The 60,948-nt window shown below is 46.7% G+C and overlaps 2 protein-coding genes across 4 annotated transcripts; one reads left to right on the forward strand and one right to left on the reverse strand.

Annotated features, from left to right (window-relative positions):
• Positions 1–6,713: 6,713 nt before the first annotated feature.
• Positions 6,714–40,481, reverse strand: hars (histidyl-tRNA synthetase). 2 transcript variants are annotated; one of them, XM_085995989.1, is made up of 14 exons: positions 40,331–40,411; positions 35,407–35,762; positions 32,577–32,666; positions 32,108–32,227; positions 30,444–30,539; positions 25,769–25,894; positions 24,242–24,349; positions 20,892–20,990; positions 16,744–16,837; positions 15,733–15,860; positions 13,883–14,143; positions 9,988–10,104; positions 8,232–8,378; positions 6,714–6,999 (listed from the first exon to the last, which is right to left on the reverse strand). In XM_085995989.1, the coding sequence occupies exons 2-14, from the start codon at positions 35,515–35,517 to the stop codon at positions 6,940–6,942; spliced, it is 1,557 nt and encodes a 518-aa protein (XP_085852115.1). In that variant the 5' UTR covers positions 35,518–35,762; positions 40,331–40,411; the 3' UTR covers positions 6,714–6,939. The 2 variants fall into 2 exon arrangements, with proteins under 2 accessions (XP_085852115.1, XP_085852116.1); XM_085995990.1 differs by lacking the exon at positions 35,407–35,762 and having other exon boundaries at positions 40,331–40,481.
• An 830-nt stretch (positions 40,482–41,311) lies between these two features.
• LOC147114342 (uncharacterized) lies at positions 41,312–59,290 on the forward strand. Of its 2 annotated transcripts, none has more exons than XM_085995991.1 (6): positions 41,312–41,364; positions 45,508–45,598; positions 46,960–47,156; positions 48,306–48,390; positions 55,650–55,861; positions 59,035–59,290. In XM_085995991.1, exons 1-6 carry the CDS (start codon positions 41,348–41,350, stop codon positions 59,135–59,137), a joined length of 705 nt encoding a protein of 234 aa, XP_085852117.1. In that variant the 5' UTR covers positions 41,312–41,347; the 3' UTR covers positions 59,138–59,290. The 2 variants fall into 2 exon arrangements, with proteins under 2 accessions (XP_085852117.1, XP_085852118.1); XM_085995992.1 differs by having other exon boundaries at positions 41,320–41,375.
• The last annotated feature ends 1,658 nt before the right edge of the window (positions 59,291–60,948 follow it).

Consider the following 60,948-nt stretch of genomic DNA (forward strand, 5'->3'; position numbering starts at 1 on the left):
TTTGTGTTTTATATTGAAATTACATGATCAAGGACAGTTTGGTCGAATGGATTTAGCTAAAAGAATGCACGCTGGTGCCTTAACATGCTTGCAGAAGTCATACTTTGTGCTATTTTCCACATACCCTCAAGGGGGACTTGTATTTTGAAGTTGAAAGAAAAAATGCCGACAGTACTATTTAAATTCAAATACACACAGTCCAATTGCTCCCATCACACTTCTCCCAAGAAAGGCAACCTAACGATGCACAAGAGAGAGAAAAAAAATCAGCTGTATTCCAGGGAGAAAAGGCTATTGTATTTGATGCCGTCTTATCTTTTTGGCTTAATTTAAAAGGTGCCTATTTCCTTTTAAAAGCTGCACCTGCTCCTGTGTTAAACGGGTTTATTGTCTCCCGCTGCAGCTGCACCTCTTCTCTCCCACCACTGACGTCGGGTGTCCAAAGGGTAGAAGTGTCGGCAGAATCAAATAAAGCTTCCCGGAGCCAGCCTTTTTGCTGTTAATTGCTGGGTATGTGTAGAGGTTTGACATGCTGGGTGGGACTGCACTCGCCTGGTTCCATTCTCATCTCTCTAATCATAGCCAGAAAAATCACTTGCAACGGCTTCTCGTCCCATTCCCGCATCGTTACCTCTGGAATCCTCCAAGGATCTATCCTTGGCCGCTCTCCTATTTCTCATCTATATGCTGCCCCTTGGCGACATCATCCGAAAACACGGCATCAGTTTCTACATGTACTCTGACGACACTCAGCTCTACGTCATCACTTCTCTCGATCCCCTCCACTGTCTCTAAATTGTCAGACTGCTTGTCCGACATCCAGTACTGGATGAGCAGAAATTTTCTCCAATTAAATATTGGGAAGACCGAAGCAGTTGTCTTCAGTCCGCGCCAAAAAATTCCGTTCCCTCGCCACCGACGCCATCATCTCCCTAGAGTGGTGAGAATGTGGAACTCGCTACCACAGCGAGTGGTTGAAGTGAATAGTATGGATGTAAGGGGCGGTTAGATAAGCATACGAGGGAGAAGGGAATAGAGGGTTATGCTGATAGTTAGATGAGGAAAGACGGGAGGAGACTCGGGTGAAGCATGGACTGGTTGGGCCAAATGGCCTGTTTCTGTGCTGTATATCCTATGTAATCTGTTTGAGGCTCAACCAGACTGTTCTCAACTTTGGTGTCATATTGGACCCTGAAATGAGCTTCCAACCACATATCCGCCTATTTCCATTTCCGTAACATTGACCGTCTCCGCCCTGCCTCAGCTCATTCGCTGCTGAAAACTTAATCCATGCCTTTGTTACCTCGAGACTTGACTATTCCAACGCACTCCTGGCTGGCCTCCCACATTCTACCCTACGTAAACTTGAGGTCATTCAAAACTCGGCTGCCCGTGTCCTAACTCGCACCAAGTCCCGTTCACTCATCCCCCCGTGCTCGGTGACCTGCATTGGCTCCTGATTAAGCAACGCCTTGATTTCAAAATTCTCATCCTTGTTTTCAAATCCCTCCATGGCCTCGCCCCTCCCTATCTCTGTAACCTCCTCCAGCCCCACAACCCCCCCAACCCCCGAGATCTCTGCGCTCCTCTAATTCTGCCCTCTTGAGCATCCCTGATTATAAATCGCTCAACCATTGGTGGCCGTGCCTTCTGTTGCCTGGCCAGAAGCTCTGGAATTCCCTGCCCAAACCTCTCCGCCTCTCTATCCTCCTTTAAGACACTCCTTAAAACCTACCTCTTTGACCAAGCTTTTGGGCATTGCCCCTAATTTCTTCTTATGTGGCTCGGTGTCAAATTTTTGTCTTATAACATTCATGTGAAGCACCTTGGGACGTTTTACTACGTTAAAGGCGCTATATAAATACAAGTTGTTGTTACGGATGAGACGTTAAACCGAGGCCCCGCCTGTTCTCTCAGGTGGATGTAAAAGATCCCATGGCACTATTTCGAAGAGGAGTAGGGGAGTTCTCCCCGGTGTCCTGGGGCCAATATTTATCCCTCAACCAACATAACAAAAACAGATTATCTAGTCATTATCACATTGCTGTCTGCGGGAGCTTGCTGTGCGCAAATTGGCTGCCGCGTTTCCCACATTACAACAGTGACTACACTTCAAAAGTACTTCATTGGCTGTAAAGTGCTTTGAGACATCCGGTGGTCGTGAAATTCACTATATAAATGCAAGTCTTTCTGTCTTTTTAAGTCTTTCTTTGTAACAGAACAAGCAACAACCATGCAGCCATCACACTGCGAGCCCTTCATACCTGGCAATACGGATAGTAATTATAATTTATGTAGCATCTTAACACATCTGAACAGCTCAGTGTTTCATGCAGCGAATTACTTTTGAAATGCCAGAGACATTTCATAGAACAGGAATGAGAGGAGTGCTCAGTTAATCTCATTTTTTTCTGGCTGCATAGGGCAAAGACCAACTCCATTCCCCTCACTGCATAGTGCCAGGGGATTCTTAAACATTCAGCAGAGGTAAGAACTTTCACACCCTTAGGAAGTCCCAAAGCGCTTTACATCCAATGAAGTCCTTTTGAAGTGTAGTCACTGTTATAAAGGTAGGAAACGCGGCAACCAATTTGCGCACAGCAAGCTCCCACAACCAGCAATGTGATAATGACCTGATAATCTGCATTAGTGCTGTTGGTTGAGGGATAAATATTGGCCAGGACACCGGGGAGAACTCCCCTGCTCTTCTTCGAAACAGTGCCATGGGATCTTTAATGTCCACCTGAGACGGCAGACGGGGCCTCGGTTTAAAGAAAGATGGCACCTCACCTCTGCCAGTGAGAGATGATGTGCTCAAATCACTGGAGTGGGACGTGAATCTACAAACCTTCTGACGCAGAGGCGAGAGTGCTACCCACTGAGCCAAAGCGGACACCTAAACAGGTAGACAAGGCCCTTGGTTTAATGCCTCAGCCAAGGAAGGACACCTCTACTAATGCAGTGCTCCTGGTGTCTCAGTCTAGATGATCAAATTGCAGTAAGGAGCTCGAACCCGCTTCTGACCCAAAGTGTTATCAACTGCGCGAAGCTGATGCACAATGAAATTCAACGAAATGCTGGGACTTGTTAGTTTACTGCCCATGTCCTAACTCGTACCAAATTCCGTTCACCCAAACCCCCCCCCCCCGCCCCGTGCTCGCTGACCTACATTGGCTACCGGTCCATCAACGCCCGGTCCATCAACGCCTCGGTTTTAAAATTCTCCTCTTTGTTCAACTCTCTCCATGACCACACCCCTCCCTATCTCTGTGACCCCCTGCTCAACAACTCTCCGAGATCTGGGCCTTCCTCCGACTCTGGCCTCTTGTGCACCCCCCACTTCCTTCACCCCACTATTGGCGGTCAGGCCTTCAACCGTTTCAGCTCGAAGCTTTGGAATTCCCTTCTGAAACCTTTCCACCTCCCTCTCCTCCTTTTAGACTCTGCTTGAAATCTACCCCTCTCACCAAGATTTTGGTTACCTGTGCGAACGTCTCCTTCTTTGGCTCGGTGTCGAATTTTCGGTCTCGTTAGGCTCCTGGGGATATCTTACTCCGTTAAAGGCACTATATAAATGCAAATTGTTGTTATCTGGGATGTGGATTCAAGCAGCGCCTCAAAGGTACAGGACTGTTGTTTAAGACGGTAGAAGCCCCTAATTGCTGCTACATAATAGGTAGAAGGGGTTTGGAATGAGCCCAGCTTCAGGTGAAAAACCCTCCGACATTCAGGGGTACAGAGAGGTAACCACCGTTTACCTGTCACCCAGTCCTCCTGCCTGCAGTCGCCATTACCATCTTCCTTCCTTCTTGTGAAATGGCAGCTCAGAGGTGGGAAGGAGGGGAAATTGGCTGGAATCCCAAGTCCCACTGCCCACGATCATTTCTAGGCAGCAGTGTAGCGACAGTCAGTGGAGGCCAAATGTCAGGACGGGAATTTGGTTGTAGGCTTCCCTGCCCCATATTACTTGGTACACCACCCTGGGAGCGGAATCCTAGGGCTCTAAAAGAGGTGGCTGCAGAGATAGTGAATGTATTGGTTGTGATATTCCAAAATTCCCTAGATTCAGGAACGGTCCCAGCGGATTGGAAGGTAGCAAACGTAATCCCGCCCGTCAAGAAAGGAGGGAGAGAGAAAACAGGGAACTACAGGCGTCAGTTGTCAGGAAAATGCTGGAATCCATTATTAAGGAAGTGGTAACAGGACACTTAGAAAGTCAGAACATGATTAGGCAGATTCAACATGGTTTTGAAAGGGAAATCGTGTTTGACAAATTTATTAGAGTTTTTTGAGGATGTAACTGGCAGGATAGATAAAGGGGAATCAGTGGGTGTAGTATATTTAGATTTCCAAAAGGCATTTGATAAGGTGTCACATAAAAGGTTGCTACGCAAGATAAGGGCACATGGGGTTGGAGGTAATATAATTAGTATTAGAGGATTGGTTAACGGACCGAAATGAGATTTGGGATAAACGGGTCATTTTCCGGTTGGCAGGCTGTAACTAGTGCGGTGCCGCAAGGATCAGTGCTTGGGCCTCAGCTATTTACAATCTATATTAATAGAAAGAAAGACTTGCATTTATGTAGCGCCTTTCACGACCACCGGACATCCCAAAGCGCTTTACAGCCAATGAAGTACTTTTTGAAGTGTATTAACTGTTGTAATGTAGGAAATGACTTAGATGAAAGGACCGAGTGCAATGTATCCAGGTTTGCTGACGATACAAAGCTAGGTTGGGAAGTAAGCTGCGAGGAGGGCACAAAGAGCCAGCAAAGGGATATAGACAGGATAAGTGATTGGGCAATAAGATAGCAGATGGAGTATAATGTGGGGAAACGTGAGGTTATTCACTTTGGTAGGAATTACGAAGGCAAAATGGCACTTTAGCCTTTACTGCAATAGGGGTTGGAGTACAAGAGGAAGGAAGTCTTGCTACAATTGTACAGGGCTTTGGCGAGACCACACCTGGAGTACTGTGCACAGTTTTGGTCTCCTTAGCTGAGGAAGGATATACTTGCCTTAGAGGCGGTGCAACGAAGGTTCACTAGATTGAACCCTGGGATGAGAGGGCTGTCCAATGAGAAGAGATTGAGTAGATTGGGCCTATATTCTCGAGTTTAGAAGAATGAGAGGTGATCTCATTTGAAACATACATGATCCCGAGGGGGATTGACAGGGTAGTTGCTAAGAGGCTGTTTCCCCTGGCTGGAGAGTCTCACAGTCTCAGGATAAGGGGTCGGCCATTTAAGATTGTGATGAGGAGGAATTTCTTCACTCAGAGGGTTGTGAATCTTTGGAATTCTCTGCCCCAGAGGGCTGTGGATGCTGAATCGTTGAGTATATTCAAGGCTGAGATGGATACATTTTTGCACTCTAGGGGAATCAAGGGATATGGAGATTGGGCAGGAAAGTGGAGTTGAGGTCATAGATCAGCCATGATCTTATTGAATGGCGGAGCAGGCTCGAGGGGTCAAATGGCCGACTCCTGCTCTTATTCCTTATGTTATGTTCTTATGTTCTAAAATGCAAAGGCTCCTTGTAAACACAACACTGCCCTTATTTTTGTCTTAAAATACTCCTGTGCAGCGCCTTGGGACGTTTTACTACGTTAAAGGCGCTATATAAATACTACTTCTTCTTGTTGTTGTTACAATGTGAGAAAAAAAATCTTTACACAAAAATACCAGGAGGTTCGAAGCTGTGTAAAATCTTGCATGACAGCATTTAAGAGCTTAATACAGTCATCAGGCCTGCTGTACAGGACTACGCTTAATACCATACCTCTTTAGGGCTGTTACTTCTGAAAGAAACAATTATTAACGAAACAAGATTTTGATCCATGTTCATTCATGTTATACAATCATCACAGCAGAATACCTGAATATAGAAAATATGCCATTCCTGAAATAACCTTATAAAGACTTGCATTTATATAGCGCCTTTCATGACCTCAAGACGTCCTAAAGCACTTTACAGCCAATTAACTACTTTGTAGTGGAGTCACTGTTGTAATGTAGGAAACGTGGCAGTCAATTTGCACACAGCAAGCTCCCACAAACAGCAATGTGATAATGACCGGATAATCTGTTTTTTTTTGTGTTGCTGATTGAGGAATAAATATTGGCCAGGACAACGGGAATAACTCCCCTGCTCTCATTCGAAATAGTGCCACGGGATCTTTTATGTCCACATGAGAAGGCAGACAGGGCCTCAGTTTAATGTCTCATCCAAAAGATGGCACCTCCGACAGTGCAGCACTCCCTCAGCACTACACTGGGAGTGTCAGCCTAGATTATTGTGCTCAAGTCCCTGGAGTGGGACCACTGAGTCACGGCTGACATGCCAGGAAAACATTGTGTGCATACATGATTAATATATGGGGGGGGGGGGGGGGGGGGGTTGGACAAAAAAATGGTTATAACTAGATTAGCAGAGTGAGAGAATGGTTATAGGAAATCAGGTTTTATTCCTGTTGGTTCTGATGTTTAAAGTGATTTGAAAGATTTTCGGAACAGCTGCGGTTTATTTGCAGTGAGAATTTCTACGTGCTTTTGGTTGTGAGGGGGTGATCAAATACTTCGAGTCAATAAACAGACAGCAACTTTGTCAGCGTGCCTTTTTATTGACTTGGCTGGGTCGGCAAATTCTGCCCCCCCCCCCCCCCCGCCCCCCCCCCTACCTTTGTCTCGTCAAACATAATCGAGACACAGCTTACATTCAAACCCAAATTTAATATCCAATTAGAAAAAAAAATGTCCTTTCAGCCCCATGCTGCGAATAGATCGGTGGGTTTCTTATTCGTGGCCGTTTCTTAACAAGCAGTAGTTACTGTTAATTATGTAGCATGGTATCCTGCAATCGTGTCCATTATGTAAAAGTGGTTCGAAGACATGCCTTAGAATGGCCGACATTTGTACATCTATCTTTTCTGAAGGGGTTAGGACTGACATGTTCTCTTCTTGATTTCTTCTATGAGGTTTGCTCTTGCAACATCAACCTGCAAAAGATGACCCAAAAAAATGAGCAATTCAGAATCACTGGAAGAGATATTTGTAACACCGTCCATATTAATTTAAAAAGCAACACCGTACTTTAATCTAGCTGCTCGCACATTTCTTTCAAAGCACCTAGGGTAAATTTACAAAGGATCTGTTTATGAAATACTGTGTACCACAAATTCAGTCACCAAATTTTTAATATATGGTGAAACCTGTAAATTACAGACACCTTAGAGACTGACATCAGGTGTCTTTTTTTTTTTGCAGGTGTCCTTATTTTCAAAATGATTATTCCATGTACTGTAAACATTTTCAGTAGAATGGGAGCTCTTTACCCAGCATCTGTAGCGACAAAGAAACCACTATCCCTGGGACAGAGCCATGGAAGCGTTCAAAGACAGACTTGCATTTATATAGCGCCTTTCACAACCTCAGGACGTCCCAAAGCGCTTTACAGCCAATTAAGTACTTTTTGAAGTGTGGTCACTGTTGTAATGTGGGAAACGTGGCAGCCAATTTGCGCATAGCAAGCTTCCACAAACAGCAATGTGATAATGACCAGATAATTTTTTTTAAGTGATGTAAATTGAGGGATAAATATTGGCTCCAGGACACCGTGAACAACTCCCCTGCTCTTATTCGAAATAGTGTCACGGGATCTTTTACGTCCACTCGAGAGGGCAGACGGGGCCTCGGCTTAACGTCTCATCCGAAAGACGGCACCTCCGACAGTGCAGCACTCCCGGCAGTACTGCACTGGAGTGTCTGCCTAGATTTTTGTGCTCGAGTGTCTGGAATGGGACTTGAAACCTCAACTTTCTAAGTCAGGTAAGGGTGCTACCCACTGAGCCACGGCAATCCCAGAGATAGAGCGGTTTCGCTGCCGCTGTGCATGCTGGGTAAAGAGCTCCCCATTCCACAAAAGCCGGTTCTTTCACAAAACCCGATGGCGCCTCGCGCTGATCTGCGTGTCCCGTGTTTTAAGTGAAAGGGTCTGGTGCATTGAAGGCTGTCTGTAGTTTGTAATTGGCGAGTATCTGTGGTTGCAGAGTACCTGTTGTATATTTAACCGTGCAAGTTATGTGGGTCTCTCAGTAACTGTCCATTATTTGCAGGTGTCCGTTACAGGTTCAACTGTATTAAAAGGGTTTTATACACTGAATCTCGAGGAAGCACGTATGAATTTTAATTTTTTTTTAATATAAAAAGAACTTGTAAATAAATAAAAAACCTCTTCTCTTGTAGACACAACTCGAAGTTTGACAACTCCATCCTTTAGTTCCTGCTCTCCAATTATAGCCACCAGGGGAATTCCCGTCTCTTCACAGTACTGGAGCTGGTTCAGGAGCTTTGGATTCTTCTTGTACGTGATTTCTGCCTGTAGAATTGCACAATAAAAATTACAACCACTGGAAATACCACAGAATAGGTTAACAACACTGCCAATAAGCAACTGCAAGTTGACATTGTCAACAAGTTTGATGGACTTATATCATTTCAACACTGGTGTTAGTAGAATCGCTCAACGTCGAGATTCAAATAATATCTAATGATTGCTTAAATTATTTTATCTACCAGGGCTAGCATTTTGTAGGCAAGATGTCTGCAGATTCCAGTTCCTGACCACGGACAGCGTGCAATCGTCACATATGTAATAAGCTTGCACTGACCTGGAGGGAGCTGCATGAGAACAATCAGTCCCGTACTTTCATTTTTTATCTCCTCACCACCTCCACCCCACCAAGGACTACGATCCTCACTGACAAGTACTTCCACAGGACCCAGAGAACCCTATAGCACCTTCCCAAAGTGGCTGCAGTGTGTACCATCTAAAAGATGCACTGCGGCAACTCACCAAGGCTTCTTCGGCAGCACCTCCCAAACCCGTGACCTCTACCACCTAGAAGGACAAGGGCAGCAGGCGCATGGGAACACCACCACCTCCAAGTTCCCCTCCAAGTCACACACCATCCTGACTTGGAAATATATCGGTGTTCCTTCGTCGTCGCTGGTTTAAAATCCTGGAACTCCCTCCCTAACAGCACTGTGGGAGCACCTTCACCACACGGACTGCAGCGGTTCAAGAATGCGACTCACCACCACCTTCTCAAGGGGCAATTAGGGATGGGCAATAAATACTGGCCTTGCCAGCGACGCCCACATCCCAGGAATGAATTTAAAATAAAATCATATTCTAGACAGAGAATATTAGCAAGCTATTGGTGGGGGGCGGGCTGGAAGAGGAGAGGAAGGAGAGCTCATCACAGCGGAGCGCAATCCTGCTCTCTACTAATATCCATTTGTATGTACACAACCACAAACACAAGAGTTTCCAGAGGGGGAATCCAGATTGATTCCCCCCCCCCCCTCCCTAGTCTGGAAACACAGAACCTAAATGTAGTATTTCAGTCAGTACTTTACCTTCAAGGGAACTACTACTAAAGCATTTTAAACAAATGCACAGTGCTTCAGCAATATGTGGACCCACCCTCACTTGAACTAAATCCCCATGAATCTTACAGCACAGAAGGCCACCATTCAGCCTGTCGTGTCTGTGCCGGCTCTTTGAAAGAGCTGACCAAATTTTGTCCCACACCCCATCCTTCTCCCCATAAACCTGCAAATTAGTCCTCTTCAAGTAAATGTCCAATTGATTTGGAATCTGATTCCACCGCCCTTTCAGGTAGTGTGCTCCAGATCATGACAACCTGTGTGTGAAATAATCTCTCCTCATTTACCCTCGCGTTCTTTTGCCAATTATTTTAAATCTGTGACCTCTGGTTACCGACCCACTTGTCAGAGGAAACAGTTTCTCCCGACTTGTTCTATCAAAACCCCTCATGATTTTGAATAGCTCTATTAGGTCTCCCCTTAACGTCTCTGCTCGAAGGAGAACAATCCCAGCTTCTCCAATCTCTCCACTTAACCGAAGTCCCTTGTCCCCTAACTTGCTATATATACCGTACACATTACAGCACGACACAGACCTTGATCCCAGACTTCCAGAGCTCTGCCACCAACTTCATCCGCTCTTCCAGAAGCTCCTTCTGCGCGGCGGCGACAAGAACCTGAGTCTCCGTCGTACGGACTTTCTGTTCCGAGGCCTAGCGAAACGGAACAGAAATCAGTGATCAGTCTATACCCTGAACATACTACAGCACGAAAACAAGCAATGACATTTCAGAAAGAAGGACTGACGGCGAACCTACTCCTTGGAGCAAGTCAGGAAGTGCAGCACCGAAGGAGGCCATTCGGCCCATCGTGCCTGTGCCAACTCACTTGCATGAGCTATCCAATTAACCCCACTCCCCGTATTTAGAGCGTTTTTCTTCTCATCCTTTCCTTCTCATTTCCACATGAAAAGAGGCAACATTTTCACTTTGCGCTGCTGGCAGGAACACTCTCTCACCAGCGTATCAGCGAAATTCAGGCACGTATTGCGCAGACTTTCATAAACCATTTACCCAATTTCCAACATGCCCCACCATAGCACAAGGCTCCCTTCCAGCAGCACCCAAGGCATGTATATCCGTCTTTTCTCTTTATGGATGCTGGCAGACCGCAGGACTTTGAAAGGTTTCATTATCATGCAGTATACCAAATCTGCAGCAGTACACAGTAAACAGTAGCAATGTTTTATTTCATTTTAGATTTCAGATTATATCATCCAAAGTAGTTGCATTTGATATTTGCTTATTCACATGCCTTAAAGCTAGATGGAAACTGCGAGAACAAATGCAAATGTTAGAACAAATGCTTGCGCTTTGTGCTAACGATTGGTAAACAAGATCACTTAAAAAACAAACATACAAATAATACTTTGGTATCAGATAAGGACCATTGACAGCCCTAACTAGAAAGTCCTTCTCACAGTGCGGGAGGCAAAGAATCAATTAACACAGAAAATTGAATTAAAGGAACCTTGAAGCAGGTCACAGGGAAGGAGTCTCCAGAAAGTCTGAGTGGATTTAGACCCCATTGTTGAGACGTGAGAAAATTTGAACATCTACCCTAAGATAGAGCAGTTAACACCATCAGCGATGCCCTCTCTCAGGATGTGGGGATCGCTGGCAAGGCTGACATTTATTGTCCATCCCTGATTTGGCACAACTAAGGGGGCTTGCTCGGCCACTTTAGAGGGCAGTAATAAGTTAACTGAGTCGGTGTGGGTCTGGTGTCACAAAGACCAGACCAGACAAGGACGGCAGGGTTTCTTCCTTAATGGACATTAGTGAACCAGTTGTTTTTTTTTTTTAAAAACAACAATCCAATAGATTCCTGGTCACTTTTCCTCTCGATTACTCTTCTTCTTCGGCAGTCCCTCGGAACCGAGGATGACTTGCTCTCAGGTGACTGATGAGTCCAATGCGGGACCTGCAGTCTCTGTCACAGGTGGGGCAGACGGTGGTTGAAGGGGCGGGTGGGTGGGGTGCTTGGGTTGACGTGCGCTCCTTGCGCTGCCTGCGCTTCGCTTCCGCTTGCTCCCGGCGAAGAGACTCGAGGTGTTCGGCACCTTCCCGGATGCTTCTCCTCCACCTTGTGCGGTCTTGGGCCAGGGATTCCCAGGTGTCGGTGAGGATGTTACACTTTTTCAAGGAGGCTTTGAGGGTGTCCTTGAAGCGTTTCCTCTGCCCACCTGGGGCTCTCTTGCCGTGTCGGAGCTTTGAGTAGAGCGCTTGTTTTGGGAGTCTCGTATCGGGCTTGCGAGGCCACTTTAGAGGGCAGTAATGAGTTAACTGCGTCAGTGTGGGTTTGGAGTCACAAAGACCAGACCAGACAAGGACGGCAGGGTTTCTTCCTTAATGGACATTAGTGAACCAGTTTTTTTTTTTTTTTAAAACAACAATCCAATAGATTCCTGGTCACTTTTTTTTTTTTTTTTAACGGATGCCAGCTTTTTATTTCCAGATTTAAAAAAAAAACTGAATTCAAATTCTAAAACTGCCACGGTGCGATTTGATCTCATGATTTCTAGATTATTAGTGCAGACCTCTCGATTACTAGTACACTAACTTAACCACTGCAGTACCAACGAATGGAAAAAAAACACCTCGGGACGTCCCAAAGCGCTTTACAGCCAATGAAGTACTTTTTGAAGTGTAGTCACTGTTGTAATGTAGGAAACACGGCAGCCACTTTGCGCACAGCAAGCTCCCGCAAACAGCGATGTGATAATGACCAGATAATCTGTTTTAGTGATGTTGATTGAGAGATAAATATTGGCCAGGACACCGGGGAGAACTCCCCTGCTCTTCTTCGAAATAGTGGCCATGGGATCTTTTACGTCCACCTGAGAGATCAGACGGGGCCTCGGTTTAAGATCTCATCCGAAAGACGGCACCTCCGACAGTGCAGCGCTCCCTCGGCACTGCACTGGGAGCGTCAGCCTAGATTTCTGTGTTCAAGTCCTTGGAGTGGGACTTGAACCCACAACCTTCTGACTCGAGAGGCGAGGGTGCTACCAACTGAGCCATGGCTGACACACAAGGAAAAAAAATCAAAGGAAAAATGACATAAACATTGATGAACCTCATGCCTGCTCTACCTTGGGAAATAGCGAAGAGCTAGGCATCAAACTGATCAGATAGCAGAATGTCAAACCTACCATCAAGTCACTGAAATATTTACCTTGCAGGTCAGTAATGCACCAAAATGCGGAACCATCTGTGACCCCAAGGCTCACACACAACTCGCACTTTATTTGAAGGTGCAATTCTAATGGATGAAATTTGATATGACTGGGACCTCATACAATGGGCCCACTGGATTACGGGAACGAGGGCCAACACATGTCGCAACCAGTAGCCTTGACTGAAGAACAGAGCAGCAGCAGGTGTAAAGTGCTACAGCAACACTTAACGTTTCTTTGTATTTATACTTGCTTTTACTCCAAAATTCCTACATTACAAAAGTTACACTTGACAAAATAAAGTACAGGAAGCCCTCTTTTAACCGGCACCTAAATATCCGGAAAAATCTCTTAACCGGCAAAATTCAGGAGTAGGTTGAGGTAAGTTTTACTATATATTAGTGGCCGTGTAACCGGGGTTCCTGCATCTGTGGCCGTGTAACCGGGGTTCCTGCACCTGTGGCCGTGTAACCGGGGTTCCTGCACCTGTGGCCGTGTAACCGGGGTTCCTGCACCTGTGGCCGTGTAACCGGGGCTCCTGCACCTGTGGCCGTGTAACCGGGGTTCCTGCACCTGTGGCCGTGTAACCGGGGCTCCTGCACCTGTGGCCGCGTAACCGGGGTTCCTGCACCTGTGGCCGTGTAACCGGGGTTCCTGCACCTGTGGCCGTGTAACCGGGGTTCCTGCACCTGTGGCCGCGTAACCGGGGTTCCTGCACCTGTGGCCGTGTAACCGGGGCTCCTGCATCTGTGGCCGTGTAACCGGGGTTCCTGCACCTGTGGCCGTGTAACCGGGGCTCCTGCACCTGTGGCCGCGTAACCGGGGCTCCTGCACCTGTGGCCGTGTAACCGGGGCTCCTGCACCTGTGGCCGCGTAACCGGGGTTCCTGCACCTGTGGCCGCGTAACCGGGGTTCCTGCACCTGTGGCCGTGTAACCGGGGTTCCTGCACCTGTGGCCGTGCAACAGGGACGCCTGGATCTGTGGCCGTGCAACTGGACTCCTGGATCTGTGGCCGTGTACCCGGGGTTCCTGCACCTGTGGCCGTGTACAGGGCTCTCGTACCTTGGTAAGTATACCTCTCTGTAATCCAGACTTTTTGATCAACCGGCACCACACCGGTACCGGATAAAAAAGAGTTTCCTGTACTTCATTGGCTGTGAAGCGCTTTGGGACGTCCGGTGATCGTGAAAGGCGCTATAGAAATGCAAGTCTTTCTTTTTTTTTAAGTAACGCAAGGAATTAGCCGCGGTACCTCCACCCTCTGTTCCATTATGGAGAATATTCTTTCAATCCCAACGCTGAGTCCCACGCACGGCACTTTCCGACCTTTGGGATCAAACATCCCGACAAGGCCATCGTACCGCCCGCCGGCAGACACGGAGCCGACGCTGACTGGCTCACAGTGCTCGTTCTGCTGTGTTGGCGTGTCGGCCTGACTCTGGACCAGCACAGCCTCGTAGATGACACCGGTGTAGTAGTCCAAACCTCGAGCTAAGCTCAGGTCAAAAAGAACCTAAAAAAAATAAATCCATTATGAAAATTAGACGCAAACAATATCCATTGAAATGATTTTTTCAATGAAGACTCACAAAAACGTTTGAACATTTCCTGTCTACCAATCCTTATTTTTTTTTTTTAAAGTGAGCTTAAGAATTACTTGTGTAGATTTTATATTTCAACGAGCAGATTACTCGTGGCATTGCTCGCTGTGAACTGCTGCTTTATAATCAACAGGAGTATCAACAAAGTGTGATGAGGAAGGTGTTGCAGGAGGTAAGCGGAATATTTATAGGAGGTAAGCGGAATATTTACAGGAGGCGCGCACTATACGCAAGACTTTTAATGCATCATAGATTACCAAACAACCATCACTCCAATACTGCACTCATTTTCAAAGTACCGCGGCAGATGCAGAATGACAATGGGCCTTCAAGTATATTATACAAATACATAAACTTGACTTCCTTTAATGCTTTATATCTCACTTGCTGTAGAACAAGAATTCTAGAGTTGAACTGCGAATTCGTGAGAATGAAAGTGGCACAAACAAGATTAGCGCCATCAAGACAACTCGTTCCAGGGAATGGTTACAATTTGCACCACGGAGGACGCTCTCTCTAGTTTATATAAAATCATATATATCCTTTGGGATAAAGAAAATGATTATATTTATCCCAACTGCCAAACAGACTTGAGCAAAAAACCCTAAATTAGTCAGCCCTGATGGGATGCATTCCACAAATGATATTCCCATCGTCCCAATAGGACTTTTTAAAATTAAATTCATTCACGGGATGTGGGCGTCGCTGGCAAGGCCAGCATTTATTGCCCATCCCTAGTTGCCCCTGGAGAAGGTGGTGGTGAGCCACCTTCTTGAACCACTGCAGTCCGTGTGGTGAAGGTGCTCCCACAGTGCTGTTAGGGAGGGAGTTCCAGGATTTTGACCCAGCGACGATGAAGGAACGGCCGATATATTTCCAAGTCAGGATGGCGTGTGACTTGGAGGGGAACTTGGAGGTGGTGGCGTTCCCATGTGCCTGCTGCCCTTGTCCTTCTAGGTTGAAGAGGTCACGGGTTTGGGAGGTGCTGCCAAAGAAGCCTTGGCGAGTTGCTGCAGTGCATCTTGTAGATGGTACACACTGCAGCCACGGTACGCCGGTGGTGGAGGGAGTGAATGTTTAAGGTGGGGGATGGGGTGCCAATCAAGTGGGCTGCTTTGTCCTGGATGGTGTCGAGCTTCTTGAGTGTTGTTGGAGCTGCACTCATCCAGGCAAGTGGAGAGTATTCCATCACACTCCTGACTTGTGCCTTGTAGATGGTGGAAAGGCTTTGGGGAGTCAGGAGGTGAGACACTCGCCGCAGAATACCCAGATCCTGACCTGCTCTTGTTGCCACAGTATTTATGTGGCTGGTCCAGTTAAGTTTCTAGTCAATGGTGACCCCTCCCACCGCAGGACGTTGATGGTGGGGGATGCTGCAATGGTAATTCTGTTGAATGTCATGGGGAGGTGGGTCGGCTCTCTCTTGTTGGAACTAGAAGTGTTGCCCAGAGCATGCGATTACATCAGAAAACTCTGTAAATTTTGTATCTGAGCTGCTTACCCTCTCCTCAACACCAAAAAGTGTCAAATACACAAAGAGCTGCTTCATGTCATTCAGCCCTTCCAAAGCCACCTTGTTCTGGGACAGCTTGGCATCCTGTATCAGCTTGTCAATCAACTCTGTCCTACCTGTAAAAGACACTGGATTATTCTCTATGCTCCGTAAAGGAGTAACAAGACAGATAGCTGAAAAATAACCACTTTACCACTGGTTTACATCATATAGTCAGAATCAAGTAACTGACTGATATAGTGCCATACAAAGTTACACTTTAAATGTATGCAGTTAGGCTGCATTTATACTATGGCATGGGCTTTCCGTAACCCCCTTGACTGGGGCATATCTCCTGTAGGGGGGAGACTTCTGCCCGCACTGGAGATGTCCCCCCATCAAATCTGGGGCATATCTCCTGTAGGGGGGAGACTTCTGCCCGCACTGGAGATGTCCCCCCATCAAATCTGAGCCATATTTCTCACTCCGGGATCATTCACATACGAGAGACAGGCGTGCGAGCCTCCGCCAGGGAGTCACGCCAGCCTGCGAGCAGAGACTTGCTGTCCATTTGCACCAGTTCATTTGGCGACGGAGCCTGTGATTAGCTGCGCTCAGAGTGCCTGCACAGGTCCCCCTCTTCCCCAAACACTGGCAGACTTCTCCCAGTGTTCTGGCCAACATTCCTTTCTCAACTAACACCACCACAAAAAAACACGGTCTGGTCAGTTATCTCATTTGCCGTTTGCAAAATGGCCACTGCACTTGCCTGAACAATAGTGGCTACACTTCAAAAAGTAATCCATTGGCTGTGAAGCGTATTGGGACATCCTGAGAATATGAACGATCCTAAAAATGCAAGTCTGTTCCTTCTGCTTTACGCATAAAGAAACATTAAAAAGAACCGTCGTGCGATCAGCAGCTAACATACATGTACTTAGCGTGAACCAGTGCAAAAATTGAGAAGAATCTGTTGGCTTTGGTCACAAACACCCCTTTTTTTTTTTAAAGAAAGCGTACCATTGAGCTGAACATATTTTCCAATCTTGTCAGCAGTCTCTGGAGCAAGTCCCTTTTCTGCAACCATCTCATTCTTCACTTCTTCCCATGTCATCTACAGGTAGAAAACAGAAGCATATGAAGTCATGAAGTGAGTGAGTGAGTCCACATAAACCTCATACGGTGACCAGAACAGAAGTGTATCAGCGGGATTGTTAAAGAAATGGATGTTCATGGACCAAGGAATATATAAATAAAAATACACATGCATAAAAGTAACGTGTATATATAATAATGAATATATGATTTATTTTGGGCACTGAATTATTGGCTAGTGCCGATGAAAAGATGAAACCATTTAAAAGAAAATAACCGGGAGCCATTAGGAAACACAGGCTCAAGTCTTAGCCCAGATAAAATATACAGGAAATGTAATATCGCCATTAACTGCACGAAAAATTAAAAGTCAGCTCACATGCTTAGTGGCAAATGGTGCCATTTTATTAAAGATGCTTCACGATGGTTAAGTGTATAGCAATCATGCAAGGAGTGAACGCAACCCACCAATAAATAGCCCACATGGTGACTCAGTGAGTAAAAAGCACCATGTGGTATAGTGCCGAGCTGGCGGTGTAGGTCAGGAAGGTTTGATCTGTATTCTGCGCTGAGCGAGCTGACTTTAGTTAGGATGGTGTTGGGGCCCCTACATGCGTGTCTCTTGGGGTCATGGTAGGAGACCAGTGAACACAATCAGCCGGTCTTCCCCACCGCTGATCCCGACCCAAGAGCCAATGCAAAGTGCGCACGCAAAGGACATTGGGGCGAGGACAGACAGGATCACTTCCCACAGGGAATGGCCAGCCAGAGCTTGCCGTCTAGGCCGACACATACAACGCCCACTTGGGTGGGATACTAGCACCTGAGGAACTGTACCCCAGCGTGAGTCAGCACCGTCGGGAAAGGGGATGCAGAGAATTGAAGAAAAAATACAAAAAAAACACCACCATGACCAGTATCAAAATTTGAATTTGAATCAATCATGTTTTCGAAGGCTTCTTTTTGATTTAATATATGCACAGAGTAGGAGAGATGATCAATTATGGAGCTGTTTGAAAGGCACTCCACTTTGAATGGCTGAAGGGTCGATAACCAGACGGCACAGATTTAAGGTGAATGGCAAAAGAACCAGAGATGACATGAGGAAAAACCTTTTTACGCAACGAGTGGTTAGGATTTGGAATGCACTAGAATGTGGTGGATACCGATTCAATAGTAGCCTTCAAAAAGAAACTGGATAAATACTTGGAGAAAAAATTGCAGGGATATGAGGAAAGAGCCGGGGGGTGGGACTAACTGGATTGGTCTTCGAAAGAGCCGGCGCAGACTCGATGGGCCGAATGGCCTCCTATTCTATGATTCTATGAAAGCACATGAACTTCTCCTGCAGTACAAGGGTTAACAACACAGCACAGTTCACAAGGACAATCCAATTTGGGAGGTTTAAGTTACAGAGAAATTCTCGAGTGTGACCAGGTCATAAAATGGAAATCAGGAAAGATAAGGAGCCATTTGTATCTGGCAGATCACTTATCTGATCAGTAAGATCAATAGAATTCCGATTAAGAGCACCTTAGTGTGCTTGAGTTGCCTTTCACCCAGACCAGGTGGCACTAAAACTTCTATGGATCCTGCAAATTAGTTTGATGTTCTCCTCTTCTTAGGCAGTCCCTCGGAACCGAGGATGACTTGCTTCCACATTAAAAATGAGTTCTCAGATGACTGACGAGTCCAATGCGGGACCTACAGTCTCTGTCACAGGTGGGGGCAGACGGTGGTTGATGGGGCGGGTGGGTGGGGTGCTTGGGTTGACGTGCGCTCCTTCCACTGTTTGCGCTTGGCTTCCGCTTGCTCCCGGCGAAGAGACTCGAGGTGTTCGGCGCCTTCCCGGATGCTTCTCCTCCACTCTGTGCGGTCTTGGGCCAGGGATTCCCAGGTGTCGGTGGGGATGTTGCACTTTTTCAAGGAGGCTTTGAGGGTGTCCTTGAAGCGTTTCCTCTGCCCACCTGGGGTTCTCTTGCCATGTCGGAGCTCCGAGTAGAGCGCTTGTTTGATGTAAATAGCAAATGAACCCCAGAGGGAAAAGGATTATCTCCTTGGGTGCAATTAAAACACATTTTCACAAAAATTCTAACTGGGATGACCAGTTGTTCCATTATCTTCATTCTTGCTACTGAAGCACAGTTTGGAACTCTCTTCAACAAATGGCAATTGATGCCGGGTCAATTGTTAATATTAAAGCTGAGATTGACAGATTTTTGTTAACCAAAGATATTAAGGGGAGTTAGGTCACAGCCCTGTTCCTGGGACTAGGGACAGGGTCACTGGCAAGGCTTGGAAGCTAAGCAGAGCCAGGCCTGGTTAGTACCTGGAGGGGTGACCAGCAGGGAAGACCAGGTGCAGAAGGTCACGGAAGGAGCCCCGAGGAGGGGCGGTTGGTGAGAAGGTCACAGAAGGAGCCCCGGGAGGGGCGGCTGGTGAGCAGGCCCGGGCGTTGGGCTGAAGATTGTCGGACAGGAGGAATGGTGGAAATGGAATGGCGGCGCGCACAGACGCAGCGGCTTTGCTTCTCCCAGGACGGTGCTATTTACGTTTAATGTTAATGTTATTTGTACTGGACTCATGGGAGCTTGCAAGATCATATTTCGTTGTTCATGTACTTGTGCATTGTATAATGACAATAAAGTTGAATTATTATTATCATGCCATGATCTCACTGAATGGCGGGGCAAGCTCGAGGAGCTGAATGGCCTCCTCCTGTTCCTATGTCACAGTTCAGGAGGCTGTCTCTAAACATCATCATCACTGGAAAGCATTTTGTAATTACAGCTGAACAAGCAGCTCTCTCTCCCTTTGAGGTCTTGGAGAAAAATACCACTGACATAAAGCACAATTCGTACAAAAATAAAGACCGGTAGCTATACTATTACCAGCTTTAAAAGACTTGTCTGTGCCCTAAGCAGACAGAAAAAGACTTTTGCAATACTGCATACTGCAAATCTGAAATAAAGAGAGAAAATGCTGGTAACACTCAGCACATCAGGTAGCATCTGTGCAGAGAGAAACAGAGTTAACGTTTCAGGTCGAGAAAAGGCTTTTGCATCATTGCCAAAGCCAAGTCCAGTCAATCGCTCCTTGCCACAAGGGGGTACATTCTGAATTCTGCCACCTTGTTCTACAAATTGATCTGTTGTCAGATGGTCAGAGGTGCTGTGTTTTATTGTAGCATCATTTAGCTATGAAAATTAGTAATGAGTTGTATTGACATTGTTCTGTTATGCTTCAATTGGTCATTACTGGAGCTGTGCAAGTTGATTGTGCTGTTAAACTGACAACAGGTGGTGGGGGTCTGGAACTCACTGCCTGAAATCACATTTAAAAAGTACTTGGATCTGCACTTGAAGTGCCGTAACCTACAAGGCTACAGCTGTAAAGTGGGATAAGGCTGGATAGCTCTTTCGGCCAGCGGACACAATGGGCCAAATGGCGGCCTCCTGTGCTGCACATTTCTATAATTCTATGAACTGTTCTGTTGTGATACTGCATACACGTTAGGTTTTTCTTCTCTCCCCTCTCCCCTTTTAAAGGCAACGACTCCTTGCTAGGGTGTGGATCCATGGCACAAGTACCAATTCACCCAAGGGTTTCAACAGTGTGTGCTGGCAGACTATTGAGCTGGGAGCCAGGACAGCCGAGCCAAATCCTCTCCTCACCCAAGGTCCACTCACTTGCACTTCCTGCAGATCACTGGGTTGTCAGGAGCAGCAGGGACACTGGCCGGTTTCACTTGCCTAACCCAGGAGGGCATCGAGGCCAATTGTAACCCCCCCCCCCCACCCCCACCCACCGGCCGAGCTCGTTAACTGAACACGACCCGAAACGTTAACCCGGCGGTTCTCTCTCCGCAGATGCTGCCGGACCTGCGGAGTATGCCCAGCATTTTCTGCTTTGAATTTATGTTGATTTGATCAACCAGAAACTCCTCAAAACAAAAGCTCACACAACCCAATGGTTTTAGACAAGGAAACGGAACAGTCTGTGAAAAACAATGGGCTCCGTTTTCCACCCATTCTCCACGAAAGGGAAGCAAATCTGGCCCACGAACCCATTACCTTGTCCATTTTATCGACCGAGGAACAGATTGTCCGAAATTTATCAGCTGGGACTCCGCACACTTCAAACATCCCGTCCAGGACACGCCTGTCATTAACCTGAATATAGACAAACGGACACAGTTACAAAGTCTTTGCATCAGAACAGATTTTTCGCAAGACACAGTTCCAATCTCATGGACAAGTCACTGTAATTGGTGTAAAACTGGACCGTCACTGTTCTAATTTACTGAGAAACCAACTTGAAGGGCAAGGCCCACAGTGCAGGGCACCGGCAAGTTTGGGGGGAAAAAAAACACAAATGTAAATCAGGAAATGGCTGACACCAAGTTTGGATTACAAATCAGAAGACGGAATTCAAAACCTTCTCATCTCCCTGTTGCCTTATTTCTGTCTCCCGAGGAGTCAGGGCCCTCTTCAAGTGATGGTTTCAACCAGCCCCTCTGAAGTCAGCAGCAGCGTGGCAACTAATGTAAACCCTGCCTCTTGCAGCACAAGCCCAATGCCTACTCTGGCCAGGGACGTACAGGCCAGTAACAACTGCTGCCCGATTAATGATCTACACGGACCTTTGCCAACCAGCAGGGAGGCCTTGTGGCTAGAAAAGAAAAGGCACAAAAGTCTCAAACAACTGTTCAAACATCTGTATAAACAGCTATTTGTTCGTCGTTCCGTTCTGTGCAACCTTGCCTACAATATAAAGAGGAGAGGCTTTGCGGAATCGAGAGTCTAGTGCAATGTTGAACCACTTCCGCTGGAATATATATGCAGACAAGCCGAGAGCAAACAAATCCTTAGGATGGCTGAGCGCTAAGTTTGTAACCTGTCCCGCGCACCATTTGCAGACAAAAAGCAATCTCTGCGAAAGACCCGCCCGCTCCTCTATTGGAAACACTTCCAGTCTTTAGTCTCCCTTCATAACACAGGTAAAATTGGAACAACGCAGGGAATTCAGGCCATACCCCTATGGGGGAGTACAACTAATCGGGATTAAAGAAGAAGCGGAATGGCGTAGCCGGATACATCGTGCACTTTGATGCAGGAAGGATACTGCACTGTCAAGGGGTTAAATGGTTTTACTTATTCTCACTAAAACCGCCTGCAGGTGTGGCACTGGTCATTGGGTCAACCTCACTTGACAGTGGATGGAAAATGTCAGCATTGACCCAGCAAGTACCTTGTACGTACTGAATCATGCTGGCTGCGTTGGTATCATAAGTCTGCAGTAAAATTAGTAAAGAATGTGCACTGCCAGCATTGCAGGAGAGTGGGTTTCGGATTGAGGTTTACTTGGATTGTTTATACTACAGTATTTGGAAACTGCGCATGTCATGAACTACAGCACAAGAATGGGAGTCTGCAGATGAGCAACAATTGCATTGCAAAGATGGCACTGGATTACTATTGCACTGCAGCATCTAAATGGAAGGACAAAATTTGGATATTTGAAAGTGCACACGTATCGGACAATGCATCCTTAACATCCGATTGTACGGAAGTTTAAGAACAATGGAGGAATTAAATTTAAACTCCACAATGCAGAATTCATATCTGCAGTCACCTAAACAGAGTTCCTTTCCCGTCATTAACCACAGGCCAGCAGAAAAACCCATTCAGAATTGGTCTTCAAAAGCTGTATTCCTTCTCCTATTTTAACTCATTCTTTACACCAAGTCCCGTTCACCCGTCACCCCTGCGCTCGCTGACCTACAGTGGCTCCCGATTAAGCAACGCCTCAATTTTAAAGTCTCATCCTTGTTTTCAAATCCCTCCATGCCCTCACCCCCTCCCTATCTCTGTAATCTCCTCCAGCCCCACAAACCTCAGAAATCTCTGCTCCTCCAATTCTGCCCTCGAGCATCCTTGATTTTAATCGCTCAACCATTGGTGGCCGTGGCTTCAGCTGCCAAGGCTTTAAGCTCCGGAATTACCTCCCTAAACCTCTTTTTCCTCCTTTAAGACGCTCCTTAAAAACCTACCTCGTTGACCAAATTCTGCCCTAATCTCTCGTGTGGCTCGGTGTCAAATTTTATTTTAGAACTCTCCTGTGAAGCGCCTTGGGACTCTTTACTACGTTAAAGGTGCGATATAAATACAAGTTGTTGTACAGGGCCTGAGCACCATGGAACACCTCACCTCCCTCAGTCTTTCTATCCTCTTCCAATCTACAGGCTTTCAAAGCCCAACCTTGGTATCACTTAACAATTAGTTCTTGTATTCAATCTCTTCTACTTGTTTCAGCCTTGGTGAAGTCCTGATCTATGGACCCTTCTGTGATTAAACCTATTATTTTAGAAGCTATTATCTCTTTCAATGAACACACGGTGCCCTGCAATCCAAAAGATGAAGCCACTCAGATTTTCTGCCCTACAGGGATCTTGTACCCATAGAACTTGCACAAACTCTACTTCGCCAGTGCCCTCGACAGTTTTGCTTCACCCCAAGCCACTCCCATGAACGGAAGTATCACCCTTGAGTTCATTTCCAGTTCCAAATTGAGTGACCAGCTTTATTTGGAATGATAACAAGAAAAGCACATACAGAACTGCGCAATGAATCCATTAAACTGCCTCGACTTTCGAAGCAACACTTTGCTCCTTCATCAGTGAATGTAGATTTTGTTTTTGCACCTGTCTCACTCTGGCACAAGCTTTCAATATTATCCCCCGATCTCACACTCCTCTTCCTCCAAGTACAAACTCATTTCTCGCTCAGTACTCTCTGACAGGGTTAACTGTTCTAGTTTGTCTTTCATTTGCCTGGAGCTCACGGGGAATTTAAGGCAAACAGAAAATGCATATTTGTTTTAAACTACCTTAATTGGATAAAGCTCCCCAAGACAATCTCAGTTCCAAATTGAACGATTCGCAGAATGAGGTTGTCCGGGTCCCTGAATCAATATCTATCTGGCTCAATTAGTGTCTCAAACCTGCCTGAAGGTCAAGGACAAAAAATATCTATGGCAGCCATCCCAAGTCTGCCTGTTCCTCAGCTTTAGAGAACACATACAGCTAGTCTCACTTCTATCTGCCTTTACATAGTGACATGACCATGGAATCCATCACATCTCCACCTAGGTTTCTCAATGAGAAAAGATTTAAATTAAAATGGTGGTGCCTAACATTCCCTCTAACCTGCGCGTCGGTCCCGCACAACCTGGGACCGGCTTTTCCAATGTGAAATTTCGCGCATGGGGGAAACTTTGAATGGTCCGCACAGTCCGTTAAAGGGGCCTCGCACCTAAAAAAAAAAATTAGGGGGAACATTGGTGGTGCCCTGCTGTGGTAACTCGAACATTTCACCTGATCTTCATCCTCTCGTTGGTCTTACTGAAATTTCCTCCATTTTACCTTGATTAGAAACTCGCCCAGCTGCAGCTCGCTCAAGATCTCGTGGACAATTTTCAGGCATTCGGCATCAGGAATCATTGGGTCATACTGGCCAGCAATGTCAAAATCCTGAGAAAGGAAACAATATTAAAAAAAAATTAAAATTGGGACCGACAGCGTAAATACATTTTGCATGGCAACAATGAATACAGGCTACAGAGAAAATGCAACAGGTCGCCAGACTCGGTTTTACAATTTGGATCATCTTCACTCACGCTAATTGAAAATGCAGCTTCCTCAGGCAGGCCCGTGCTACGTGAAATAAAACTGAAACTTATACATGAACTGAATGGGATAGCACACCTTGGGATTAACAGTCTACTTTTGTATGAGATACCCAAAGTACACCCTCAACCTCTCCAATAGGCAAAAAAAAGACACACATCTCGACAAACTATATTTTTCAGGTTAAACTACAAAATGTTTTTATTGAAACATATAGGTTTATAGAGAAGCAAAATAAATCAGCAGATAAAGATCATTACAGTTGTTAACTTTAATTCATTCTCTAAACCGTTTGCCAAAACCTAAAGCTTTTTGAATTATTTGAGTCATTTTCAGAATCCCTTCCAATACTGACTCACTCGCAAAGGCTCCGTCAATACTGACATACCTCTGAGGACCCCTACCAATAATGACACACTTCCGGGAACCCCGCTCCTAAATTCCAAAAGATAGCATCAACTGCCCAAAGGAAAATAGTTCTCTCACTGCAGAAAGCATTTTTATTGCAGGAAACTCTCTGTTAACCGGCAAAATTCAGGAGTAGGTTCAGGTAAGTTTTACTTCATATTAGTGGCAGTTCCTGGATCTGTGGCTGTTTAACTGGGGTTCGTGCACTTGTTGCTAAGCAACAGGGACGCTTGGTCTGTGGCTGGAGTTCCTGCACATGTTGCTAAGCAACAGGGAAGCCTGGATTTGTTGCTGTGTACGGAGCTCTCGTACCTTTTAAACTATACCTCTCTGTAATCCGGACTTTTTGATAAACCGGCACCACGCCGGTCCCGTTGGTGCCGGATAATAAAGAGTTTCCTGTAGTAGACAGCAACAAAAATGCGCTGGTAAGTCATCAAATATCGAGAAAGCAATGGCCTCGTGGATTCCCTGGGATCCCAGCGAAGAATCCCTCCAGGGACCCCAGTTTGAATACCTATATACCACTTGGCATCTCAGGAGGCCAACAAATGGACAGCCAAACTAGACTAGACAAATAAGCTTTTCCTGTCATGGGAAACAACAACCACCCATGTACAGATCAGCACATCATAGACAACAAAGCGGGACAAAGCAGCACTGTAAAATATAACAGTGCAACCTGTACACTGGGTTTTTACAGTGCAACTGTCCGTAAAATATGCTTGCAGCTTTTTGTGCTTTTCTCGTTATGGTCATTAATATTCAGCTATTCCAAAATGGTTCCACTTCTGCAACTTAAATGAGTCCTAAGTAGGCTGTTTCTCCAAAAACATCCGACCGACATATACTCACACACTGATAGAACTCCCTGTAACGGCCCCTGGTCATGGCTGGATTGTCTCTTCGATATACTTTTGCAATGTGATATCTCTTAATATTGGTAATTTTATTCATAGCTAAGTAACGGGCAAAAGGAACCTGAGAAAAGGAGGTCAAGGAGAAATATAGTAATGATGACAGACTGGCTGCACAGTTCTACGTGAAATGTTATGCTTTTTATGTTGGTCACATAAAGCAGGAGATTGCAATTATTGAAATAATTACTTTCCATCATGCCTCAATTTTAAAATCCTTCACAGAAATACCTCCCTTATTCTACCACTGGAAGACTGTGACGCGCATCGAGGTCTGGTTCCTTGCCTGCCAGTTGTCCTCCAGTATTTCACCCAATTTACTAGTCCTCATTTTGAGCCTTGCCAAGTGAAAGTCAGAACTGAGTCCCATCTGCTCTCACCCGACCTCTATATGCAGCTTAAACATTCACTCCCTCCACCACCAGCGCACCGCACTGCAGCAACTCGCCAAGCCTTCTTCGGCAGCACCCACTGTAAAGTCTGTAGGTATTATGGCGAATTAATACACAGACTACAAGAGTAACTTTAACAGGACTTTACTATTCGAAGGTCAGGGCGAATCTGCCCAATAAATCCTGACACAGCACTTATATACCGGTGTGGTCACCGTCGGTATTACAGTATACAGCAGCCAAGATAAAGTAGTGCCACACCTAAAATAGTTCTCTTAAAGGTGGACGGTTACATACAATAGTTCTCTTAAAGGTAGAACAGTTACATACACGACACCCACGACCTCTTCCACCTAGGCTAGAAGGACGAGGGCAGCAGGCGCATGGGAACACCACCACCTCCAGGTTCCCCTCCAAGTCACACACCATCCTGACTTGGAAATATATCGCCGATCCTTCATCGTCGCTGGGTCAAAATCCTGGAACTCCCTCCCTAACAGCACTGTGGGAGTACCTTCATCGCACGGACTGCAGCGGTTCAAGAAGGCACCACCGCCACCTTCTCAAGGCAATTAGGGATGGACAATAAATGCCAGCCTTGCCAACGACGCCCACATCACAAGAATGAAGAAAAAAAACGCACTTTCCAGCAGGGATAAATGAATATCAATCAGGAATGAGAACTCCTGTGATTTTTTTCCTTCCCTATTCTGTGGGCATCAAGGTCAAATGTAGTGTCCGCACCAACTTACTGAGCACAGGCTGGACATCAGGTCTGCTACATTTCTATGCATGTGGCTCAATACCAAAGTAGGTAGTGCAACTACCTGCTGGGTAATGAGCAGATCTCGGCATTTTAAATGTTTGAAACAGTCCATCTTCAACCAAACCAATTCCACTACCTTCCAATGATGAACAATAGGACAGTGAGTTTGCCAAGTCTGGTAACTGTAAAGTGCACTTCTTGGGAGACTGCGTCAGACTGCTAGTGGGCGAGAACATGCAGAAGTCATAAAAGTTAAAAGGTGGCACCAGCAGTACCATTACTCTGCCTTCCATCAATTAAAAAAAACATATTATAAAGCTGGTTAGGCCCCAGCTTCCCATTCTGGGTACCGCACCTTTAGAAGGATGTCAAAGCCTTAGAGAGGGTGCAAAGGAGATTTACTAGAATGGTACCAGGGAAGCAGAACTTCAGTTATGTGGAGAGACTGGAGAAGCTGGGGTTGCTCTCCGTAGAGCAGAGAAGGTTAAGGGGAGAATTAATAGAGTTGTTCAAAATTATGAAGGGTTTTGATAGAGTAAATAAGGAGAAACTGTTTCTAGTGGCAGAAGGGTCAGTAACCAGAGGACACAGACTTAAGGTGATTGGCAAAAGAACCAGAGGCGACGTGAAGACTTTAAATGCAGCTAGTTGTTGTGATGTGGAATGCACTGCCTGAAAGGGCGGTGGAAGCAGATTCAATAATAACTTTCAGAAGAGAATTGGATAAATACTTGAAGGGGAAAAATGTGCAGGGCTATGGGGAAAGAGCAGGGGGGTGGGGGGGGTGGGACTAATTGGACAGCTCGTTCAAAGAGCCGGCACAATGGACAACTTTGACTCGGGCTACTCAAGATCAGCGAATGCATAGAGACCACAGAACTTGTTTTGTAAGAGATAGAAGTGCTTTTATATGCTGTCCAAGGTCTAGATTACTTTCAGGGAAAGTGGAACCCTGCTAGCTGCAGCACATTGATGAGGGAATGTACAGTGCAGCCCTTTTAAGTAGCACCTTGGACTTCAAGTGATAGAGCCAGATTTTCTGAAACCGAAGATTGCTTTTAGTTTCGCTTTGTGGCCAGCTCTGTAGAGAGACAAACAGAAAGCTGCCTCAGAAATCAGGTATTTCATTAAGTTGAATGCATTGAGCTGTTTGCTAAAGGTGTGCTCTGCTTAACTGGACTCAAATCTGCTCTCAACAAGTTTACAACATTCTTCTGATTTTTTTCCCCTGCCGTGTCCTACATTTTCTATCTTGCGCTGGTATCGGTATTGTTTGAATAAACTAGGACTTATAAAATAAAGAGCTAATAAAAATGTACAATTTAGGGCACACATCGGACGTGGACAGCATTGCACAGGAGAGTGTGTGACCTCGGATTATGTCGACTGGTTGAACTAGGCCTATCAGATAAGGGCTTAAATTTAGTTGCACTCAGTAAGCAAAATCGTGCTAATCAGGTTGCTTAATGGCCGTTTTAACTGGCACCCAGTCTTTGTCCTCTCATTCAAGTTATCTCAATCACACTAAATTTGCATTTTCTTTTCCAGTGATAGTTAAAGCTACTAGGCAGACGGAGCAAGAAAAACATCCAAAAAAAATTCAAATTCAGGCACTATGGGGAAAAAGCCTGTTTAGAAATTCCACAAATAAGAACGAAAGACTTGCATTTCTATAGCGCCTTTCATGACCTCAGGTCTTCCCAAAGCGTTTTACAGCCAATGAAGTACTTTTTGAAGTACTTCCACCTAGAAGGACAAGGGCAGCAGGCGCATGGGACCACCCCCACCTCCAAGTTCCCCTCCAAGTCACACACCATCCTGGCTTAGAAATATATCGCCGATCCTTCATCGTCGCTGGGTCAAAATCCTGGAACTCCCTCCCTAACAGCGCTGTGGGAGTATCTTCACCACACGGACTACAGTGGTTCAAGAAGGCGGCTCACCACCACCTTCTCAAGGGCAACTAGGGATGGGCAATAAATGCTGGCCTTGCCAGCGACACCCACATCCCATAAAGGAATAAAATAAAGTGTAGTCGCTGTTGTAATGTAGGAAACGCAGCAGCTAATTTGTGCACAGCAAGCTCCCACAAACAGCAATGTGATAACGACCAGATAATCTGCTTTTTAGTGATGTTGATTGAGGGATAAATATTGGCCCCAGGACACCGGGGAGAACTCCCCTGCTCTTCTTCGAAATAGTGCCCGTGGGATCTTTTACATCCACCTTGAGAGGGCAGACGGGGCCTCGGTTTAACATCTATTCTGAAAGACGGCACCTCTGACAGTGCAGCACTCCCTCAGTACTGTTCTGGAGTTTCAGCCTAGACTTGTTCTCAGGTCTCTGGAGTGTGACTCGAACATACAGCCTTTTGACTCAGAGGCCAGGGTACGAGCCACGGCTGACAAATGTTAAAGCTTTTCTTGAAACTGGCTAAAAATCGGATTCAATTAAAACGTGAACAAACAAGCTGTTGTACAGCCATGAATATTCATCTGTTCCTCTCTAACCAAGTGCAATAATTTGCTCCCAAATGCATAATTTTTTTTTTTTTTAAGATGATTTTTGTGCTTAAAAAGTGCGGGGGAGAATCCACACTTTCCATTTCAAGCACTCAATATCAGCACTCCCAAAAAGGTGTCTCTGCCCCAATCTCAGAGGAGCAAACATCACTGTACCAACGTGGCAAATTTCCATTTCCTACACCAGCGATCCTGGGACCTCGGAGTGAAAGTACCTAATTTGGGGCAGTTTTGTACGGTGAGCCCACAACGATTAGGAACTGGAGCAAGATGTCCCCAAGCTCAATTCACTTAGCTCAGCGAAAAGAGAAGACTTTCATCCCATTAGTCTTAGCTGGATTTGAGCCCAGCTCCCATAGATGAAAGGCCAGTGTGATAAATTCACTGCGTTACCCAGTCTCTCGACCCTACTGCAACACCCAGTCCCCACCCACCACACTGCAATGATTCAAGAATTGCCCCTCCCTATCTTTGTAATCCCCATCACCAATGTGAACCAGCTTTTTCAATGTAAAGTTTCGCGTATGTGCGAAACTGTAAAGGGACCACGCACCCAAAAAAAGAAGAGGGAACATTGCTACAACCCTCCGAGATATCTGCGCTCCTCTAATTCTGGCCTCTTGAGCATCCTTGATTTTAATCGCTCCACCATTGGCGGCCGTGCCTTCAGCTGCCTGGGCCCTAAGCTCTGGAATTCCCTCCCTAAAGCTCGCCGCCTCTCTATTCTCCTTTAAGACACTCCTTGAAACCTAAATCTTTGGCCAAGGTTTTGATCATCTGCCCCAATATCTCCTTATGTGGCTCGGTGTCAAATTTTGTTTGCTAATCGCTCCTGTGAAGCGCCTTGGGACGCTTTACTACGGTAAAGGTGCTAGATAAATGCAAGTTGTTGTTACTGTTGAACTTAGTTCACATACAGCAGATCAAGGATACGGTTAGGTCATAACGCAATGACAACAGCTCACCACCCTGGTCCTTTAAGTCATAGATAAGTTTTGAGTCTTCACCATATTTTCCTGTCAGAGTTTCCTAAAGAACAGAAATATACTGTGATTCAACAAAAGATAATTAAAAATATATTTTCATGAATAGATTATACGGGCCTTGTGAGTGAAATAAGAATCAGTGTAACACTTACTATGCAACAAATACTGTCTTTTTCTGGTGTCAACCGTGGATTTCAATCAATGTGCAGCGATTATAGTACAACTTCTATCATCCACACGCCCATCAGCTATGTACAATACCCAATTATCTACAAACCTTATCAAAGCAGATCAGGAGCAATGTGGGAATTATGGCCAGTAAAATTTGAACAGTCACAAGTCAAACTCAGGCACTGTGATAGGGATTCAATCCTTTATCACTAAAACCAATGAGCCAATAGCATGAATTGTCTGAACTTCCCCCCCAAGTAGTTTATTACATACCATCTGCATATAGCCCACTGGCTAACGCACATGACATAGGTTGGCAGAAAGATAGAGGTACGCCTCAACTCCACCTTATGATGCAGTAGCGATGGAGTATCCCAGCACAGACAGGCATAATTTAATCATGTTGGATAACGTGTTCCTGTTAGCCAACTTAACAGCAACCTCATCCAAGCCCATGTATATAATCCTACCGCATTGACAGGTTAAGGGGAAAATCAGCAAGCAATGCACTGCAAGAACTAAGCACTCAACGGGGCTGCTACTGTATTGCGCTAGGATTGCAAGAAATCAGAACGTTGATGGTAGCAAGTCAACTACATGACATCCTCTTGATTTGAGAGCAACACCCAGCAGCAGAGGTATGGTAGTCTAGTGGTTAAGGTGCTAGATGAGCAACCCAGAGGTTGTTAGATAGCAGAAAGATGCACCATTTAGGTTGTTAGATAGCAGAAAGATGCACCATTTGCACAACTGCACCACGGCAAGTTGTGAAATTAAGCTCAGCAGTTTGTCGGGGGAAAAAGTGCCCATGAAAACTGCCGGACTGTTGTAAAAACCCAATTGGCGCAGAGAAAGAAACCTCCCAGACCTACCCAGTCTGGCCTACATAAGGCTGCAGTTCCAGTCTATGTGGTTGACTCTTAATGAAGGCAGCTAGGGATGGGCAATAAATACTGCCTTGACATTATGGATTGTGGGCTTCTGAACTTAGATTGAGAGCAAATTTGGAGATGAAGAGGAAAATACTGATGGTTACAGATCCAGCACTGTTGGTGGTAACAACCAATGTTCCCACTAATTATTTGTGCGCGCGGCCCCTTTAATGGGCTGCGTGGAACATTTAAATTATCAGACATGTGCGTTTTCTTCTCTTTAAATGCCGGCGAGTGGCCTGTGCGGGACCTCCAGACCAATGCACGGCTGCAGCTCAACGGGAACACTGGTGACAACGGTTGAAATTTCAGGAGCATCACACAAAAGCCTATTGCATGTTAAAGCTTATTGGCTCGGGTGTGAATTTCCCCACAATGTACTAGTGCCAATGTGCTAAGTGACCCTGACAACAGCACCATTCTATCAGCGAACCCCCCCCCCCCCAACTCCGTACCAATGAAAAGAGAAAAATATTCAGCCGCTGCACAGCCCCACTGAATGCCTTACCTTGAGCTCAAACACTGGGGTGTCAATGGTCTCGGCTCCGTGGCGTTTAAAGCAGTTAATGATGGTGCTGAAGACTTTCTCGCGGATAGCCATTTGCTTCGGGTTGTAGTCTCTGGTTCCCTGTAACATCAAAAGCTTGCTTAAGAGGCCGAAGGGGAGCACCCTCCTTCAGTACGAGACCGCAGTATTTTTTTTTTTTAAATCACGATCGCCATAATGGAAAACTCTCAATACAACCGCGATGCCACTGCTGCCATTTTGAGGCGGCGGCGGCGGGCATCATCAAAGGCCGCTCACCTGCCACCGATGCAGATGCCGTCTGTGCTGAAGGCAAAGATGGCTGGAGCACTCCCAGCTGCCTCTGTGCAGACAAACTCGAGTTGCTTTCAAGCCCACCTGGCTATCCAAAGTACCCCATGCAACATAAACAGGATTTATACAGCAGCCCATACACAGACAGTGAACATACCTTGGGTGTTTTGAGTACGAACTGTTGTTTCCCATCATTAATTCCAAGCTGAGCTTTCAGCTCCAGCAACTTTGCCAATTCCTCTGAAATCTGAATAAAATAATAAAAGAAACACTAAAAACAATACAGTGAATAAAATCTTCCCCATTCAGCCAATGTAATTAAAAATATGCCCTCTACAGACTTTAAATTGCAACGGTAGTTAGCAAAGGGGAAGCTGAGAATTTGCTGTAATTTGGCAGAAAAAACACTAAAAGGTCTCTCCCGGGCTGGGGGAATATTTTGCAAATTATAGACATTTCAAAGCTACTTGTTCCAGTGCGAGTGCTTCCAGAACCCAAAATAGTGCAGAGACATTAATGAATGCAGGAGCTATCCTTACATTCAATTCCCATCAGTTTTCCATGGATCTAGTACTGATGAAAGTTACAGAACATTGGAACTCGCTCACGTGGAACAATACGGTTAAAAGATACTCCAAACCGCAGAGTCAAAACATTTAGTGTCTCTGCAGGCACCAACATTTCAAAACCGACATAGTCTTGAGATTGGCAGGGGTCAGGTTAGTATGTCTCACTGATACCAGCAACTGAAAAGCAATACGATCCCTAAATTAGAAAAAAGGTTTGCAGTTGCTGAGGTACATAGAAACATAGAAGAAAGGAGCAGGAGTAGGCCATTCGGCCCCTCGAGCCTGCTCCGCCATTCAATGAGATCATGGCTGATCATCCAAATTCAGTACCCGGTCCCTGCCTTCTCCCCATATCCCTTGAGCCTTAAGAAATATATCTAACTCCTTCTTGAATATATTTAATGAATTGGCCTCTACTGCCTTCTGTGGTAGAGAATTCCACAGGTTCACCACTCTCTGGGTAAAGAAATTCCTCCTCATCTGTGTCCTAAATGGCTTACCCCTTATCTTTAGACTGTGACCCCCGGTTCTGGACTCCCCGGCCATCGGGGACATCCTTCCTGCATCCAGTCTGTCTAGTCCTGTTAGTATTTTATAAGTTACCTTCCCCAAGTGCGAGCCTCGACAGCGAGCGCTACCAGGCTGTTCAATCAGGGAGTGCGCGCGCGGTGAATTGTGTAACTTTTAATGTGCTCGGTCACAAATTTGAATTTTCGCTGCACACCTGCGCGAAAGCGGAAAATGGCAGCTGAGAGCAGCGTGACAAAAATATTTAAGCGATACAAATTGTCCCGTTTTGTGGCGCTTGGCGGTTTGTGAATAGCAGCTTTGAAAAGAAATGCCGATCTAATTGCTCAGCTTCTGCTGGCCACTCATTCCTCACTGGCTAATCAAAGGTAGCAAAAAAAACGTACCAGACAATTGACTGGTAATTTAAACAGACAAGTGGTTATTCAAGCTGATCGTGATGTTTTGTTCTGGAGACAAGAGAGGTCTGAAAGGAGTGATGCTATGATTGCTTGTTAGATGCAAAGGCTTTTAATTGTACAGATTCCATCAGCGTGATATTATAATTTTTTTTAATTATTTGTTCCCTGGATGTGGGCATCGCTGGCAAGGCCGGCATTTATTGCCCATCCCTAGTTGCCCTCGAGAAGGTGGTGGTGAGCCGCCTTCTTGAACCGCTGCCGTCCGTGCGGTGTACAGGGCCTTGGTGAGACCGCACCTTGAGTATTGTGTGCAGTTTTGGTCGCCTTACCTGAGGAAGGACGTTCTTGCCATGGAGGGAGTGCAGCGAAGATTCACCAGGCTGATACCTGGGATGGCAGGAATGACGTATGAGGAGAGATTGTGTCAATTGGGCTTATACTCGCTGGAGTTTAGAAGATTGAGAGGGGATCTCATCGAAACCTATAAAAATCTGTCAGGCCTGGACAGACTAGATGCAGGAAGGATGTTCCCGATGGTCGGGGAGTCCAGAACCAGGGGTCATAGTCTAAGGATAAGGGGTAAGCCATTTAGGACTGAGATGAGGAGGAATTTCTTCACCCAGAGAGTGGTGAACCTGTGGAATTCTCTGCCACAGAAGGCAGTAGAGGCCAGTTCATTAAATATATTCAAAAAAGAGTTGGATATATTTCTTAAGGCTAAAGTGATCAAGGGGTATGGGGAGAAGGCAGGGACAGGGTACTGAATTTGGATGATCAGCCATGATCTCATTGAATGGCGGAGCAGGCTCGAGGGGCCGAATGGCCTACTCCTGCTCCTATCTTCTATGTTTCTATGAAGGTGCTCCCACAGTGCTGTTAGGGAGGGAGCTCCAGGAGTTTGACCCAGCGACAGTGAAGGATTGGCCGATATATTTCCAAGTCAGGATGGTGTGTGACTCGGAGGGGAACTTGGAGGTGGTGGTGTTCCCATGCCCCTGCTGCCCTTGTCCTTCTAGGTGGTAGAGGTCACAGGTTTGGGAGGTCGAAGAAGCTATTTCAGTAACATTACTACTATAATATTTGGGGGGGTTAAACTCCATAGCTTGTGAAGTGAATTACTTCGGGAAAAAACAGACTGGCCCATGGAATAGAGAGTTCCCTGGAGCTGTCAGAAGTCCTTCTACCTCCATTCAGGTCTTTCTTTAGCTGAGAAGTCAACTATTCGAGGCCACAGATTTCTGCAGAAGCCATCAACGTTGCTCTTCTTCAGATGACACTTAGCAGAGGGTTTTTTTTTTGTACAATTGCAGTAAAAATTCAAATCTGAACAGGTAAATTCTTGGGCTGCAATTTCTAGTCTCTCCATTTTGCGTTCGCCTAATCACTAAAATGTTTTCATATTCTACATAAATTGGCTACAAAATTTAAATGCCGGACCTGCTGGTCAACGAGATGAAAACTTTTTTTTTTTTTTAAAAAGGTTACGCACCTGTTCGTGAGGCAGAGAGCACATCACGCGTGCAGCCGTGTTGCAGTGTCCAATCCGGTAGCAGACGGATCCAGGCCAGTATTTCGCCGCAATTGTTCCAAATTTGTTCATTTTGGTTTCAGGTTAGGTGCACAAGGGCGGAATGTGCTCCACACGTCCAATAAATCACAAAAGTCCCATTAACGTTAACATGCAAGTCCCGTTAAAATCCGCCCGTCAAAATGTTCATTCCCGCAGATTGCGTCCAGTGTCCAGAATTCACCGGGCCCCAAATTTACACAGTGCACGAGGGAGGGAAGGAGTTTCCAGGTGGACAGTGCATGGGGGAACAGGAGAAAACTGGTCAGCAACTACCACTAACCAGTGGTACAGTGTGGCAGCAAAGCATGGTGGGGAGGAGTAACAACGATAATTAACTCAACCGAACAACAGATTTCAAATCACACAGGTCTGGAAGAATAATTTTGCAAGTCACTGGGCCTTTGTAACCATTCGAAACTTATAGCTGAGCCCATTCCTTATAGTTACTAAAGCCAAGAAACAACAGCATGTCGTATATAGGTGCTAATTATTTCTCCAACTCCAGTACAACAATGTTACAGCCACCAACGTTGCAGGGGGAGGTTACAAGCAATTAATTCATTTCAATTTATAAATGGATTTGAAGATTAACCGGTGATAAGTTTGCACATACTTGTACTTCAATACAAGTATCCCACTCACTTTGGGGCTTCACATTTCCTTGAATTGTTACTGCACACTAATCTGTGCCCTTTATTGGTTTATGTTACACCCATACTTTTGTTTGGCGAGGTTCTTCCAGCCCTGTTACAGTTGATAAATTCTCTTTCACTATCACTGCTGAACAAACCTATTGTGGAGTGGACACTGACATACACGTTCACATTTTCTCCCCCACACGATATAAACTATAAACCTTCTCTGTAGCTGACAGTGTCACATCACCCACACTGCCCCAAGGATGCCAGCAGTTCACCTATTCACCAATAGGACACATTTCAGGTGTGATAACGACTATTAGCATTACACAGATCTCGGTGGGGAAGACAGGACAGGGTTTACCCAAGGTTAACCTGGATCATGGAATTTCATGACTGCTTATATACCAACAGCAGCATCTTTCCTCATTTACAAAATGTGTTCTAGTTATAGTTCAAAAGCTAATTACTGTAATGCTGGAAATCTGAAATAAAGAGAGAAAGTGCTGGGAATACTCGGCAGGTCAGGCAGCATCTGTGGAGAGAGAAACAGAGTTAATGTTTCAGGTCGATGACCCTTCGTCAGACCTGAAACGTTAACTCTGTTTCTCTCTCCGCAGATGCTGCCTGATCTGCCGAGTACACAGAAACATAGAAAAATAGGAGGAAAATTACGAGCCTGCTCCGCCATTCAATATCTTGGCTGATCCTCTATCTCAATACCATATTCCCGCTCTCTCCCCATACCCCTTGATGCCTTTTGTGTCTAGAAATCTATCTCCTTCTTAAATATATTCAGTGACTTGGCCTCCACAGCCTTCTCTGGTAGAGAATTCCACAGGTTCACCACCCTCTGAGTGAAGAAATTTCTCCTCATCTCAGTCCTAAATGTCCCACCCTGTATCCTGAGACTGTGACCCCTCGTTCTAGACCCCCCCCCAGCCATTGAATTTTAATGTGTTTAAGTCTTTACCAGAATACAACTATGCTACAGGTTTCAATGAACTCAACATCATCTAGGCTGATATGAATATTGATATGAATACTGCAGCTGATAATATCACGCTAATCTGGAAGATCTCTGGTCCAAATAAATGCCTAAACATAATTTAACAATTTTGTGATGATTTCCCCTTGCAGTACTTCCTGAGGCAATTTCAGCCAGCATTACATCAGCCAGTTACAGCTCCACCCTTACAACAAACAGCATCAAGAAGGAGTTAGATATATTTCTTGAGGCTAAAGGGATCAAGGGATATGGGGAGAAAGCAGGGACAGGATACTGAATTTGGATGATCAGCCATGATCTCATTGAATGGCGGAGCAGGCTCGAGGGGCCGAATGGCCTACTCCTCCTATCTTCTATGTTTCTATCAGGATGAATTTCAGGGAAATAAATGTGATGCAATTTCATTCAATCACTGTCTCCCTCCAATTGAGTTTTCCTCAGCTTTAATGGCATTTTTCTTTTAAAAGGATTGTACTAAGTTTGGATAGGAATGATTCAAAATGACTGTAGTCCTGCAGAATTTATACAGCTGTGTTCCAATTCAGCTGAAGTTGTTTGCAGTTCAACTGCAGCCCTGGTGTAAATGATACTGAGAAGATGACAGAACATACATCCATTAACATTTATCCATTTATAATGCAAATTTAATGATCTAAAGCCAACTTTAGACTGGATGGTCAGAGGTGTAAGGTATTTTTTAAGCATGTACTATTACAGTACAAGTGCATATTCACAATGATTTTACACAAATCAGCTAAGTTTCAATCTGTGGCTCCGACATAAATGGGGTTTCAATAGTTGTCTTTTATAGCTTGCCTACACCGAGGGCCAGCCTCAGCACTTACATTTTCTGTCCATTTATACCACAGGCAGATTCAATGAGCCAAAATGCAGGAGAAAATGCTAACCAGTCTCCCATCAACAGCAGTCTCCCTTGCTCACTTGACTGATTCCTGGGATGGGAGGGGTTGTCCTATGAGGAGAGACTGAGAAGACTAGGCCTGTAGTCCCTAGAGTTTCGAAGAGTGAGAGGTGATCTCACTGAAATGTATACAATTCTTACAGGGCTGGACAGGGTAGATGCTTGGAGGATGTTTCCCCTGGCCGAGGAGTCTAGAACTAGGGGTTATAGTCTCAGAATAATGGGTCGGCCATTTGGACCCGAGATGAGGAGAAATTTCTTCACTCAGAGGGCAGTGAATCTTTGGAATTCTCTCCCCCAGAGGGCGGTGGAGGCTCAGTCGTTGAGTTTATTCAAGACTGAGAGCGATAGATTTGTGGATACTAAGGGAATCCAGGGATACGGGGACAGTGCAGGAAGCTGGAATCGTAGAATAGTACAGCAACAGAAGGAGGCTACTCGGCCCATCAAGTCTGCGCTGGCTCTTTCGAAGAGCAATCCAGTTAGTCCCACTCCCCCGCTCTTTCCCCATATCTCCTTCAAGTATTTATCTAATTCCATTTTGAAGGTTACTATTGAATCTGTTTCCATCACCACATCAGGCAGCGCATTCCAAATCCTATCGCTGCGTAAAAAGATTTTCCTCCTGTCGCCTCTGGGTCTTTGGCCAATCACCTTCAATCTGGGCACTCTGGTTCTCGACCCTTCAGCCATTGGAAACAGTTTCTCTTTATTCACTCTTGTCTAAATCCTTCATGATTTTAAACACCTCTATCAAATCTCCTCTTGGCCTTCTCTGCTCGAAGGAGAACAACCCCAGCTTCTTCATGTCACTGCAATCCCTCATCTCTGGAACCATTCTAGTAAATCTCTTCTGCACCCTCTCTAAAGTCTTCACATCTTTCCTAAAGTGTGGTGCCCAGAATTGGACACAATACTCCAGCTGAAGACGAACTAGTGTATTATAAAGGTTCAGCTTAACTTCCTGGCTTTTGTACTCTCTGCCTCTATTTATAAAGCCCAGGATCTCACATGCTTTATTAACTGCTTTGTTAACCTGTCCTGCCACCTTCAAAGATTTGTGCACAAACACCCCCAGGTCTCTCTGTTCTTGCAAATTGTACCCTTTAAAATTACACCATTGAGCTTGTATTGTCTCTCCTCATTCTATCAAAATGCATCACCTCACAGTTTACTGCGTTGGCTTTCATCTGCCACGTGTCCGCCCATTCCACCAACCTGTCTATGTCCTCCTGAAGTCTATTACTATCTTCTTCACTGTTAACTACGCTTCCAAGTTATGTGTCACCTGCAGATTTTGAAATTGGGCCCTGTACACCCAAGTCCACGTCATTAATGTGGAGTTGAGGCAGAAAATCAACTATGATCTCATTGTATGGCAGAGCAGGCTCGAAGGGCCGAAAGGCACACTCCTGCTCCTATTTCTTATGTTATGTTCTTATATTAATGTCTTTCCTCATTAATTGCTTCCTCTGCTCCCACCAAGTCCAAGAACAAAAGAAAGCATTAAAAAAAAATCTACACTGCAATAGTGATTCGTGTTTTGTTTGTTTTAAATGTCATGCCCTGAAAGTGTCAGTGGGCTATTCGACCACGGGGGGGAAGTGTCAGTGGGCTACTCGACCATGGGGGGAGTGTCAGTGGGCTATTCGACCACGGGGGGAAGTGTCAGTGGGCTACTCGACCATGGGGGGGAAATGTCAGTGGGCTACTCGACCACGGGGGGGGAGTGTCAGTGGGCTACTCGACCTGGGGGGGGAAGTGTCAGTGGGCTACTCGACCATGGGGGGGAAGTGTCAGTGGGCTACTCGACCATGGGGGGAGTGTCAGTGGGCTACTCGACCATGGGGGGAGTGTCAGTGGGCTACTCGACCATGGGGGGAGTGTCAGTGGGCTACTCGACCATGGGGGGAGTGTCAGTGGGCTACTCGACCATGGGGGGGAAGTGTCAGTGGGCTACTCGACCATGGGGGGAGTGTCAGTAGGCTACTCGACCATGGGGGGAGGGGTAGTATCAGTGGGCTATTCTGCCATAGGAGTATCACAGCTAAGCCAGGCTGCAGCTCCCCCATCTCCTACCCGAACTGTTCCATCAACACAGGCCGGGGATCAAACCTGCGGCCTACTGAATCATCAGGGCAGCAAGCTCACTCTCCCGCCAGGCCTGCTCCCAATCCCCGGCCTCGGCCCGATCCCCGGGGCTGAGGCCATGATTCCCCGCCGCCACTCGAGCCCGCGGCTTCACCGGTCACAGGAGCTTGTCCTTGCACTGACCTGGTCCTGAGGAGCTTTCTCCGCCTTCAGTTGGCGCACCCGCTCGGCTTGCTCCTTCAGCTCCAGCCACGCCTGGTCCGCCATCGCCGCCGCCGAAAGGGAAAGCAACCATCCGCCGCACCACGCCGCCGCTCAGGCCCCGCCCCGTCCCGTCCGTCACCGAGACCCCGCCCATCCTCGCATCCCATATCCAATCGCCGCCCGCGATTGGCCCCGTAGCCCCGCCCATCCCACGTATGTCACCGAAGCCCCGCCCACTCTCACGTCTGCCATCGAAGCCCCGCCCACTCTCACATCCGTCTTCGACGCCCCGCCCACCCTCTCGTCTGTCATCGAAGCCCCGCCCACTCAGACGTCTGTCATCGAAGCCCCGCCCACGCGCTCGTCTGTCATTGAAGCCCCGCCCACCCTCACGTCCATCATCCAATCCTCGCCCATCCTCACGTCCATCATCCCATCCCCGCCCATCCTCACGTCCATCATCGAAGCCCCACCCATCCTCACGTCCATCACCCAAGCCCCACCCACCCTCACGCCTGTCACCCAAGCCCCGCCAGCGTTTGACGCCGTGGCCCCGCCCCCTCAATCACGTGCTAGCTCTGTCCCAGGCCCCGCCCCTCGCTGGAAACCCGCGCATGCCCACATCACCCAGAATCCGCCTGGCTGTTGACTATCACCGCGGCCGGACATAAGCGCGGGGAGGCTCAATTACTCTATTTTAAAAGTTGCAAAGTCTTCTCATGTCAAAAAATAATGTTAGCCCAAAAAGAAGAGGTCCTGTTTTCTAAAGTCAGCAGTGAATCTTGCGACCATTCTATTGACAATGCGCTGAGTGGGTTCCCCAGGCCGGTGCCGCGGCTCCGGGACTCTTTCCATTGTGAGCGCTGAGGAGCGAGTGACGCCACAATCAGACTGATTCTGGGCCCAGATTCTCAGCAAAGTCAAACTGAGCTCGCAGTCAAATACCTGGGGGGGGTGGGTGGGATACAATGACTGGCCGAAACCATCGGGGTCAGAATGGCATCTTCGGAAAGGTAGCCAATAGGTTATTGTATACAGTCGCACCGTATTGTGTGCAGTTTGTGAGCATTGTGTGCAGTTTTGATCGCCTTATCTGAGGAAGGATGTTCTTGCCATGGAAGGAGTGCAGCAAAGATTCACCAGGCTGATACCTGGGATGGCAGGAATGACGTATGAGGAGAGATTGGGTCGATTGGGCTTATACTCGCTAGAGTTTAGAAGAATGAGAGGGGATCTCATTAAAACTTATAAAATTCTAACAGGACTGGACAGACTAGATGCAGGAAGGATGTTCCCGATGGCGGGGGAGTCTAGAACCAGGGGTCACAGTCTAAGGATAAGGGGTAAGCCATTTAGGACAGAGATGAGGAGGAATTTCTTCACCCAGAGAGTGGTGAACCTGTGGAATTCTATACCACAGAAGGCAGTAGAGGCCAATTCATTAAATATATTCAAGAAGGAGTTAGATATATTTCTTAAGGCTAAAGGGATCAAGGGATATGGAGAGAAGGCAGGGACAGGGTACTGAATTTGGATGATCAGCCATGATCTCATTGAATGGCGGAGCAGGCTCGAGGGGCCGAATGGCCTACTCCTGATCCTATCTTCTATGTTTCTATGCACCGTAATCCAGCTTTCTTCTCTTAGGCAGTCCCTCGGAACCGAGGATGACTGCATCCACATTAAAAATGAGTTCTCAGGTGACTGATGCGGGACCTACAGTCTCTGTCACAGGTGGTGGTTGAAGGGGCGGGCGGGTGGGGTGCTTGGGTTGACGTGCGCTCCTTGCGCTGCCTGCGCTTGGCTTCTGCTTGCTCCTGGCAAAGAGATTCGAGGTGTTCGGCGCCATCCCGGATGCTTCTCCTCCACTTTCTACGGTCTTGGGCCAGGGATTCCCAGGTGTCGGTGGGGATGTTGCACTTTTTCAAGGAGGCTTTGAGGGTGTCCTTGAAGTGTTTCCTCTGCCCACCTGGGGCTCTCTTGCTGTGTTGGAGCTCCGAGTAGGGCGCTTGTTTTGGGAGTCTCGTATCGGGCATGCGGACGATGTGGCCCGTCCATTGGAGCTGATCGAGCGTGGTCAAAGCTTCGGTGCTGGGGATGTTGGCCTGAGTGAGAACGCTGACGTTGGTGCGCCTATCCTGCCAATGGATTTGCAGGATCTTGCGGAGGCAGCGTTGGTGGTACCGCTCCAGTGCTTTGAGGTTCCTGCTGTACATGGTCCTTGTCTCTGAGGCATACAGGAGGGCGGGAATCACTACTGCTCTGTAGACCATGAGCTTGGTGCTGCTTTAAATCAGCTTTAAACCCTGAATGAGAATTGGGAAAAAGCTGCTATAATCACAAAAATCCCAGTCTGTCACAGCATTTACTGTAACAAACATAAAGATGCGATTTCATATATAGTCTATTCTTTATTCAAAAACAGATTATCTGGTCATTATCACATTGCTGTTTGTGGGAGCTTGCTGTGCGCAAATTGGCTGCCACGTTTCCCACATTACAACAGTGACTACACTTCAAAAAGTACTTAATTGATTGTAAAGCGCTCTGAGACATCCGGTGGTCGTGAAAGGCACTATATAAAAAATGCAAGCCTTTCTTTTTTTTTCTTAACTCAAACTTCCACTTTGCTGCGCCATCTCCAATGCTTAATTCATATTATTGGATAACTAAATTTTTAGCACACATTAACTGAATCGTCAGGAATAGACTGCACAAACTGGGATGTTTGATCTACAATTACAGTAGTACATATTCTGTTGAATTTTGAAATGTAAATATACATTTACTACTGCATTCATTCACTGTCCTGGGGCCAATATTTATCCCTCAACCAACATCACTCAAACAGATTATCTGGTCATTATCACATTGCTGTTTGTGGGAGCTTGCTGTGCGCAAATTGGCTGCCGCGTTTCCTACATTACAACAGTGACCACACTTCAAAAATACTTCATTTGGCTGTAAGGAGCTTTGGGACGTCCTGGAGTTGTGAAAGGTGCTATAGAAATGCAAGTTTTACCTATCAACTTTTATTTACCAGTCTTTCCACATAATTTAACGCTTTGATACTAAGGATCACCTTGCCCATTGTCCCCTCCCACATGCTCTGTCGCTCTGTGTACCTCCTCCCTCCCTGTATCCCACCATTGGTTGCAAAGCTTTCAGTCGTTTGTTCCTACTTGTGGCAACTCCTTCCCTACATATTTCCTGCCGACCTTTAAAGACCTTCTTACACCCGTCTGTTCAACCAAGCTTTTCGAATCTCACTGTAGGGCACGATATCAACTTCCCTATGCCTCTTTTTGAAGCACCTTGGGATGTTTCTTTACATTAAAACCAACGTCTTGATTTTAAAATTCTCATCCGCGTGTTCAAATCCCTCCATGGTCTCGGACCACCCTATCTCTGCAACCTCCTCCAGCCCTGCAACCCTCCGGGAACTCTGCATCCCTCCAATTCTGGCCTCTTGTGTATCCCCCACTTCCTTCGCCCCACCATTGGTGGCCGTGCCTTCAGCTGCCTGGGGAATTCCCTTCCTGAACCTCTCCGCCACTCCACCTCTCTCTCCTCCTTTAAGACGCTCCTTAAAACCTACCTCTTTGACCAAGCTTTTGGTCACTTGTCCTAATATCTCCTTCTTTGGCTCAGTGTCAAATTTTGTTTGATAATTGCTCCTGTGAAGCGCCTTGGGACATTTAAGGCGCTATATAAATGCATACGAATACAGACTCCTATTAGGCCCCGGCATCCAGCATTCAGAGATCGGCAGAGGGGGCACCAGATAGAAGTAGAGGAACGGCGCTTTACAATTAGACTTCAGCCGTGGCTCTGTTGGCAGCACCTTTGCCTCTGAGTCAGAAGGTTGTGAGTTCACAGTCCCACTCCAGAGACTGGAGCACGAAAGAATAGGCTGATGCTCCCAGATGCAGTACCGAGGGAGCGCTGCACTGTCGGAGGTGCCGTCTTTCGGATGAGACGTTAAACCTGAGGCCCTGTCTGCCCTCTCAGGTGGACATAAAAAATCCCAATGTACTATTTCGAAGAAGAGCAGGGGAATTCTCCCCGGTGTCCTGGGCCAATATTTATCCCTCAATCAACACCACTAAAAAACAGATTATCTGGTCGTTATCACATTGTTGTTTGTGGGAGCTTGCTGTGCGCAAATTGGCTACAGTACAACAGTTTCCCCTCATGGGGGAATCTAGAACTAGGGGGCACAGTTTCAGGATAAGGCCCATTTAAATCGGAAATGAGGAGGAATTTCTTCTCTCAGAGGGTCGTGAATCTCTGGAATTCTCTTCCCCAGAGAGATTTGGAGGCTGGGTCATTGAATATATTCAAGGCGGAGATAGACGGATATTTGAACTACAGGGGAGTCGAGGGTCATTGGGAACAGGCTTAAAAAGTGGAATTGAGGCCAAGATCAGATCAGACATGATCTTATTGAATGGCAGAGCAGGCTCGAGGGGCCTGAATGGCCCACTCCTGCTCCTAATTCTTATGTAACAGTGACTACACAGTAAAGTGCTTTGGGTGGTCATGAAAGGCGCCTTAGAAATGCAAGTCTTTCCTTCTTGAATGGATTTATTGGTTTAGTGCAAAGTGAGGCTCCATGTATCCTGATTTCATTGAAACTTATGAAATTCTAACAGGACTGGACAAACTAGATGCAGGAAGGATGTTCCCGATGGCCGGGGAGTCCAGAACCAGGGGTCACAGTCTAAAGATAAGGGGTAAGCCATTTAGGACAGAGATGAGGGGGAATTTCTTCACCCAGAGAGTGGTGAACCTGTGGAATTCTCTACCACAGAAGGCAGTGGAGGCCAATTCATTAAATATATTCAAGAAGGAGTTAGATATATTTCTTAAGGCTAAAGGGATCAAGGGATATGGGGAGAAGGCAGGGACAGGGTACTGAATTTGGATGATCAGCCATGATCTCGTTGAATGGTGGTGCAGGCTCGAGGGGCCGAATGGCCTACTCCTGCTCCTATCTTCTATGTTTCTATGTTTCAAAGAGAGCTGGAGGATACTTCCCAGAGGAATTTGAGTTCTGTATGGAATAAATGCAAAATTTGCAGAATAAAACTTGTACCTCTCTGTTCCATATTGTATATATATCATTCTAATATTTAAATGTCTTATTTTATTAGGGAAAATGAAAGCCTCGCGTCTGAAGAGGGGACTTCTCCAAATGTATCAGATTCAGAGGAGAATAAAATCCTGCTAGAAGAGAAGGCAAAGGTATGACTTGTTTTACCGCTCTCCGAGTAATGATATTAATTAACAAAAATAATCACAATTTTTATATTTTGTTTATTTTCCTTTCCAGTGTCTGTGCAAAGCTTTTCCAAAGGTAGGGACTAAGTTCATAAATTACAACATCGAACTCTCGAATGAAAATAGCTGGTGTGAAGTTTAGGTGCAGTTCTATCAGGGCTGAATATTGTGTGCTGTGGACGGAGGTAGACTGTGCACTGGGAGGTGTGTTACGCCTGGAGTCCACTGGGTTTAAAGAAAGACCTTGCATTTGTACAGCATCTTTCACGACCTCAGGACGTCCCACAGCGCTTTACAGTCAATGAAATACTTTTGAAGTTTAGTCACGGATGTAATGTAGGAAAACGTAGCAGCCAGTTTGTGCACAGCAATCTCCCACAAACAGCAATGAAATAAATGACCAGATGATCAACGTTCCCTTTAAGCTGTGCGGCCGCGCAGTGGTCTGAAGGTCCCATGCAGCCGGCTCACCGGCTCTTGAATGGAAAAACTGCGCACGCGCGGAAATTTGAACGGGTCGCGCAACCCGTTAAAGGGGCCGAGCACCCCCAAAAAATTAAAGGGAACATTGCAGCTAATGTTTTAGGAGTTGGTTGAGGGGTAGATATCAGGAGAACCCCCCTGCTCTTCTTCAAATAGTGGCCGTGGGATCTTTGAGATCCACCTGAGAGGGCAGACGGGGCCTCGGTTAAACGTCTCATCCGAAAGACGGCACCTCCGACAGTGCAGCACTCCCTCAGTCACTGCACTGGGAGCTCCAGCCTAGATTTTATGCTCAAGTCTCTGGAGCGGGACTTGAACCCACAACCTTCTGACTCAGAGGCGGGAGAGAGAGAGAGTGCGACCCACTGAGCCACAACTGACAACAGCTAACTGGACATCCTGCGCTACACATTCTTGGCCATTGCTTCTTTCACCTTGCAAGGTCCGGGCAGTCCATTCTGATTCCAGGCTGCATTTTATTAGCCTTTTACCGACACTTGCCCCTCCAACCCATCGGAAACCTCCTAGCCCCGTTCCTGAAGGTTTTCAATCAGAGAGAGAGAGTGCTACCCACTGAGCCATGGCTGACAGTAACCCGATCCTGTGACCAATATACGCGCGCCAACAGGATCCGGCTCGTCCGTGATCCCCTCCCGAGTGTTAAAAATCCTGCTGGTTCGCACAGTCCAAACCCACCCCAAGGGGAAGGCCACTTGGAGAGCTGCCAGTGCCCTTTGGAGCTGTCTCTCAAAAAAAAGAGTACAGGAGGGGAGGGGATAAACAAACTGCACCAAAGACCGAATCAGAGCCAGATGTCTGAGCGTTGGCTGATGTTTTTGCAGGATCTCAACGACAAGGCATTTGCAAGGTTCCTGCGAGCGTTCCGGTCGGTCGATCAGGCCTTCAACGCGATCATCCGTTACTTGAAATGGAGGAAGGAGTTTGGCGTTGATTCCATCACAGTTGAGGACCCGGAAATCAAGAATGAACAGAGAAGTGGTAAAGCAGTGCTGCTGGAGGAGAAGGACAATGTTGGCAGGCAGGTATCCTCACACTTTATTAACCAGGTTCTTTTATTAGAAGAGAGGAGGGAAATACATCTTAAAAAGAGGCAATCATCAGACGAGTGAAGAGCAGTAACCTTTCCTGTCTCTTCTGTTCTTAGATTGCATTGTGTACTAAAGTCCTGCTGCTGCATGTCCAAGACACAAGGGAGGTATTGGAGTAAAAGCAGGAACACCCATTCACAGAATGCCTTTCACAACCTCAGGACATCTCAAAGCCAATGAAGTGTCGAGCAAGAGCCAGGACACCAGGGAGAATTCCCCTGCTCCCCTTTGAAATAGTGGCCGTGGGATTTTTTATGTCCACCTGAGAGAGCAGACGGGGTCTCATCAGTTTAACGTCTCATCCGAAAGACGGCACCTCTGACAGTGCAGCACTCCCTCAGCACTGCACTGGGAGCTCCAGCCTAGATTATGTGCTCAAGTCTCTGGAGTGGGACTTGAACCCACAACCTTCTGACTTGGAGGCGAGAGAGAGAGTGCTGCCCACTGAGCCAAGGCTGACACCCACAATGGGACAATTTTTTAATTAAATTCATTCGCGGGATGTGGGCATCGCTGGCAAGGGTCAGCATTTATTGCCCATCCCTAGTTGCCCTTGAGAAGGTGGTGGTGAGCCGCCTTCTTGAACCGCTGCAGTCCGAGTGCCGAAGGTGCTCCCACAGTGCTGTTAGGCAGGGAGTTCCAGGATTTTGACCCAGCAACGATGAAGGAATGGCCGATATATTTCCAAGTCAGGATGGTGTGGGATTTGGAAGGGAACTTGCAGGTGGTGGTGAGCCGCCTTCTTGAACCGCTGCAGTCCGTGCGGTGAAGGTACTCCCGCGGTGCTGTTAGGGAGGGAGCTCCAGGATTTTGACCCAGCGACGATGCAGGAACGGCCGATATACGTCCAAGTCAGGATTGGCCTTCCCCGTCCTTGGATACATCGTGATCCTGTAAGTGCAGAAGTGAACACAATAGCAGAACTCAAAAGCTATGCTTGCGCTAAAATGGGAAGACCCTGGAAGCCTGAAATTGCCTTGGACCTGCTGGTAGTCCATCAGTGAGCTGCTGCAACTGCCAGCTGGAACCCGTAAGATTGGGTGCTGAAGGGACCTAAAGTTATGATTTTATTTCCTTAGGCCCATCCTACTGGTAACAGCCAAACTCCATCATTCAAAGGACCGGAACCTGCAAGATCTTATGAAATTCATTGTATATCTTTTGGTGAGTTTAGCCTGTATGTCAGCAAACTTTATGCACGTAGTCATGGAATCCTAGACTAGTACAGCACAGAAGGAGGCCATTTGGCCCATCGAGTCTGCGCCGGCTCTTTCGAAGAGCAATCCAGTCAGTCCCACTTCCCCGCTCTTTCCCCATATCCCTGCAGTTTTTTCTCCTTCAAGTATTTATCCAATTCCCTTTTGAAGGCTACTATTGAATCTGCTTCCACTGCCCTATCAGGCAGCGCATTCCAAATCCTAACCACTCGCTGTGTAAAAAAGTTTTTCCTCATGTCGCCCCTGGTCCTTTTGCCAATCACTTTAAATCTGGGCCCCCTGGTTATCAACCCTTCAGCCATTGGAAACAGTTTCTCTTTATGTGCTCGATCTAAACCCTTCATGATTTGAAACACCTCCATCAAATCTCCTCTTAACCTTCTCTGCTCTAAGGAGAACAACCCCAGATTCTCTAATCAATTATTAAACATTACAGTTTAATAAGGATCCTGCAGGTTGGAAGGTAGCAAATGTAACCCCACTATTTAAGAAAGGAGGGAAGAGAGAAAACGGGGAACTACAGACCAGTTAGCCTGACATCAGTAGTAGGGAAAATGCTAGAATCTATTAACAAGGACGTGGTAACAGGGCACTTAGAAAATAATAATAGGATTGGGCAGAGTCAGCACGGATTTATGAAAAGTAAATCGTGTTTGACAAATCTGTTAGAGTTTTATGAGGTTGTAACTAGCAGAATAGATAAGGGGGAACCAGTGGATGTGGTGTATTTGGATTTTCAGAAAGCATTCGATAAGGTGCCACACAAGAGATTATTAAACAAAATTAGGGCTCATGGGATTGAGGTAATATACTAGCATGGATTGAGGATTGGTTAACGGACAGAAAACAGAGAGTCAGAATAAACGGGTCATTCTCGGGTTGGCAGGCTGTAACTAGTGGGGTACTGCAAGGATCAGTGCTGGGGTCTCAGCTGTTCACAATCTACATCAATGATTTGGATGAGGGGACCAAATGTAATATATCCAAGTTTGCTGATGATACAAAGCTGGGTGGGAATGTAAGTTGTGAGGAGGATGCAAGGAGGCTTCAAAAGAATTTAGAGAGGCTAAGTGAGTGGTCAAGAACATGGCAAATGTAATATAATGTGGAGAAATGTGAAGTTATCCACTTTGGTAGGAAAAACAGAATATTTTTTAAATGGTGAGAGATTGGGAAATGTTGGTGTTCAGAGGGACCTGGGTGCCCTTGTACAAGAATCACTGAAAGTTAACATGCAGGTACAGCAAGCAATTAGGAAAGCAAATGGTATGTTGGCCTTTATTACAAGAGGATTTGAGTATTTTTTTTTAATTCATTGATGGGATGTGGGCGTCGCTGGCTGGCTAGGCCTGCATTTAGTGCCCATCCCTAATTGCCCTTGAGAAGATGGTGGTGAGCCACCTTCTTGAACCGCTGCAGTCCATATGGTGTAGGTACACCCACAATGCTGTTAGGAAGGGAGTTCCAGGATTTTGGCCCAGCAACAGTGAAGGAACGGCGATACAGGTCCAAGTCAGGATGGTGTGTGGCTTGGAGGGGAACTTGTAGGTGGTGATGTTCCCATGCGTCTGCTGCCCTTTTCCTTCTAAGTGGTAGAGGTCGTGGGTTTGGAAGGTGCTGTTGAAGGAGCTTTGGCGAGTTGCTGCAGTGCATCTTGTAGATGGTACACACTGCAGCCACAGTGTGCCGGTGGTGGAGGGAGTGAATGTTGAAGGTGGTGGATGGAGTGCCAATCAAGCGGGCTGCTTTATCCTGAATGGTGTTGAGCTTCTTGAGTGTTGTTGGAGCTGCACTCATCCAGGCAAGTGGAGAGTATTCCATTACACTCCTGACTTGTGCCTTGTAGATGGTGGAAAGGCTTTGGGGAGTCAGGAGGTGAGACACTCGCCGCAGAATTCCCAGCCTCTGGCCTGCTCTTGTAGCCACAGTATTTATGTGGCTGGTCCAGTTCAGTTTCTGATCAATGGTAACCCCCAGGATGTTGATAGTGGGGGATTCAGCGATGGTAATGCCATTGAATGTCAAGGGGAGATGGTTAGAGTCTCGCTTGTTGGAGATGGTCATTGCCTGGCACTTGTGTGGTGCGAATGTTACTTGCCACTTGTCAGCCCAAGTCTGAATGTTGTCCAGGTCTTGCTGCATATGGACACGGACTGCGTCAGTATCTGATGAGTCTCGAATGGTGCTGAACAGTGTGCAATCATCAGCGAACATCCCCACTTCTGACCTTATGATGGAGGGAAGGTCATTGATGAAACAGCTGAAGATGGTTGGGCCTAGGACACTGCCCTGAGGAACTCCTGCAGTGATGTCATGTGATTGAGATGAATGACCTCCAACAACCACAGCCAACTTCCTTTGTGCTAGGTATGATTCCAACCAATGGAGAGTTTTCCCCTTGATTCCCATTGACTTCAGTTTTGCTAGGGCTCCTTGATGCCACACTCGATCAAATGCTGCCTTGATGTCAAGGGCAGTCACTCTCACCTCACCTCTTAGTTCAGATCTTTTGTCCATGTTTGGACCAAGGCTGTAATGAGGTCAGGAGCTGAGTGGCCCTGGCGGAACCCAAACTGGGCGTCAGTTAGCAGGTTATTGCTGAGTAAGTGCCGGTTGATAGCACTGTCGGCGACACCTTCCATCACTTTGCTGATGATTGAGAGTAGACTGATGGGATGGTAATTGGCCGGGTCGGATTTGTCCTGCTTTTTGTAGACAGGACATACTTGGGCAATTTTCCACATTGCCGGGTAGATGCCAGTGTTGTAGCTGTTCTGGAACAGCTTGGCTAGGGGCGCAGCTAGTTCGGGAGCACAAGTCTTCAGTACTATTGAGTATAAGAGTAAAGACGTCTTACTGCAATTATATAGGGCCCTGGTGAGCCCACACCTGGAGTATTGTGTACAGTTTTGGTCTCCTTACCTAAGGAAGGATATACTTGCCATAGAGGGAGTGCAACGAAGGCTCACCAGACTGGTTCCTGGGATGGGGGGATTGTCCTATGAGGAGAGATTGAGTAGACTAGGCCTATATTCTCTGGAGTTTAGAAGAATGAGAGGTGATCTCATTGAAACATACAAAATTTTTAACAGGGCTTGACATGGTAGATGCAGGGAGGATGTTTCCTCTGGCTGGAGTGTCTAGAACCAGGGGTCACAGTCTCAGAATAAGGGGTCGGCCATTTAGGACTGAGATGAGGAGAAATTTCTTCACTCAGAGGGTGGTGAATCTTTGGAATTCTCTACCCCAGAGGGCTGTGGAGGCTCAGTCGTTGAGAATATTCAAGACAGAGATCGATAGATTTTTGAATATTAAGGGAATCAAGGATTATGGGGATAGTGCAGGAAAGTGGAGTTGAGGTAGAAGATCAGCCATGATCTTACTGAATGGCGGAGCAGGCTCGAAGGGCCAAATGGCCTACTCCTGCTCCTATTTCTTATGTTCTTATTACTTTACCCTTTATAATGAATATTATTAAAAGTATTGTCTTTGAATGTTGAAAATTGAGAATCTCAATTTTATTTTAAATGTCACTAAATGCCTAATCTCCTTCAGCCTCCCCCATGACTCTGAGGTTCAAATTCGCCGTGGGACGGCAGTGCGAATCGGGCGACAGCCAATCGGTGGCTCATTTTTACGCCCTGCCCAATTGTATTTTCCACTGGGCAGAGTGCAAAAACTATCGCCCACTTTGCACTGCCATCCCAGGTGAATTTATACCCCCTGTGAGTTTGCCCAGTGTACAGGAAGCCGCCAGGTAGAAACGTGGATCCGTACAAGCATAGGAAGAGGCCACGCGGCCCGTCACGCCTGTGCTGGCTTCTTGAAAGAACTGTCCAATTCAGTGCCAGACCCCAGCTTTGTCCCCCCCCTCCCCATAACCCTGCAAAGTAGTCCCCAGGCTATGTTGGCAATAGATTGGGAGAAGGGGAAGTGCAACGAGACCTGGGTGTCCTTGTGCACCAGTCGCTGAAGGTAAGCATGCAGGTGCAGCAGGCGGTTAAGAAGGCAAATGGTATGTTGGCCTTCATAGCGAGAGGATTCGAGTACAGGAACAAGGATGTCTTACTGCAGTTGTACAGGGCCTTGGTGAGACCACACCTTGAGTATTGTGTGCAGTTTTGGTTGCCTTACCTGAGGAAGGATGTTCTTGCCATGGAGGGAGTGCAGCGAAGATTCACTAGACTGATACCTGGGATGGCAGGAATGACGTATGAAGAGAGATTGGGACGATTGGGCTTATATTCACTGGAGTTTAGAAGAATGAGAGGGGATCTCATTGAAACTTATAAAATTCTAAAAGGACTGGACAGACTAGATGCAGGAAGGATGTTCCCGATGGCCGGGGAGTCCAGAACCAGGGGTCACAGTCTAAGGATAAGGGGTAAGCCATTTAGGACAGAGATGAGGAGGAATTTCTTCACCCAGAGAGTGGTGAACCTGTGGCATTCTCTACCACAAAAGGCAGTTGAGGCCAATTCATTAAATATATTCAAGAAGGAGTTAGATATATTTCTTAAGGCTAAAGGGATCAAGGGATATGGGGAGAAAGCAGGGACAGGGTACTGAGTTTGGATGATCAGCCATGATCTCATCAAATGGTGGAACAGGCTCGAGGGGCCGAATGGCCTACTCCTGCTCCTATCTTCTATGTTTCTATATTGAGTAAGTGGATCTCAGCTGGCATAGCCTTAGGGGATGATAGGAATTGCTAGGCGGAATAAGACCCAGGTCCATCTAATTCGCCTTCTATCATCCTGGTCGTCCCATGATACGACGACAATGGAGTTGTTGACTGATCACAGCAATCAATCTCCATCAATGAGTCTACAACAGACCCAGACACAAGGCGAGGAAAACCCCCAGTGGTGGAGAGCTTTGGGAACCACAGCTCCAAAGTCACCTGTTCCTCCCGAGCTCGCTGCACTCCCCACACAACACGTCTCAAATTGCTCATAGACTGGAGTACAAAATATTATTTTCTGAAAGAATGAATCAACAGTAACTGCTTCCCTAGGGAGCTTGTTCCATAGATTGACCACTCGCTCACTGAGATAATGTTTTCACACATTAGCTTTGAATTTCCCCTCCTTCAAGCACAGGCTGTGTCCTCTGGTTCTTCTGGACGGGATGAAACAGCTTAGAAACATAGAAAAATAGGAGCAGGAGTAGGCCATTTGGCCCTTCGAGCCCGTTCAATATGATCATGGCTGATCCTGTATCTCAATACCATATTCCCGCTCTCTCCCCATACCCCTTGATGCCTTTTGTGTCTAGAAATCTATCTATCTCCTTCTTAAATATATTCAGTGACTTGGCCTCCACAGCCTTCTGTGGTAGAGAATTCCACAGGTTCACCACCCTCTGAGTGAAGAAATTTCTCCTCATCTCAGTCCTAAATGTCCCACCCCGAATCCTGAGACTGTGACCCCTCGTTCTAGACCCCCCAGCCAGGGGAAACATCCTCCCTGCATCCAGTCTGTCTAGCCCTGTCAGAATTTTACACGTTTTTATAGGCTTGTTACAGTCAACATTATCTAATAACGTTAGAATCATAAAAACAACATTCACATCAGCTCTCGACCTTCTCCGTTCCAGTGAGAACGTGCCCAATTCACAACATCGCTCCTCATAATCCAATCCCTCCATCCCTCAATCATTCTGGTTGCTCTCTTCTGTATAATTTCAAATAGCTGATATGTCCTTTATGTACTGTGGTGACCAGACTGTGCACAGTATTCTAAGTGTGGCGCACCAATGATTTATAAAGTGACAGGATTACCTCACGAGTTTGGCTGAATATTGACCTTTTAATACATCCCAATATCCGATTTGCTTTACTCACTGCCAATGAGCATTATTGCGATAGTTTCAATTAATTATCCATCAGTAGCCCCCAGATCTCTTCCATTTTCCATCCATTCAAGTAATAGTCCCTTCCTGGATTTTTTCACCCTTATGTGAAGCACTTTCCATTTCTCAACATTGAATTTCATCTGCCGCCTGTCGGCCCAACTCCCAAGTATGTTCAAATCCGCCTGTAGCTTATCCTGTTCAGCTTTGGGGTCTACCACCTTCATTAGCTTTGTATCATCTGCACATTTAGTTATTGTGCTCGTGACTCCGAGCTCCAGATCATTTATGAAGATATTAAGCAAACAAGGTCCCAAAACAGACCCCTGTGGGACCCCCGGGGTAGCATTCTCCTGGGCTGGTGACAGTCCCCGTGCCACCACCCTGTGGGTTCTGTTGGTCAACCAATGATGTATCCATTGTAGGATATTTCCACTGATTCCCGCTTTCTTTATTTTCAATTGGTTGGGGGGGGGGGGGGGGGGGGGGAAAAGAGGTGGTGGTAATTAGCCAGGGTTCCGTGTACCCCAGACTGTTATCCAGTGAGCTGTACGGGAAGTGTGTGTGTGGGGGCCGGTGAATGAGTCAGGATCAGGATCACTCTTTCATTCCCACAAAGAAAGAACTTGCATTTATATAGCGCCTTCCACAACCACCTTCTCTTCTTAGGCAGTCTCTCGGAACCAAGGACGTCTTGCTTCCACACTAAAAATGAGTTCTCAGGTGACTGCTGAGTGCAATGCGGGTCCTACAGTCTCTGTCACAGGTGGGGCAGGCGGTGGTTGAAGGGGCGGGTGGGTGGGGTGCTTGGGTTGACGTGTGCTCCTTGCGCTTGGCTTCCGCTTGCTCCTGGCAAAGAGACTCGAGGTGTTCGGCGCCTTCCCGGATGCTTCTCCTCCACTTTGTGCGGTCTTGGGCCAGGGATTTCCAGGTGTCGGTGGGGATGTTGCACTCTTTCAAGGAGGCTTTGAGGGTGTCCTTGAAGCGTTTCCTCTGCCCACCTGGGGCTCTCTTGCCGTGCCGGAGCTCCGAGTAGAGCGCTCGTTTTGGGAGTCTCGTATCGGGCATGCGGACAATGTGACCCACAACCCCAACAACAACTTGCATTTCTACAGCGCCTTTCACAACCTCAGGACGTTCCAAAGCGCTTTACAGCCAATGGCCACTTGGACGAGGTATTGGAGGGCGGCAGGCTAACGTCTGTCCCTTCGAGAAAGGAGGGGGGATGAGCTTGGAGGAAGGGAAAAGCTGCTGATTATACATAGGTGGCACAAGATGCTAATACTGTCTTAGTGTGAGGTCGAACAAGCAGCGCCAAAGGTTCCATCCATTAATCTGTTCTGTACTCTGCAGGAATCAGCAGGCAAGCATTGCGACGATGACGTATGCGACAACTTCTGCATTGTGTTTGACATGAAAGACTTTTCGATGAATAGCATGGATTACCAATTTGTCAAGAATTTAATCTGGTTGCTCTCCAATTATTACCCAGAGCGACTGGGCATTTGGCTGATCGTTAACCCCCCGGTGCTTTTCAGCGGCTGCTGGGTAATTATACGCAGTTGGTATGTCTTATTTTTCTAAATAAAACCATCTCTGGGCCTGAAATTCCGTGGCTGGGTGTGGGGGTTGGGGGGGGATGGGCAGGGGTGTCTCACTGTCTCCTGCTGTGACTAGGGCGGAACTCTACCTAGGGGTGGTGAGCGATCAAAAATGCAGTTAAGAGGGAAAAAAGTTTGTAATTTTTGCATGTAGTTTAATGGATCAGTGACTCATCATGAGCCATAGCATTAAAGTTCCTCTTGCTATGTAAAGAGGAAAGAAGGAACTTGCATTTCTGTAGCGCCTTTCACGACCTCAGGACGTCCCAAAGCGCTTTACAGCCAACGAAGTACTTTTTGAAGTGTCGTCACTGTTGTAATGTAGGAACATAAGAACATAAGAAATAGGAGCAGGAATAGGCCTGCTCCGCCATTCAATAAGATCATGGCTGATCACAGAATCACAGAAACCTCACAGTACAGATAGAGGCCATTTCGGCCCATCGAGCCTGCACCGACACATAACCCACCCGATCCCCGTAACCCCTACACCAACACGTATCCCACCCTATCCCCGTAACCCCACGTATTTAATCCACCTAACACTAAGGGTCAATTTTTATCATAGCCAATCAACCTAACCCACACATCTTTGGACTGTGGGAGGAAACCGGAGCACCCGGAGAAAACCCACGCAAACACGGGGAGAATGTGCAAACTCCACACAGACAGTCACCCGAGGCCGGATTCGAACCCGGGTCCCTGGCACTGTGAGGCAACAGTGCTAACCACTATGCCACCGTGCTGATCTTGGGCTCAAAGCCACTTTCCTGCCCACTCCCCATAACCCTTCACTCCCTTATCTTGCAAAAATCTGTCTATCTCCACCTTAAATGTATTCACTGACCCAGCCTCCACAGCTCTCTGGGGCAGAGAATTCCACAGATTTACGACCCTCTGAGAGAAGAAATTCCTCATCTCAGTTCTAAAAGGGCGACCCTTTATTCTGAAACTGTGCCCCCGAGTTCTAGATTCCCCCACGAGGGGAAACATCCTCTCTGCATCTATCTTGTCGAGCCCCCTCAGTATCTCAAATGTTTCAATAAGATCACCTCTCATTCTTCTAAATTCCAATGAGCTATGCTGGCTCTCTCCAATCAGCTCATATTGACACCGAGCCACATAAGGAGAAAATAGGGCAGGTGACCAAAAGCTTGGTCAAAGAGGTGAGGTAGGTTTTAAGGAGCGTCTTAAAGGAGAGAGAGAGTAGAGCGGTTTAGGGAGGGAATTCCAGAGCTTAGGGCCGCAGCAGCTGAAGGTACGGCCACCAATGGTTGAGCGACTATAATCATGTAATGTAGGAAACGCGGCAGATAATATGCGCACAGCAAGCTCCCACAAACAGAAACGAGATAATGACCAGCTCATCCGTTTTAGTGATGCTTTTCCCACACCTCACTGCCATTCTCATGGGTAAGGCCAGTCAGTGCAATCGATGCTCACTCAGATATAGGCAGACAAATACTTGCAAATAAGGGAACCACAGTCTCCGTGGTAAAGAAGGAACTTGCACTTATAGATCACCTTTCAGGTCTTCATGATGACCCAAAGCTTCACAGCCAAGGAGTTACTTCTCTCCAAGTGTAGGCACGGTTATATATAAGCAAACACAGCAGCCTGTGCACACAGTGCAATCCCACAAATAGCAAATGAAATCAAAGACCAGTGATTCTATTTCTGGTGATGCACATTGGCCAGAAAACCAGGAGAACACCCCTGCTCTTAGAATCATAGAATGGTTACAGCACAGACGGAGGCCATTCGAGCCCGTGCCGGCTCTCTGCAAGAGCACTTCAGCTCGTCCCACTCCCCCGCCCTTTCCCCGTAGCCCTGCAAATTTTATTCCTTCAGGTACTTATCCAATTCCCTTTTGAAAACCACGATTGAGTCTGCCTCCACCACCCTCTCAGGCAGTGCATTCCAGATCCTAACCACTCGCTGCGTAAAAGTTTTTCCTCATGTCGCCTTTGGTTCTTCTGCCAATCACCTTAAATCTGTGTCCTCTGGTTCTCGACCCTTCCGCCAATGGGAACAGTTTCTCTCTATCTACTCTGTCCAGACCCCTCAGGATTTAGAACACCTCTATCAAATCTCCTCTCAACCTTCTCTGCTCTAAGGAGAACAATCCCAGCCTCTCCACATAACTGAAGTCCCTCATCCCTGGAATCATTCTCGTAAATCTTTTCTGCACCTTCTCTCAGGCCTTCACATCCTTCCTAAAGTGCGGTGCCCAGAATTGGACACAATACTCCAGTTGAGGCCGAAGCAGTGTTTTACACAGGTTCATCATAACTTACTTGCTTTTGTACTCTATACCTCTATTTATGAAGCCCAGGATCCCGTATGTTTTTGTAACTGCTTTCTCAACCTGTCCTGCCACCTTCAAGGATTTGTGCACATATACCTCCCAGGTCTCTCTGTTCATGCACCCCCTTCATCTTAAAATAGCAGCATTATCTGGACAGGCAGATGCGGCCTTGGTTTAAAGTCTCATCCAAAGGACGGCACCTCCAAAAGTGCAGCACTCCCTCAGTACTGCACTGGGAGTGTCAGCCTGGAGTGAGGCTCAAGCCCACAACCTTCTCCACTCAAGGCGAGAGAGCTCCTGACTGAGCCAAACTGACAGTCTAAACTAGTTTTTAAAGAAATACTTGCATTTACATGACTTTCATGCCAGTGAAGTACTTTTTGAAGTGTAGTCACTGTTGCAATGTAGGAAACGCAGCAGCCAATTTGCGCAATGCAACCTCCCACAAACAGCAATGTGCTAATGACCAGCTAATCTGTTTTAGTGATGTTGGTTGAGGGATAAATATTGGCCAGGACACCGGCGACAACTCCCCTGCTCTTCTTCGAAATAGTGCCATGGGACCTTTCACGTCCACCCGAGGGGGCAGACGGGGCCTCGGTTTAACATCTCATCCAAAAGACGGCACCTCCGACAGTGCAGCACTCCCTCAGCACGGCACTGGAGTGTCAGCCTGGATTATGTGCTCAAGTCTCTAGAGTGGGACTTTGAACCTACAGACTTTCTGACTCAGAGGGGAGAGAGAGAGTGCTACCCACTGATCCACGGCCAAAGTTTAGTATTTAGTTGAATTGGAACATGAACATTTCTGAACTGCATTCTCTTTCAGGCTGGATGAAAACACTGCCAAGAAAGTAATCTTCGTCAGCCGGCCGGAGCAACTAGCAGAGTACATTCGGCCGGAGGTTTTACCCAGGAATCTGTTTCTGTGACCATGTGCTCTCTGTAACCACAAAAGGTTCTATTGTGCATAAGTTAGCATTGCTCAAAATAGTGAAGTCCTTGAGATTCGCAACCATGCTTACACAAGACTTTTTAAAAGATTACTGTACATTTTAAAAATAAAGTTTGACATTTTTGCCTTTGGTTTGTTTTTTTTGGTTTCGGGTACTAATAACTTGTTAATTTTCCATTGCATCAATAAGAGGTCCCACTGAGCACAATGATTCCACGCGACTGTATCACATCACCACGCCACTAAGATGCAATAGAATCATACAGCACAGGAGGCCGCCATTTGGCCCATCCTGCCTGTGCCGGCTCTCAGAAAGAGCTCTCCAATTAGTCCCACTCCCCCCTGCTCATTCCCCCCCCCCCGTAGCCCTGCAAATTTTTCCTTTTCAAGTATTTCTCCAATTCCCTTTTGAAAGTTACTATTGAATCTGCTTCCACCACCCTTTCAGGCAGCGCATTCCCGATCACAACTCGCTGTGTAAAAACAAAAAATTCTCATCTCTCCCCCTGGTTCTTTTGCCAATGACCTTAGATCCGTGTCCTCTGGTTACCATCGCTGCATGAAGTATTAAACGCAACTCCAACCTAAGCCTAGGTTTTGCGATCGGCCTTACCAGGTGTGTGATTAGCAGATTCCCACAGTGCTGATCCCATCGGAATCTTCCAGATGGCAGCCTATTTAACATACTGTGAACGAGTTCCCTTTGTGAATTAGTGCCTCTGATTGGGAGCACATTCGTTTGTGGTTGGAAAATCAGTTTGCAGCAGCTTAAATAGAATCCATAGGGGCTAGAAATTCGTTATAGCCAAGAAATGGGCAGTGTTTAGACTAAGAATGGTTAAGTAGCACCAGTTGAAAATGGTCTAGGCTGCACGCAAAATTCATCCTCACTCCTCATTAAAATGATTGCAGTCATGATTCTAATCTAAAAGCCCAAGCTCATTGGCGTTGCACTGAAAAGATGGACCAATAGCAGGTGTAATCTAAACGCAAGTAATGATTGCCACAGGCTTTTTTCACTACTGAAAGGGGAGGTTCATTGATGCTGCAGCACCTCATTCTCAGCATTGTTGGGTGTACAGCTGCCTCAACTGTCGTAAGGAGAAGTAGTACTTAATTACAAATCCTGATGGCAGATTGCTGTCCCAGGGAGGTTTTCCGATGAAGCTTTGGAGGCACTGGTTTTAGCAGCGGAGAGCAGGCGGGCGGTCCTGTACCCGGCCACTGGCAGGAGGCCCTCACCACAGGTCTGCTGAACTATGTGGAGGGAGGTGTCACACCATGTCACGGGCAACACTGTGGTCCCCAGGACCCACACCCAGTGCAGGAGGAAGTTTAACGATCTCACATGGGTGGTCAGGGTAAGTGAAGGCTTCAACAAATGCGACAAACCACCATCTGTACCACAAGCTTCACACACTGCCCAAAGCACCACACCCCCAGCACTCACCCACCAACAATCTTTACCTAGTAACGCTCACACCCACATCTCACACCTTGCACACGACAGCTATTCAACTATGGCAGGCACAAGGGTCATTAGTTATTAGAATTCATGTGATAGGTTTATAGATAATTTACTAATTGCGTTTGGAATATTTTGTGGTCTCTCTCATTTCACCTCTGCGCCCAGGAGGACACTGTGATACGGCCTGAGACAGGGATTGTATGATGGGGATGTGGTGAGCTACGGGGATCTGGGGTTTCATTCATGCGAATCGGAGTCCAATGAGCCGGTCATGGACAGCCCGCCCAGAAGGCCCATTGGCTCGCTGCCTCCGCCGTAGA

This window comes from Somniosus microcephalus, chromosome 8, assembly GCF_052327205.1.
Source record: "Somniosus microcephalus isolate GS21.2 chromosome 8, FLI_Smic_1.0, whole genome shotgun sequence".
Taxonomy (NCBI): domain Eukaryota; kingdom Metazoa; phylum Chordata; class Chondrichthyes; order Squaliformes; family Somniosidae; genus Somniosus; species Somniosus microcephalus.

Coding starts and splice junctions, on each gene's coding strand:
- hars (XM_085995989.1), bottom strand. CDS start 35,517: ATGAACAAATTTGGAACAATTGCGGCGAAATACTGGCCTGGATCCGTC. Junction 30,540..32,107: donor CCCCAGTGTTTGAGCTCAAG/GTAAGGCATTCA, acceptor TCTGTTCTTTAG/GAAACTCTGACAGGAAAATA. Junction 20,991..24,241: donor TGGGCGAGTTTCTAATCAAG/GTAAAATGGAGG, acceptor GTCTATATTCAG/GTTAATGACAGGCGTGTCCT.
- LOC147114342 (XM_085995992.1), top strand. CDS start 41,320: ATGACTGGCCGAAACCATCGGGGTCAGAATGGCATCTTCGGAAAGGTA. Junction 48,391..55,649: donor AATTCATTGTATATCTTTTG/GTGAGTTTAGCC, acceptor TGTACTCTGCAG/GAATCAGCAGGCAAGCATTG. Junction 55,862..59,034: donor TGGGTAATTATACGCAGTTG/GTATGTCTTATT, acceptor ATTCTCTTTCAG/GCTGGATGAAAACACTGCCA.